The sequence below is a fragment of the Trichomycterus rosablanca genome, unplaced genomic scaffold (genome assembly GCF_030014385.1).
Source record: "Trichomycterus rosablanca isolate fTriRos1 unplaced genomic scaffold, fTriRos1.hap1 scaffold_133, whole genome shotgun sequence".
In the NCBI taxonomy this organism is placed as follows: domain Eukaryota; kingdom Metazoa; phylum Chordata; class Actinopteri; order Siluriformes; family Trichomycteridae; genus Trichomycterus; species Trichomycterus rosablanca.
In genome coordinates this window covers 30,070-102,158 of record NW_026946962.1, presented here as the reverse complement: position 1 = coordinate 102,158, position 72,089 = coordinate 30,070, and the positions used below count along the sequence as shown (strand labels likewise).

At 38.0% G+C, this 72,089-nt stretch overlaps 1 protein-coding gene and 1 long non-coding RNA gene across 2 annotated transcripts; one reads left to right on the top strand and one right to left on the bottom strand.

Moving 5' to 3' along the window:
- Window positions 1-9,838: 9,838 nt before the first annotated feature.
- On the top strand, window positions 9,839-10,842 carry LOC134305228 (uncharacterized). The gene is made up of 3 exons (XR_010008528.1): window positions 9,839-10,054; window positions 10,228-10,295; window positions 10,743-10,842. It is a non-coding gene; the product is annotated as an uncharacterized LOC134305228 (long non-coding RNA).
- Window positions 10,843-37,461: 26,619 nt separating this feature from the next.
- LOC134305229 (stress-70 protein, mitochondrial) lies at window positions 37,462-66,847 on the bottom strand. The gene is made up of 15 exons (XM_062990107.1): window positions 66,842-66,847; window positions 65,802-65,983; window positions 64,568-64,692; window positions 64,381-64,454; window positions 60,379-60,485; window positions 60,125-60,287; window positions 53,456-53,548; window positions 50,245-50,454; window positions 44,655-44,882; window positions 44,152-44,256; window positions 43,807-43,924; window positions 43,628-43,722; window positions 39,966-40,058; window positions 39,741-39,881; window positions 37,462-37,689 (listed from the first exon to the last, which is right to left on the bottom strand). Exons 1-15 carry the CDS (start codon window positions 66,845-66,847, stop codon window positions 37,612-37,614), a joined length of 1,818 nt encoding a protein of 605 aa, XP_062846177.1. The 3' UTR covers window positions 37,462-37,611.
- Between the last annotated feature and the right edge of the window lie 5,242 nt (window positions 66,848-72,089).

Below are 72,089 nucleotides of genomic sequence, written 5' to 3'. Positions count from 1 at the left end.
CAAACATTTTCAGCATCAGAGATAACTCAAAACAGTGTTTTAGGCATCATACACTAGTGTTTTAGTGTTTTTGTTTACTTCTGTTAATAAGTTTGTATTGACATTGCCAAATGTATCAAAATTGTGTTTTAAGAACAATGCACGAGTGTTTTAGTGTTTTTATGTACTCATATTAATCAGTTTATACTTACATTGTCAGTTGCATTTTACGATTAGGACAAGCTCAAAACAATGTTTTAATCATTTTATATAGTATTTTGGTGTTTTTGGTCATTCTAAACGAATTAACAAGAGTGAACAAAAACACTAAAATTCTCTCGCACGCCAGGTGCATTTACTGCTTCGGACAAGCTCAAAACCGTGTTTTTGCACAGTAAACGAGTCATATAGTGTTTTTGTACACTCCTGTTAATTAGTTTATACTTACATTGCCAGTTGCATTTTATGCAACTCAAGCTCAAAACAGTGTTTAAAGCACAATACACGTGGGTTTTATTGTTTTTATACACTCTTGTTAATTAGTTTACAGTGACCCTGCAAGATGCATTTTCAGCTTCAGACAATCTCATAACAGCTTTTTTAAGCATTTTACATGAGTATTTTAAAGTTTTTGTTCACTCTTGGTAATTACTTTACAGTGACAGTGCCAGATGCATTTTCTGCTTCAGAGTAAATGAAAACAGTGTTTTAAGCACAATAAAAGTGTTTTAGTGTTTTTGTACAATGATGTTAATTGTTTTATATTGAAATTTTTACATGCATTTTAAACTTCAGAAAAGCTCTAAACCGTGTTTTCAAACACTATGCACGAGTGTTTTCGCGTTTTTGTACACTTCAGTTAGTTTATACTAACAGTTGCATTTTCAGCTTTAGACAAGCTCAAAACAGTGTTTATTAAGCACAATAAACGAGTGTTTTAGTGTTTTTGTTCAGTCATGTACATTAGTTAATACTGACATTGCTAGATGCATTTAAGCTTAGGTCTAGCTCATAACAGTGTTTTAAGCATTTTACACGAGTATTTAAGGGTTTTTGATCACTCCTGTTAATTAGTTTATTCTGAAATTGCCAGATGTATTTTCAGCCTCAGACAAGCTCATAAAAGTGTTTTAAGCCTTTCACACGTTTACTTCAATGTTTTTGTTCTTGCTTTTTAATTAGTTTACAGTGACATTGCCTTATGCATTTTCTTCTTCAGAGGAAATTGAAACAATGTTTTAGGCACATTACACGGGTGTTTTATTGTTTTTGTACACTCCTGGTTTATATTGACATTGCCTGATAAACTTTCAGCTTTAGAGGAGCTTTTAAAAGTGTTTCAAGAAAAATACATCACTTTAAATCTTAAAACAATGTTGTTAGCATAACACATCATTTCCAATTATTTTATATTGACATTGCCAGATGCATTTTCAGCTTCAGACAAGCTCAAAAATGTTTTAAATACAATACACCAGTGTTATAGTGTTTTTGTACACTCCTGTAAATGAGTTAATACTGACATTGCCAGCTGCATTTTCAGATTCAGATAGGCTCAAAACTGTTTTAAGTACAAGACACCTCTTCAAATCCTAACACAGTGTTTTAAGCGTTTTACATCACCTTTCAATTAGTTTATATTGACACTGCCAGATGCATTTAAGCTTCAGAGATGCTTGAAACAGTGTTTTAAGCATTTGCAGGAGTGTTTTATTGTTTTTGTTTACTTCTTTAATAAGTTTACATTGACATTGCCATATGGATTTTTAGCTCCAGACAAGCTCAAAACAGTGTTTTACGCACAATCGATGAGCGTTTTAGTGTATTTGTACAATAATATTAATTGGTTTTTATTGACTTTGCCAGTTGCATTTTTAGCAACTCAAAAGCTCAAAACAGTGTTTTAGGAACAATATACGTGTGTTTTAATTTTTTTGTACACTCCTGTTAATTAGTTTACATAGATATTTCCAGATGCATTTTCTGTTTCAAAACAGTGTTTAAATCATAATGCTGAAGGTTTGGTTTTTTTTACTCTCATTTTAATTACTTAACATTGACATTGCCAGATTGTTTACTTTCAGACAAGCTCAAAACAGTGTTTTATGCACATAACTTGTGTGTTTTCATGTTTTTGAACACTAGATAATTAGTTTATATTTACATTGCAAGATGCATTTTCATCTTCAGAGACGCTCAAAACAATGTTTTAAGCATAATACATTATCTGCCAATTAGTTAATATCACCGGTGTAATGTGCTTAAAACACTGTTTTCATTTCCTCTGAAGCAGAAAATTCTTCTTTTAGTGTTTTTGTACACTCCTGGTAATTAGTTTATATTGTTATTGACATATACATTTTCAGCTTCAGAGAAGCTCAAAATAGTGTGTCAAGAACAATACACCTCTTTTAATCTTAAAACAGTGTTATTACATCATCTGCCAATTTTTTTTAGATAAGCTCAAAACCACCAGTGTTATAGTATTTTTTGTACACTCCTTTTTACCAGTTCATACTGCCATTGCCAGCTGCATTTTCATCTTTCGGCAAGTTTTAAACAGTGTTTATTAAGCACAATACACGAGTGTTTTAGTGTTTTTGTACACTCGTGTTAATTCGTTTATGTAGACATTGCAAGATGCATTTTGAGCTTCAGACAAGCTCAAAACATGGTTTTAAACAAACTACGCGAGTTGTTTAGTGTTACTGAACTAACCGATTAGATTGTTGATATACAGTAGACACATTGCATCCAATACGTCAGAGAAGAGCAAAACGGTTTTATAAGACTTCAAAAAAAAGTGTTTGTGAACTTTTCTATTATTTCGATGATTCGGCCATGGCTAATTAAATTTGTATCTCATGGAAACTCAAAGAAGTGTATTCTGCACACTATACTAGTGGTTTAGAGATTTCTGTACATTCCAATTTGGTCGTTTTATTAACTTTGCCACAAGAATTTTCAGCCTGAAAGAGGCATTTAAAAAGAGTGTTAAAGAGATTTTGTACATTCCTGTTAATTAGTTTATATTTACATAACAGTGTTTTAATCATTTTACACGAGTATTTTGGTGTTTTTGTTCATTTAGAGTGAAATGTTACTCTAAACGAATTAACAGGCATTAACAAAAACACTAAAATTCTCTCGCACTTGTTGTGCATTTATTGCTTCGGACAAGCTCAAAACCGTGTTTTAACACATTAAACGAGTCATATACTGTTTTTGTACACTCCTGTTAATTAGTTTTTACTTACATTGCCAGTTGCATTTTACGATTAGGACAAGCTCAAAACAGTGTTTTAAGCACAATTCACGTTGGTTTTATTGTTTTTATACACTCCTGTTAATTAGTTTACAGTGACACTGCCGGATGCATTTTCAGCTTCAGACAAGCTCATAACAGCTTTTTTAAGCATCTTACATGAGTATTTTGAAGTTTTTGTTCACTCTTGGTAATTACTTTACAGTGACAGTGCTAGATGCATTTTCTGCTTCAGAGGAAATGAAAACAGTGTTTTAAGCACAATAAAAAAGTGTTTTAGTGTTTTTGTTCAATGTTAATTATTTTATATTGAAATTTCCACATGCATTTTTAAATTCAGACAAGCTCTAAACCGTTTTCAAAAACAGTGCTCGAGTGTTTTCGTGTTTTTGTACACTTCAGTTAGTTTATACTAACAGTTGCATTTTCAGCTTTAGACAAGCTCAAAACAGTGTTTTTTAAGCACAATACACTAGTGTTTCAGTACACTCTTGTTTATTTGTTTGTACAGACATTTCACACATTCAGAAAAGCTCATAACTGGGTTTTAGGAACAATGCACCTCTTTTAATATTAAAACAATGTTGCAAATATACAGTATGTGGCAAACATATCTGCCAATTTTTTTTTTGACATTGCCAGATACATTTTCAGCTTCAGAAAAGCTCAAAACTGTTTTATTTGCCCAAAAATGTGTTTCATTGTTTTTGTTCTTTCCTGTTAATTATTTTATACTGAAATTGTTAGATGCATTTTCAGCTTCAGACAAGCTCATAACAGCTTTTTTAAGCATTGTACATGAGTATTTTGAAGTTTTGGTAATTACTTTACAGTGACAGTGCCAGATGCATTCTCTGCTTCAGAGGAAATATAATTACTTTATATTGAAATTGTTAGATGCATTTTCAGCTTCAGACAAGCTCAAAACCATGTTTTAATACACCACTATAATAGTGTTTTTGTACACTCCTATTAATTAGTTCATACTGACATTGCCAGCTGCATTTTCAGCTTCAGACAAGCTTAAAACATGGTTTTAGACAAATTACGCGAGTTATTTAGTGTTACTGAACTAACCGATTAGAGTGTTGATTTAGACACACTGCATCTAAAGCTTCAGAAAAGCGCATAACGGTGTTTAAAAAAAATAACGGCCTATAAAAAATATAATTGTTTGTAAACATTTCTATTATTTTGATTACATGGCTAATTTTAACTCAGGGAAACTCTTTTTCAGCTTAAAACAAGCTCAAAAACGTGTTTTAAGCACTATAGACTAGTATTTTAGTGTTTTTGTACAATCCTTGTAATTAGTTTATACTGACATTGTCAGATGCATTTTAACCTTCAGACAAGCTCAAAACAGTGTTTTAAACACAAAACACGATTGTTTTAATGTTTTGTACAATCTTTGTAATTAGTTTACACTGACATTGTCAGCTTCAGTCAAGATCAAAAATCTGTTTTTCGCACAACACACTTGTGTTAATGTTTTTGTACAATCCTATTCTAGATAATTAGTTTTTGTTGATATTGCCACATGCATTTTCAGATTCAGAGAGGCTCAAAACTGTTTTTTAAGTAAAAGACACAAATCCTAACACAGTGTTTTAGGCGTAATACATCACCTGTTAATTAGAATATATTGACATTGCCAGATGCATTTAAGCTTCAGAGATGCTTGAAACAGTGTTTTAAGAATTTTACACAAGTGGTTATTGTTTTTGTTTACTTCTTTTAATAAGTTTACATTGACATTGCCATATGGATTTTTAGCTCTAGAACAATCGAGGAGTGTGTTAGTGTATTTGTACAATCATATTAATTGTTTTATACTGACATTGCCAGTTGCATTTTCAGCATTGGACAAGCTCAAAACTGTGTTTTAGGCACAATACTCGTGTGTTTTAATGTTTTTGTACACTCCTGTTAATTAGTTTGCATTAATATTGTCAGATCCATTTTCTGCTTCAAAACAGTGTTTAAATCACAATGCTGAAGGTTTTTTTTCTACACTCCTTTTAATTACTTAACATTGACATTGCCAGTTGATTTTTCACCTTCAGACAAGCTATGAACAGTGTTTTATGCACATAACACGTGTGTTTTTTATGTTTTTAAACCCTCTAGATAATTAGTTTATATTGACATTGCTAGATGCATTTTCAGCTTCAGAGACGCTCAAAACAATGTTTAGAACATAATACGTTATCTGCCAATTAGTTTATATTGACATTGCCGGATGCATTTTCTGCTTCAGACAAGCTCAAAACTGTGTTTTAAGTAATCTGCTCGAGATGTTTAGTGTTATTGAACTATCCGATTACTTCCTTGATATTGATATTAACACATTGTATTTTAAAGCTTTAGAAAAGCCGAAAACGGGCTCTTAATCCTAAAACGAGGAATTATTGTTTGTTTACATTTCTATTAATTCAATGATACTGGCATTGCCACCTGAATTTTAAACTCAGGAAAACTTAAAAAAGTGTTTTAAGCAAACTGCACGAGTGGTTTAGTATTTTTGTACATTCCTGTAAGAGCCGTAACTGACGTAACAGATGACGTCACTTGTCACTTCTTTACGACATGACGATGCGTTCTATAATTAGACAGTTTATGTTAAATAGTATTGGGGAGACAACAAACAGTTTTCCGACCGCATTATACATGTTAACCGGATTTGTTTCATGAACTGTTCTGTACGCATTCCACTATATTTATTTTCTGAAAGTCAACCGGAATTTGTTCAATAAACAATTAATTGCTGGGACTTATTCTGCAAGTGCTTATTAGAAATGCGAGTCGGGATACCCTTCAGTCAACCTCAGTAAGCCTAAGGAAGATCCGTTTGGAATAGCTGTAACATTGTCGGAAAACTTCGATTGATGACCGACGCTTCAAAGTGGAATATAACCTGCGGACAGAGGAAAGTCAGCGGTTATACGCAGAACGGAACGGACGCGACGGATGACTGCCGGTGTTACGGAGAATTCAGTTCCCCCTGTTTCCCCTTTAACGTGCATGTGCAAAAATCATGACTTTTTTTCAGTCGCTTCGTTGAGCGTCGGTTTATTTGGAATATGTGTTTATAGCGGTATGTTCTTTTTAAATTTCATGTTGTATGTTAGGTAGTTTGTGATTAAATACATACTTTAAAGTACTGAGTGAACTACTGTCAGAGGTTTTATTGCTCCACCGCAAGTCAGAGGTTTTCACACTGCTGTCTTCAGCCTTGCTGTCAAACAACTAGAATTAACGTGTCAGATTTATTTGTAAATAAATCCTAATACAGGACATGCTCCTATTCACACACTAGTTTGTTTCTTCTCGTTTTGTGGCACAAGATAAAGTTTTGGTGCAGATACAAATAAACTATATCGTACAGGACAATAAGCCGTCTGTGTTATTATTTAAGGTTACTCATCTCAGCTGCACTACCACTTACTTTCAAAAATAGTTTCATTCATGGTAATCTCTCTTGTTCATTTAAACTTCACAAACTGCATCCATGTGATTTTAAAATTAACAAACAGTATGTAGAACAAGTTTAACCTATAGACCAGTCCATTACACTAACAACACAGGGGGGAACACATTTACCTGGAGACCTGGGGAATATGGTTCCCCACATGTATATCACTGTGTGTGTAATTATAAAACACTACAGTGATGCTGGTGATGTATTTACCTATTGTCATTATGTAGAACAAGTTTAAACTATAGACCAGTCCATTACACTAACAACACAGTGGGGAACAGATTTACCTGGAGACCTGGGGAATATGGTTCCCCACATGTATATCACTGTGTGTGTAATTATAAAACACTACAGTGATGCTGGTGATGTATTTACCTGTTGTCATTATGTAGAACAAGTTTAACCTATAGATCAGTCCATTATACTAACAACGCAGGGGGGAACAGATTTACCTGGAGGCCTGGGGAATATGGTTTCCCACATGTATATCACTGTGTGTGTGTAATTATAAAACACTACAGTGATGCTGGTGATGTATTTACCTGTTGTCATTATGTAGAACAAGTTTAACCTATAGATCAGTCCATTATACTAACAACACAGGGGGGAACAGATTTACCTGGAGGCCTGGGGAATATGGTTCCCCACATGTATGTGTAATTATAAAACACTACAGTGATGCTGGTGATGTATTTACCTATTGTCATTATGTAGAACAAGTTTAACCTATAGATCAGTCCATTACACTAACAACACAGTGGGGGAACAGATTTACCTGGAGGCTTGGGGAATATGGTTCCCCACATGTATATCACTGTGTGTGTAATTATAAAACATTACAGTGATGCTGGTGATGTATTTACCTGTTGTCATTATGTAGAACAAGTTTAACCTATAGATCAGTCCATTACACTAACAACACAGGGGGGAACAGATTTACCTGAAGGCCTGGGGAATATGGTTCCCCACATGTATATTACTGTGTGATGAATCTTTTTTTTTTACATTGCAAACTACAGGCACACACACATTTTAAGAACAAAATATCTGTATTAGAAATTAGTGTTAAACTAAATTATGCATATATTACAATTATGCAAATATATAATAAAGAGGCCAACACATGACTGGTGGTACCATCTGTCACATCCATCACTGGCAATCTCAATGATCACACAGTCCTTCAATTGATCAATAAAAAGTCACACAATAGTTTTATGGTTACATTAGACTTCTCAATTACAAGTGTAGCTATAATAGATAGATCACTTTATTAATCCCAGAGGGAAAGTCAAGGACATATATAATAGCATGGTGCAATGAAAAAGCCAATAAAATTAAGGCATTATTACTATTTCTTTGGTACCACCAGTCATGTGTTGGCAACCCACCAGTAGAGGAAGATCTTCATTGTCCGGCATGTACTGAAGATTAGACCAAGGTTAATTGTGACGTTATTTCTAAAAAGTTTGCTTGTTGCTGTATTTTATTTTATGTTGCTCTTTTAGTTTATTTAAAAAGTAGATAGTAAATTAATCATTCATTTCTGTTTAGTAACTGCTTTATCCTGGTCATGGCCGTGGAGGATCCAGAACTGTTCCTGGGGAAACTGGACGTATGGCAGGAGTGCACTATGGATGTGATGCTAGTCAATCTCAGGGCACCATCCCCAAATAAATTTGCACGTCAGATTTTATTTTATTTAGTTTTTAAAAAATATATTTTTATTAAGCTATAAATATGTTAATTTTTCAAGTATTTAAGTTTTACTTTGCATTGAGGTGGATTTCTTTATTATACTGTACGTATATTTGCATAATTGTAATATATGCATAATTTAGTTTAACACTAATTTCTAATACAGATATTTTGTTCTTAAAATGTGTGTGTGCCTGTAGTTTGCAATAAAAAAAAAAAAAAAGAATCATCACACAGTAATATACATGTGGGGAACCATATGGTCTCCAGGTAAATGTTTTCCCCCTTGTGTTGTTAGTGTAATGGACTGATCTATAGGTTAAACTTGTTCTACATAATGACAACAGGTAAATACATCACCAGCATCACTGTAGTGTTTTATAATTACACACACAGTGATATACATGTGGGGAACCATATTCCCCAGGCCTCCAGGTAAATCTGTTCCCCACTGTGTTGTTAGTGTAATGGACTGGTCTATAGGTTGAACTTGTTCTACATAATGACAACAGTTAAATACATCACCAGCATCACTGTAGTGTTTTATGAATACACACACAGTAATATACATATGGGGAACCATATTCTCCAGGTAAATCTGTTCCCCCCTGTGTTTTTAGTGTAATTGACTGATCTATAGGATAAACTTGTTCTACATAATGGCAACAGTTAAATACATCACCAGCATCACTGTAGTGTTTTATGAATACACACACAGTAATATACATGTGGGGAACCATGTTCCCCAGGTCTCCAGGTAAATCTGTTCCCCCCTGTGTTTTTAGTGTAATGGACTGATCTATAGGTTAAACTTGTTCTTCATAATGACAACAGTTAAATACATCACCAGCATCACTGTAGTGTTTTATGAATACACACACAGTAATATACATGTGGGGAACCATATTCCCCAGGTCTCCAGGTAAATCTGTTCCCCCCTGTGTTTTTAGTGTAATGGACTGATCTATAGGTTAAACTCGTTCTACATACTGTTTGTTCATTTTAAAATCACATGGATGAAGTTTGTTAAGTTTAAATGAACAAGAGAGATCACCATGAATTATTCTACTACTTATTGTCCTGTGCGATATAGTTTATTTGTATCTGCACCAAAACTTTATCTTGTGTGACAAAACGAGAAAAAACAAACTTGTGTCTGAATATGAGCATGTCCTGTATTAGGATATACTGTATATATACAAATAAATATGACACGTTAATTCTAGTTGTTTGACAGCAAATGTGAAAACCTCCGACTTGCGGTGGAGCAATAAAACCTCTGACAGTAGTTCACTCAATACTTTAAAGTATGTATTTAATCACAAACTACCTAACATACAACATGAAATTTGAAAAGAACATACCGCTATAAACTTACACATATTCCAAATAAACCGATGCTCAACGAAGCGACAGAAAAAAACGTCATGATATTTGCACATGCGCGTTAAAGGGGAAACAGCGACAGAAAAAAAATGTCATGATTTTTGCACATGCGCGTTAAAGGGGAAACGGGGAACTGAATTCTCCGTAACACCGGCGTTAAGGGAAGACGTTACAGCTACAGCTGACTCCGTATGGAGCTGGTTGTCCATCTTCTTTGAGCAAGGGGCGTGATGCGCCCTCTTCTTGTCAGTTGACAATATTATAAAAACTTTTTACTGTCATTGGCTGGCATAAATTAATCCAGAAAACATGTTTACAAAGACAAAACACATGATCATACCTAAAGCACACATTTATAAGTCTTTATGGATTTCCTTGACTATTTGATTTAACTAATTAAGTGTTTACATTTCTGCAGTGACTTTTGTGCACTCCTGAGTCAAGCTCACTCAGCCACCTCCTGTTATTTGGCCTACACTGATCTTGGTAAGATGTTTACAAAAGCTGCTTTTATCAACATATACAGTTTGAAAAACATTTTCAAGATTGATTAGGGATACTGTATGCAAAATATTGTAATGTAAAATATTATAATAAAAAAAGCACATTATCATGTCTAAAGCACATATTTACAAGTCTTATAAGTTTGTGCCTATGTTCTTCAGCCTACTAAGGCACTGGTTTTTCTGCTCTAGCACTGTTCTGGATACTGCTTGTAGTGATGCCACTGCTGCTGCCAAAGTGAACCAATAAACCATTATTAACTATGTAAACATATTTAAAGAAAAGTTACTTTTTTATTCAACATTTCTTTTCCATCATAACTGGTGCAGCAGTTATTTTAACTGGAACTGACAATTTTGAATAAGACAAATAAGATCCAAATTGATCTGTGGAAAATAGCATTAAATTCTGTTTGTGTTTTCATTCCAGAATTAAAGACCAGTGTGAGACAGGAGATCGGCAGTCAGTTATGGCAAGACAAAACATTATATGTTTTATTAATTTTTGGCAAACCTATAATAAATAAAAATACTTGACAAAAATATAAAAAAACATGTTTTGGTGTACATTTGTTTTTTTCTGTTATTGTTTTAACTGTATATTTTTACGTTTACTTTTAATAAAGTATATTTACTGCCTGGCCAAAAAAAAAGGTCACAGACTCTAATATTTTGTTGGACCGCCTTTAGCTTTGATTACGGCACGCATTCGCTGTGGCATCGTTTCTACAAGCTTCTGCAGTGTCACAACATTTATTTCTGTCCAGAGTTGCATTAATTTTCCCCCAAGATCTTGTATTGATGATAGGAGATTTGGACCACTGCGCAAAGTCTTCTCCAGCACATCCCAAAGATTCTCAATGGGGTTTAGGTCTGGACTCTGTGGTGGCCAATCCATGTGTGAAAATAATGTCTCAAGCTCCCTGAACCACTCTTTTACAATTTGAGCCAGATGAATCCTGGCATTGTCATCTTGGAATATGCCTGGGGAAGAATATCAGGGAAGAAAAAATCCATTGATGGAATAACCTGATCGTTCAGTATATTCACATAACGTTGCTGAACCAACTGCAGCAACCCCAGATCATAGCACTGCCCCCACAGGCTTGTACGGTAGGCACTAGGCATGATGGGTGCATCACTTTAGCTGCCTCTCTTCTTACCCTGATGCACCCATCACTCTGGAACAGGGTAAACCTGGACTCATCAGACCACATGACCTTCTTCCATTGCTCCAGAGTCCAATCTTTATGCTCCCTAGCAAATTCAGGCCCTTTTTTGCCGGTTAGCCTCACTGAGAAGTGGTTTTCTTAAGGCTACACAGCTGTTTAGTCCCAATCCCTTGAGTTCCCTTCGCATTGTGCATGTGGAAATGCTCTTACTTTCACTATTAAACATATCCCTGAGTTCTACTGTAGTTTTTCTACGATTTGATTTCACCAAAGGTTTAAGTAATCGCCGATCACAATCATTCAAGATTTTTTCTGACCACATTCCTTCCTCGAAGATGATGTTTCCCCACTGTCCTTCCACTTTTTAATAATGCGTTGGACAGTTCCTAACCCGATTTTAGTAGTTACAGCAATCTCCTTAGATGTTTTCTCTGCTTGATGCATGCCAATAATTTGACCCTTCTGAAACAGATTAACATCTTTTCCACAACCACAGGATGTGTCTTTCGACATGGTTGTTTAACAAATGAGAAGCTACTCACCGCATCAGTTAGAGTTAAATAACTTGTTGCCAGCTGAAACATAATCACCCATGCAGCAATTATCCAATGGGAGGCTCTTACCTATTTGCTTAGTTAAATCCAGGTGGTGACCTTTTTTTGGCCAGGCAGTGTATTTTACAGAGTATTTTCATAAGTAATAGCTCAAAGTGCTTACAAGAGATATAATACTCTGAGTGCTTAATGTGTGTACATTTTTGTTACTGTTATTCTTATTATTCTTATTCTTCATCTTCGTCTTCTTATTAATACATTATTAGTAGTAGTTGTACTTATTAATAAAAAACAAGAACAATTGTAGTAGACCCGGTGACCATTAAAGGTTAAATATGGCTGGGGAAAGCCTTTTAAAAATCTACTGCAGGCCAGAACTGGGCCATATTCAGCCCGATAATGGTTGTTCAGGCTAGCAGGTGGTTACAGTGGGGCCAAAAAGTATTTAGTCAGCCACTGATTGTGCAAGTTCTCCTACTTAGAAAGATGAGAGAGGTCTGTAATTTTCATCATAGGTACACTTCAACTATGAGAGACAAAATGGGAAAAAAAATCACATTGTAGGATTTTTAAAGAATTTTTTTGTAAATTATGGTGGAAAATAAGTATTTGGTCACCCACAAACAAGCAAGATTTTTGGCTCTCACAGACCTGTAACTTCATCTTTAAGAAGCTCTTCTGTCCTCCACTCATTACCTGTATTAATGGCACCTGTTTGACCTTGTTATCTGTATAAAAGACACCTGTCCACAGCCTCAAACTGTCAGACTCCAAACTCAACCATGGCCAAGAACAAAGAGCTGTCGAAGGACACCAGGAAGAAAATTGTAGACCTGCACCAGGCTGGGAAGAGTGAATCTACAATAGGCAAGCAGGTTGGTGTGAATAAATCAACTGTGGGAGCAATTGTAAGAAAATGGCATACAAGATATAGAAGACCATTGATAATCTCCCTCGATCTGGGGCCCCAAGATCTCATCCCGTGGGGTCAAAATGATCATGAGAACGGTGAGCAAAAATCCCAGAACTACATGGAGGGACCTGATGAATGACCTGCAGAGAGCTGGGACCAAAGTAACAAAGGCTACCATCAGTAACACACTACGCCGAGAGGGACTCAAATCCTGCAGTGCCAGGCGTGTCCCCCTGCTTAAGCCAGTACATGTCCAGGCCTGTCTGAAGTTTGCCAGAGAGCATATGGATGATCCAGAAGAGGATTTGGAGAATATCATGTGGTCAGATGAAACCAAAATGGAACTTTTTGGTAAAAACTCAACTCGTTGTGTTTGGAGGAAGAAGAATGCTGAGTTGCATCCCAAGAACACCATACCTACTGTGAAGCATGGGGGTGGAAACATCATGCTTTGGGGCTGTTTTTCTGCAAAGGGGACAGGACGACTGATCCGTGTTAAGGGAAGAATGAACGAGGCCATGTATCGTGAGATTTTAAGCCAAAACCTCCTTCCATCAGTGAGAGCATTGAAGATGGAACGTGGCTGGGTCTTCCAGCATGACAATGATCCCAAACACACCGGGCAACGAAGGAGTGGCTCCGTAAAAAGCATTTCAAGGTCCTGGAGTGGCCTAGCCAGTCTCCAGACCTCAACCCCATAGAAAATTTGTGGAGGGAGTTGAAAGTCCGTGTTGCCCAGCGACAGCCCCAAAACATCACTGCTCTAGAGGAGATCTGCATGGAGGAATGGGCCAAAATACCAGCTACAGTGTGTGCAAACCTGGTGAAACGTTTGACCTCTGTCATTGCCAACAAAGGTTATGTTACAAAGTATTGAGTTGAACTTTTGTTATTGACCAAATACTTATTTTCCACCATAATTTACAAATAAATTCTTTAAAAATCCTACAATGTGATTTCCTGGATTTTTTTTCTCATTTTGTCTCTCATAGTTGAAGTGCACCTATGATGAAAATTACAGACCTTTCTCATCTTTCTAAGTAGGAGAACTTGCACAATCAGTGGCTGACTAAATACTTTTTGGCCCCACTGTATGTGCTGGCTTATTCCTGGCAGTCATGGCTGGCATACAGGGAGCCGTATACGGGCCAGAATCAAACCATTCATTTTGACACCGGGCCAGATTGGGCTTCCGGATGTGGGCCGAAACAAAAAGTTGACATGACGGATATGGCCAAGAACTGGGCCATAAATTTTTTGTTAGCTGAGGGACCAGGAATGAATAGAAAATTGTAGCATGCTGCCTGCCTACTGGCTAGCTAAACTAAGATAAAAAGCTAGCTAAGTTATTTTTATTTTAATAGGATAATATGTGGCTAATATAACAAAGCTAACTAAGCTGTGAAACACAATTTTAGAAGCTAGTTAACTTTACCTTAATTAGCTAGCTAAAATGCAGATAAGAATTTTCCTCTGGAAAACGTTTAAATGCTAGTAAAATATATGTTTGAAATATTACTAACCCTATGTTTAGTTTAATTCCCTAAAAACTCTCAGTTTGCCTCTTCAGTTCATTAATATAAGTACCCAGGAGATACTAAAGTTGCTAACATTAGCGATAAATAAACTATCAGTGCAAAAATGAATGGAAATTGTAGCTTGGTGCCTGCCTGCCTGCCTACTGGGGTACGTTTCCTGAACAACGACGGAGGCTAGCATTTAACTACCATAGTACGATGCATTGATGAACTAACAAACATCCAAAGTACGACTGTTTCCCAAAACCATGTTGGTACCACAGTAGTTTGAACCATGTTGGTTTGAACCACTGTAGTCTGAACTACAATGTTTCCGGCGTGTTTGCTCTGACTTCCACAGTGGGAAAACTTGCAAAAACTCACAAACTTTGTATTATTTAATCTGTTAATATCTATTCATATTGTAATCATTTATCACCGCCACCACCAACAACAAAAACATTAATAGAAATAACAATTGAATTAAAATAAGCAAAATAATAATAAATATTAATATTATTATTATGAAAATAAGTATTACAGTATAAGTATAATAATTCTATTTATATGCAAAACTTCTTCTTAAAGGAAAAAAAATAGAAGAACTAGCTATTTCAATGCATTTATATTAACGTTAAAGTATCGGTCCCTAGTGGCTGAAGAGGATAAACGTGTGAATTGGGCGTGCTGATTAAAAAATGGTGTCATTCGATTATGGGAGAAGGGATTCAAATTCCTTGAAATTTTGAAACTTTATCAATGAAATCTCTCATTGATAAACAATTGATTTATTAACCCTTGGTCTTACCAGTAAATAATGTTTAAAAAAATTACTTCGCAATAATACACACTATAAAAATTCACATTATACAAACACGTACCTGCATAATCACAACAACACACTACAACAACAGGGCCTGTGGGTACATATGGAGTTGTTATTTTGGTATACAAGGCTGGTATAGATTGTATCAACTGTAAAGTATAAATTATAGGGTGTATAGTGCAAAAAAAAATGCGTAGATGGATGTGCAACGAGATGCATATGTGCCTGTGCACATATATATCACATATACACATATACACCCACATACATACATATATATATATATATATATATATATATATATATATATATATATACAGTGTATCACAAAAGTGAGTACACCCCTCACATTTCTGCAAATATTTTATTATATCTTTTCATGGGACAACACTATAGAAATGAAACTTGGAGTAGTCAGTGTACAACTTCTTGTATAGCAGTGTAGATTTACTGTCTTCTGAAAATAACTCAACACAGTCATTAATGTCTAAATGGCTGGCAACATAAGTGAGTACACGCCACAGTGAACATGTCCATTTTGTGTGACCACCACTATTATCCAGCACTGCCTTAACCCTCCTGGGCATGGAATTCACCAGAGCTGCACAGGTTGCTACTGGAATCCTCTTCCACTCCTCCATGATGACATCACGGAGCTGGTGAATGTTAGACACCTTGAACTCCTCCACCTTCCACTTGAGGATGCGCCACAGGTGCTCAATTGGGTTTAGTCCATCACCTTTACCTTCAGCTTCCTCAGCAAGGCAGTTGTCATCTTGGAGGTTGTGTTTGGGGTCGTTATCCTGTTGGAAAACTGCCATGAGGCCCAGTTTTCGAAGGGAGGGGATCATGCTCTGTTTCAGAATGTCACAGTACATGTTGGAATTCATGTTTCCCTCAATGAACTGCAGCTCCCCAGTGCCAGCAACACTCATGCAGCCCAAGACCATGATGCTACCACCACCATGCTTGACTGTAGGCAAGATACAGTTGTCTTGGTACTTCTCACCAGGGCGCCGCCACACATGCTGGACACCATCTGAGCCAAACAAGTTTATCTTGGTCTCGTCAGACCACAGGACATTCCAGTAATCCATGTTCTTGGACTGCTTGTCTTCAGCAAACTGTTTGCTGGCTTTCTTGTGCGTCAGCTTCCTTCTGGGATGACGACCATGCAGACCGAGTTGATGCAGTGTGCGGCGTATGGTCTGAGCACTGACAGGCTGACCTCCCACGTCTTCAACCTCTGCAGCAATGCTGGCAGCACTCATGTGTCTATTTTTTAAAGCCAACCTCTGGATATGACGCCGAACACGTGGACTCAACTTCTTTGGTCGACCCTGGCGAAGCCTGTTCCGAGTGGAACCTGTCCTGGAAAACCGCTGTATGACCTTGGCCACCATGCTGTAGCTCAGTTTCAGGGTGTTAGCAATCTTCTTATAGCCCAGGCCATCTTTGTGGAGAGCAACAATTCTATTTCTCACATCCTCAGAGAGTTCTTTGCCATGAGGTGCCATGTTGAATATCCAGTGGCCAGTATGAGAGAATTGTACCCAAAACACCAAATTTAACAGCCCTGCTCCCCATTTACACCTGGGACCTTGACACATGACACCAGGGAGGGACAACGACACATTTGGGCACAATTTGGACATGTTCACTGTGGGGTGTACTCACTTATGTTGCCAGCTATTTAGACATTAATGGCTGTGTGTTGAGTTATTTTCAGAAGACAGTAAATCTACACTGCTATACAAGCTGTACACTGACTACTCTAAGTTATATCCAAGTTTCATGTCTATAGTGTTGTCCCATGAAAAGATATAATGAAACATTTGCAGAAATGTGAGGGGTGTACTCACTTTTGTGATACACTGTATATACATATAAATGTGCCACAATTCTGTTACATTCAGCAGTCAGTTAATCCCCGCCCCCCTGCACAGAGTTAAACAGCCTAATGGCAGCTCTGTGACAGTAGTCTGTTACTGAACACAATTCTTTGTTTCAGAAAAGTTGCGTGCAGTGGGTGATTATGATTGTCCATAATAAAAAGCACTTTGCACTCTGTCACAGAGAAAAGTGTTTAGAGTAAACAACCTCTACCAAACAGTTGAGGTGATCACAAAAATGATGGAACTCTTATGGATAGTTTTTCAGCTGCAGGCTGTAATTTGATATATAGGTTTCTTAAAACAATCTACCAAGTATTTTTCAGTAACACATGTCAAACAAGAAGTAGATGTGGCACAAACAAGATTATTTAAATACAGCTTATTTTTAGCCAAATATTTAGACTCAAAGTAAGATCAGCCAAATGGTTGTGTCATGAGTTGGGGTTTGTGGTGACCTCTAGAGGCCACTAGGAACTCTTTATGGACTCTCCTTGCATCACCTGTGTCCAATTTCATGTCTAATTAACCTGTATATTTAAACCTGTGTTTCTTGTTAGTCTTTGTTGAATCTTTGACATTTGTTTGGTGTGTTTGCTGAGATCCTCTGTGCTTTTGTCCTCTTTTGTTCTCTAATACTGCATCGTAAGTTTGATATCTTCTGAGCGTTTTGTCCCTTTTTGTTCTTTGTTAATGAACCTTGTTTTTGTAGTCTTCTTCTGAGCTTTTGCCCCTGTTTTGTTTTGGTTAATAAAAATTTACTATTAGATAATAAGTGAATAAAACATATTCCCTTTGACTGAGTCTCTGCACCTGGGTCTGTTATTTGTGTAGTGGTTCCAACTTAAGAGTTACCACTAGGGGGGCCTGGGTTTAATTGCACCCTTGGTCCTGACAGGTTGAGCAGACCATTTAGGGGTTAAACAACTGTAAAGCTTTCTATGTTGTCTCTTCTGAAGACTAAGTCATTAACACTTCTTTTTCATACCCTTAGAAATAAACAAATTCACACAATAAACATGAATTTAAAGGGTAAATTATATGTTGTCTTTTTCATACTCTGTTTAGTCCTTTTACCTCTGGTTGAGTCATGTAGTAATTAAGCAATGTGGTGCAATGCATCCTGCAGACCAAGAAACACGTCACCAATTAATAGACAATATGTTTGGCCCATAACCCCAACCCACCCTCTTACACACCTATTCGATCACTATCTTGTATAATATCACATATCATTGTTTTTACATTTATTCATTCATTCATCTATTTATTTCATTTATTCACTCATTCCTTTATTAAGCCATTATGTACAGATGATGATTTCTACCAAATAGCACAGTCACAAGTGGAAAACAACATTCTTTCCCATACATAAAAATACATAGGGTAAGACAATAAGGTTCTGTACCAAACACCATAATACATTTCCTTATTTTTTTTTTTTTATAAAATGTATCTACCAGAAACAACAATAACTCTCATATTTCTCTATTATTTTCTTTTTTATTTTAATAGTGTTTTTTGTAGGTGCAATTTCACACACAAAAAAAATACTTCCTTCTCTCTCACTCACTGTCCCCTCTGTCTGATACACAGTGACAGCTACTGGGAAGAGTAATTATACAACACAACAATGCTTTCTCTGCAGCTTCTATTTGGCCATTTTAATATAGAATTTTATGAAACACAGAAAAAAACACAGTCCGCTGTCCGAATGTTCGCTCACTGTATATATATATATATAGAGAGAGATGGTCGGAGTCAACTTGTTTGTGATGTCACGTGTTTCGAGAATTCCAGTTCGTAATCCGAAATTTGTTTGTACGTTAAGTTGAAAAAGATCACTTGTAACTCGAAATGTTCACATGGTAAACCGTTCGTAACTCAAGGGTCTACTTATATATATATATATATATATATGCATATATGCAGAAGAAGAGGGTACGGGTACTACACTGGCCTGCCTGCAGTCCTAACCTGTCCCCAGTAGAGAATTTTAAAAGGACAAATGCGACAACGACGACCTCATACTGTTGCACATCTTAAGATGTGTTTGCAGGAAGAATGAGACAAAATAAAAGCTGAAACACTAAATCACTTGGTCTACTCTGTGCCAAAATGTATTTTCAGTGTGGTAAAAAGGAATGGCAACATTACAAACTGGTGAATGCCTTACCGTTCCAACTTTTTTTGGAATGTGTTGCAGACCTGAAATGCAGGAATGTTTAATAATAAATGAAATGAAGTTGAGCAGATAAAACATGAAATATCTCAGGTTCATCCTGTCTGCAATGAAACAAAAGTCAAAGTAAATGTAAGAAACTCTGTGTTTTTTTATTATTTGCTTTTTCCATGCCGTCCCAACTTTTCCTGATTTGGGGTTGTACATGTTTTAAGCACTTGACATTTTAAACGTTCCTTTAACAAGATTAATGTAAACTTTCTGCTTACATGGCATTATGACTACCATCCTTTAACTGCATCCCTGTCATCGATGACGTAGTCACCAGGAACTACGCTTTTAACTACAGGTGTAGTTAGAACTACACAACTTAACCATTGTGTAAGTCGCTTTGGATAAAAGCATCTGCTAAATGCTGAAAATGTTAACCACAGCAGTTGCAAACGTTTGGTGGAACTATGGTTTTGAGAAACACCTGTGTCGCATAACGATGTTTTGAACTTACCAATGTAGTTACCACAGTAGTTCGAACTATGGTTTCGGGAAACACTTGCATCGCAACTGTATCCTTCCAACTATGTAAGTTGCTAACGTAGTTGCAACTGTGCTTTTGGGAAACGCACCCCTATTCAAAAGTCTCAAACCTAAGATAAATAGACCCACAAGCATTGAAGATGGGAAGAGTTGTTTATAATTCGATTGTTCCAAGAAGAAGCATTTAGCAGTGAAATGTAAGGTCTAAAGCAACATAATAAAGTCAAACCCAAAGACAAAGCAAACAGGCTACACAAACTTAGTCCATTTTTGGATGAGTATTGTGTAGAGTAGGAGGATGTTTGACCAGATCCAGTCTTCACCCACACGTAAAACACCCTGCCATTCTACCGAAGGCAAATCATGTGTCGTCTCTGCTTATCAAACACTACCATGAAAGGGTGCACCATCAAGGAAGAGAAATAACTGTAAATGAATTGCGATCCAATGGAATATTGATTATAGGTTGCAGTAGCATGGTTGCTTCTCACATTCATAAATACACATCATTTGCCCAAAGAAAGATTGGGAAAGACAAATCAGAACAATAAGAAGTGTTCTAACAGCAATTCTTGATCAGTCTGCCAGATGACTACAGTTCCTCGCTTAGAACCTTTCTGTATTAAGTCATGGCTATTGTAAATAGCAGGTAAATGACCCAGCAAGCCTTGAACTTTTAACACCTAACCACCTGCTCACAATGAAGTCAAGCATAATCACACCCCACAATCACAATTTGTGAGCCAAGATCTACAGGGGTTGGACAAAATAACTGAAACACCTGTCATTTTAGTGTGGTAGGTTTCATGACTAAATTGGACCAGTCTGGTGGCCAATCTTCATTAAGTGCACATTGCTCCAGTAAGAGCAGTGTGAAGGTTCAATTAGCAGGGTAAGAGCACAGTTTTGCTCAAAATATTGCAATGCACACAACATTATGGGTGACATACCAGAGTTCAAAAAAGGACAAATTGTTGGTGCACGTCTTGCTGGCGCATCTGTGACCAAGACAGCAAGTCTTTGTGATGTATCAAGAGCCACGGTATCCAGGGTAATGTCAGCATACCACCAAGAAGGACAAACCACATCCAACAGGATTAACTGTGGACGCAAGAGGAAGCTGTCTGAAAGGGATGTTCGGGTGCTAACCCGGATTGTATCCAAAAAACATAAAACCACGGCTGCCCAAATCACGGCAGAATTAAATGTGCACCTCAACTCTCCTGTTTCCACCAGAACTGTCCGTCGGGAGCTCCACAGGGTCAATATACACGGCCGGGCTGCTATAGCCAAACCTTTGGTCACTCGTGCCAATGCCAAACGTCGGTTTCAATGGTGCAAGGAGCGCAAATCTTGGGCTGTGGACAATGTGAAACATGTATTGTTCTCTGATGAGTCCACCTTTACTGTTTTCCCCACATCCGGGAGAGTTACGGTGTGGAGAAGCCCCAAAGAAGCATACCACCCAGACTGTTGCATGCCCAGAGTGAAGCATGGGGGTGGATCAGTGATGGTTTGGGCTGCCATATCATGGCATTCCCTTGGCCCAATACTTGTGCTAGATGGGCGCGTCACTGCCAAGGACTACCGAACCATTCTGGAGGACCATGTGCATCCAATGGCGGTGCCGTGTATCAGGATGACAATGCACCAATACACACAGCAAGACTGGTGAAAGATTGGTTTGATGAACATGAAAGTGAAGTTGAACATCTCCCATGGCCTGCACAGTCACCAGATCTAAATATTATTGAGCCACTTTGGGGTGTTTTGGAGAAGTGAGTCAGGAAACGTTTTCCTCCACCAGCATCACGTAGTGACCTGGCCACTATGCTGCAAGAAGAATGGCTTAAAATCCCTCTGACCACTGTGCAGGACTTGTATATGTCATTTCCAAGACGAATTGACGCTGTATTGGCCGCAAAAGGAGGCCCTACACCATACTAATAAATTATTGTGGTCTAAAACCAGGTGTTTCAGTTATTTTGTCCAACCCCTGTATATCTACATAAAAAGTGGAAAAAGGAGTACCTCCTTAGCCTTCAACAGAGACAACTGTGGCATAAGGATAGAAGAAATGCAAAGGTTGACAACATTGTGGTGAAATGTCTTCCTGAAAAATGACAAAGTCAGTGGAGGTTAGCAAGGGTGACAGATGTCTATCCTAGCTTTGATGGTAGCGTTAGGAAGATAAAACTCCTAATTAGTGACCCAACATTAGATAACTACCAAGCGCACTACAAAGCCTGTTTATCTTGACAGACCTGTGCAAAAAACTGATCAGCTACTTGCAGCACCATAAGTGGTTTGTAAATATGTGTTTTTGTGTTTCATTTGTGATTTGCAAGTGGAATATATTTTGTATATTAAGAATAGTATAGTAAGAGATTGTTTCTCGGAGGACACATTTTCATGTAACACTTTACTCAAAGAAGACGAGCATAAAGTGATGGCGCAAGAGCACGTGTAAAAGTTTTAGTTTATTTAAGATTTAAGCTCATTCCCTTTAGGTTGTGTGTAGCCAGCGAGGTATGTTTGTTTATCTTGCACATTGTAATAATAAGTTTGGTTGAATGTAATAACTTTTGTTTGTACTGTACATTTTATTTGTAAAATACTGTGAAGTTTTAAAGTGACAACAAAGCTGATGTTAAAGTTGACTACTGAAGTTTGCTGAAGTTAATAAACCACCAGTTACTGAGAACTAAAGCTTCACGTTTCCTTGAGGGAGTGATACAGGCCACTGGACATAATTTTCATTATGTCTTTATAGACCTTCCTTTGTACACAAGGTCACAGTAATGATGAAACAGGAAAGGGCGTTCCCTAAACTATTGCTGCAAATTTGGAAGTATATAATAAAAATTGTTGTGGCTGAAACATTCAAAATTAGGATTGTTCCAATACCACCATAATAAGAAATAGCAGAATTGTTCAGAAGTTCAACAAATTTTGTTTGCATACACTTGATTTGCTCTAAGTTCATTTCCCAGTCTAAGCAGTTGCTTGGTGTTAAAAGCACTTCAGAAATTTTCTCATTGTGTGTCCATGTCCATCCAGGTGTGAGACTCTGTGAATCATTTAAATCGAAATAGATTTGCAGTGATTTGGTGGTTTTTGTTTGCTGTCATTTTGCCTCTTACAGACTTGTTGACTTAGAGCATTGATGTCCTGAGTTGTTCTTATGGCTGTATTACATTTTCTCTCTATTGGTTATGCTGTTACAATTATGGATGCTGGGGTTTTATAACATATTGATAATTTGTCATTTATTAATGCATTTATTCATTTGTCATTTATTAATAATTTATGTACATTTATTATGCATGTTTATTTAAAAAATTCTATACAAATTGATTTGACTTGACTCAGTTCAATATTTACTGTCAATTGCTTAAACACTGGTAAAGAGTTTTTTAAAATTATTAAAAAGAAATGTCTTTATCTCCATGAATACACTTAAAACTTTAGTACATTCGGCACTGGCAGGAAACCCAAAAAACTTTAGGCTGTTCCACGGTTACTGCTGGTGTTCCTTAGCTGGGTGGTGGCTAAGAATCCTACTGTATGAACAGGAATTCAGCAATTGCAACTTTACAGAATCCACTTGTCTATATTCGGGGTGGACAGCGCCCAGAGTCCAAAAACTGGGCGCAGCCAGAAGCCAACATGCAGCGCCAGCAAATCTGACAAAACATGCGAGCACCAGACCGTCCAGACCCCAGATCTCCAGGACCGGAGCCACACACCCCTAGTCTGAAAAAGGCTAATCAAAGGCCTGAGTACATAAATATGTTTTCAGTCTAGACATAAACATTGAGACTGTGTCTGAATCCCGAACAGAGACAAGAAGATTATTCCAAAGTTGTGGAGCTTTGTAAGAAAATGCTCTTCCACCAGCCGTGATCTTTTTAATTCTAGGAACTATAAGTAACCCTGCACCTTGTGAGCGAAGTGGACGTGCAGTGCGGAATTTAACTGGCAGCCAGTGTAGAGATGATAGAACAGCACTAATATGATCAAATTGTCTAGTTCTGGTTAGCACTCGAGCTGCTGCATTTTGAACCAACTGGAGTTTGTTTATGGATCTACCAGAGCATCTAGTAAGAAGAGCATTACAATAATCTAACCGAGAAGTTATAAACAAATGGATCAATTTTTCAGCGTCATTAACAGATAGTATATTTCTTATTTTAGAGATATTACGCAAATGAAAGAAAGCAACTCTAATATTAATTACGTGTGCATCAAAGGAGAGATTTGAATCTATTGTGACACCCAAGTTTTTTACATCTGAGCTAGGAGTTACAGAGAAAGTGTTTAGGTTTAGCACCAGGTTAGACAACTTGTCTCTTGCAGCTTTAGATCCAACAAGTAAAACCTCTGTTTTATCTGAATTAAGTAAAAAAAAAAGTTACACGACATCCAGTTTTTTATGTCATTTACACAATCTTCAATCTTACTGATTGTGTCAGTATCATTTGGTTTGGCTGATATATACAGCTGTGTGTCGTCTGCATAGCAGTGAAAATTGATGCCATGGTAATGCATAATTTCTCCTAGTGGTAGCATATAGAGTGTAAATAATAGAGGTCCCAGTACTGACCCCTGTGGAACACCATACTTTACTTTTGTAGTTTCCGAACATTTATTATTTACATAAACGAATTGAGAGCGGTCAGTCAAATAGGATTTAAACCAAGAGAGAGCGAGTCCTTTAACACCTACTGTATTTTCTAGCCTATCCCGTAAAATGTTATGATCGACAGTATCAAACGCTGCACTAAGATCTAATAGAACAAGAAAAGAGACAAATCCATTATCAGAGGACATAATACATCATTCACTACCGTAATTAATGCAGTTTCGGTACTATGGTTGGGTCTAAATCCTAATTGAAATTTTTCATGAATACAGTTTTCATTCAAATAAGAGCATAGTTGTTTAGAAACTACTTTTTCTAGTATCTTAGAGACAAAAGGAAGATTTGAAATTGGCCTTTAATTAGATAGAACGTGTGGATCAAGATTAGGTTTTTTAATCAGGGGTTTTATAACAGCACTTTTAAACAATTTAGGTACGTACCCAAGGCTAAGGGTGCATTTATTAACGTAAATGGGGCTCTACAATGGCTGGGAGTAAATCTTTAATGATTTAATCAGCGCAGTTAGTTCATTTTGGGAGATTGGATTAAAGGAATTTAGTTGGATTACCTTGTTAGATAAGTCACTATTATTACCACTGCTGCTCAGAGTGAGTTCATACTTAACATTGGCAAGTGACACACTCTGAATTTAAATTCGTATTTTTTCTATTTTGTCATTGAAGAATTTTAAAAAGTCATCGCTGGTGCAGTCAGGGGGTATATTAGGTTCAGTTACATTGACATTTTTAGTTACTTCCTAACAGTACAAAAAATTTCTTTTAACAATCTGTCTCGCGTGTGTAAGTAGTTATCTAAGCTACTGTTGGATATCAGGGGCTTTAAACCAGCCGTTTTAAGGACGATTTTTGTAAAAGTTCTATGATGTCATGTCCAACATAGTGCACTACATAGGGCGGTGGATATAATTTGAGATGGTACCATTAGTCTCTGCTCTTCAGAAAAAGTAAACGCTATCTTGACCTCTATAATACAGAAAGGAAAATGCAATTGTTCAGGACATTTTTTTAGAGTGATTATGTGCATAGCTCACATGGTTAATTTCCATTCTCAACATATAAAGTATTTATTTCTTTGCTCATCAGAGCAATGCACTAATTTGGAACAAACGTGAATCACGTGTGAATAAAAGTGCGAAAAAAGCATATTTACCAGTGTTAAAGGTTTAATGAAAGAAAGGTTTAATTTTATTTCTTGCGGTTTTTATTATAGTGAGTTATTAACTTTAGTGGTAAGATAGATGAAAACTATTAATATCAATCATCTAACATTTGATTATGGGGTGATATGTGTGGCGCGATGTGCTTGTAGTGGGCTGGTCAAGAAAAAAGTCCAGGGCTGAATTTTGTTCCCAGTCCAGCCCTGGTCCACGCTATGGTGGTGTTCTGATCAATCCACTTTAGCATGTTATCTTTAGGGCATTGCAATTGTGCTTTAACCACAGAAGCCATTAGACTGTATAAATATGCCCCTACCAGCATTGCACACCTAGATTAGGAAATATTTGTTCATTCTTCCCTCCAGAATTAAGAGTTTTGTACAATTTCGTAGTGACCGGCAATGCACTGCTCTCTTCAAGTCCATCCAGATTTTGGTTAGAGCTCTGTTATGGCCACTAAAGGACATTCAACTTCCCATCCCTAAGCCACTGCTTTGTTTTTTTGGTGGTATGTTTAGGGTTGTTGTCGTTCTGGAAGGTCAACCTCCTGTTTATCTTTTGTTGTCTAGCAGAGGGCCTTATGAATTTTCAATAATTTTGAAGTATTTTAACATCTGTTTTCCCTTTAAACCTGAACAAGTGCCCAGTTCCTGATGATACGAAACATCCCATAACAGAATATTGGCACCATTGTGCCTCACAGTTGGTATGGGCATTTTTTTAAACAATTTTTTTATTCAAATTTGCATATATTTAAAACATATAACCAACATATAAGCAATACTTAAACTAGAACACTGGGGAACAAAAACAGCAACAAATAAAGACAAATAGTACAACAAATCACATCATCAAACACTCAACAACACAAAAAAGCAATTTCAGAATCATTGCTTTGATTTCCAAAAATGCTAATCAAATTTCCACACTTTTACAAATTCTTTTGCCCTTCCTCTAGTTAATCTGCTTCTTCAGGACAAGATGCCATTCCCTTCACTCACAGATGCATTAAATTTATATCCATTTTCCTCCAAGACAAAGTTATCAATCTCCTGGCCTGCAGATATTTAAGGTAAATTAGGGTTACCTGTTCTGAAATACATTGTGTTTTAGGTACAGTAAATATGCAAAAACCTTGGTTTTGCTTTCTGAACAATTTATAATAATATCTGAACACAAGTGTCTGGGATGTTGGGGGACCAGTGGTTCAGTGTGACCTGGGTATTATAGGTTCTCATTATCCATTTACACATGTTTTTGAGCCTTTACACCTGCCTTCTACCCATGGCTGGATTACTGACCGGGCCAGTGGGGCCAGCGCCCAGGGGCCCTCGAGGTTAGGGGGCCCTGAGGGGGGGCCCCGGGGGCCCTAGCCATGCTTTTGGGGCCCCTAGACCTCTACAGAAGTCGTTCACCATGGGCCCTTGATCCTCTAGGGACCTGGAAATTGCCAGGCAAGCCACCACCGTACTGGCGTGGCGCGAGGAGAGACGCAGAGATGAAGTGCCTTTAAAAACATTGTAGACTGGGGCAACCCAATATTTTGAACACTTTTAAAGGGTGCCGTGACCGAGCAAAGGTTGAGAAACTCTGGTTTAATGTATTAATCTATTTATGTTTTTGGAGGGGGCCCAGACTATCCTTAACCCGTCCTTGCTTCTACCAGTCAGTTTCTTGCATGTTCTCTCTTTTTTCTCAGTCTGGCTTTTTTGTTTTTCTAAATGATTTCTAAATACTATTCGGTTAGTCAAAAAAGGATCACTAATGGATTTTATTTAGATCAATCTCTAAAAGATTTATTTTTCCAAAGAAGTCCTCTGTTTTTTTGTTGTGTGGCCGAAAGCTTGTATAACTAATGATTTGCCCTCTGATGTATGCTTTGCATGTCTGCCATCTTATGCAGGACCAGTTTGATTCATATTAAATTACTAAGTTTTTATTACTTCGTGCGCCGGCTGGATCTGGTGACTAACACCGCTGCTGTTGGATCTGTGCGCCGGCTGGATCTGGTGATTAACACCCCGCTGTTGGATCTGCGCGCCGACTGGACTATCTTTTAATTATTTTTATTTATTTGTATCTTTTTCCTGTACTGGGTAAGCAAATCTGCTGCGCTAATCTCTTGCGTGTCTGTTGGTTCAATTATTTTAACTAGTCATGGTTTTCTTTAAACTGCTTTGTTCTTATATTCTTTGTTTTATATTTCTTTTAACACAACCCATAGTTAGGGATTCTTACGAACCGGCTGCTATACTCACGCCTAACTGCAGAACAATGACTTTTGGGTATTATTCGCATAGAGATGCAGACTCCTTATTTTTTTACAAAAATCTTTGGTTTAAATACTAATTGCTCTTTGTCATCATTATTACCATGGCATATGATGAGGCTGTTTTTTGCTCATATTGTGTTGCCATCTGATTGTAATGCTAAACCGGTTGTCAAAAAAACGACAATTCGCTGTTCTTACAGTACTTTGTCGTGCTCTGATTGTTCTTCTGCTTATCATATCGGGTAATGTTCATGTCCACCCTGGCCCTGGTGCTAATACTGAATCCACAAAGGAACTTAACTTTGATGACTTCTGTAACTGAAGAAATCTGGGATTTTTACATATTAATGTCAGAAGTCTACTACCAAAAATGGATCAGTTGAAAGTGTGGGTTTATAGTGCAAATCCTGACGTTCTGGTTATAACAGAATCATGGTTAAGAAAGTCTGTCTCATATCCTGAAATTTCATTGTCAGGTTATAACCTGTTTAGACAGGATAGATCCTCTAAGGGTGGAGAAGTGGTGATTTTTATAAGAGAATATATTCAATGCTCTGTGGCCTTGGTAAAATCCATCCCAAAACAGTATGATCTGTTAGTTCTTAACATCTAGCTTTCAAATAATTATTCTTTGACAGTGGCTGGATGTTATCGTCCTCCATCAGCCCCAGCCAGTACTCTTGAAGCCTTAAGTAATACTTTATCATCATTTACTAGTTCTGAATTCATTATTTTAGGGGATCTTAATTGGGATATGTTTAGGCCACCTGATAGAGTATTACAACAATTTGATTCTTTAAATCTCCATCAAATTATATCCCATCCTACTCGGGTTGTTCTAAAAAATATTGAAAAGGCCACTTTGATTGACATTCTCACAAATTCTTCTTATATGTATCAGTCAGGAGTGTTCTGCAGTGACATTAGTAATCACTGCTTTACTGCTTGCATTCGAGCAAACTGTTCGGTCAAAAAGCCTGTACAGATTAGATATAGGCGAAATTTTAGAAAATTTAATATTCAAGCTTTTTTGCACGATCTAGCAAATGTGAAGTGGTCTAGAGTCAGTCTGATCCCTGATCTGTAAATGATGCATGGAGCCTGTTTTGTAACATGTTTGGTGCTATTGTTAATAAGCATGCCCCTTTTAAGAAAGTAAGAACAAAAAATCAATATAACCCTTGGTTTGACCATGAGCTTGCAAGCCTTCTCCAACAAAAAAATGCTGCTTGGCGTAGGGCTAGGTCGTCTAAATCCCCAATCGAATATTTAACGTTTTAACAAATCAGAAATAAATCTACGCAGGCTGTTCGGAAGGCCAAAGTTGATTATTTTAAAGAACAGTTCTCTCTTTGTGGTTCTGATCCGAAAAGATTCTGGAAGACGATAAAGGATCTTGAAAATAAACCCTCTCCTCAGCTCCCTTTTTCACTTAAGACTGATGGAGGTATAGTTACTGATAAGGCGCTCATGGTGGATATTTTTAATCAACATTTTATGCAAACTGGGATCAGTACTCCATCTTCTTTAAACTCCATTTCCAAAACTCATGAAATTCCAAATTTGACTGCACCCATTAAACTTCCTGATCCTAAACACTCTTTCACTCTTCAGGCTGTGTCAGAGGGTGAGCTCTTAGATGAGTTGCTAAAGTTAGACACTAAAAAACCAGCTGGGTCTGATGAGCTGGACCCCTTCTTTTATAGGATAGCAGCTCCCATTATTGCTGCCCCAATTGCGTACCTTATAAATCGGTCCTTCTATACAGCTGAGTTCCCACAGGTATGGAAGCAGCATATTAGTACGACCTTCTTTTAAAGGAGGAGATCAGACGGACCCGAACTGTTATAGACCAATTTCTATTCTCCCTTGTATATCAAAAATAACTGAAAAACTTGTAAATAAGCAACTCACAAAATTTTTGGATACTTACAATGTTTTACCTGATGCTCAGTCTGGTTTTAGATCGGGATATGGGTGTGTCACTGCAACTCTTAAAATTTTGAATGATATAGTTTGTGCGTTAGATTCTAAACAGTGTTGTGCAGCTATATTTATCAATCTAGCTAAGGCTTTTGACACTGTTGATCATTCAACACTTTTATGTGGTTTGGCAAAAGAGGTTCGGTTCACCAAGCATTCCATGACATCATCACTGTCGATGGGGCTACTTTAAGTCAGGTCTCTGAGTATAAATATTTGGGCATATGGCTAGATAGCACACTGACATTTTCATATCACATTAGTAAATTACAATCTAAGGTTAGATCAAAAATAGGCTCTCTGTATAGAATGCGGGCCTCTCTTAGCCGATCTGCTAAACTGAAACTTGTACAAATGACCATCCTCCCCTTGTTAGATTTTGGTGATGTTATATACAGGTCAGCTCGAGAAAGTGATCTTCGGAAACTTGACGTACTTCATCACTCTGCCATTCAGTTTGCGATAAATGCTCCATATAAAACACATCACTGTACCCTTTATTCTACTGTGAACTGGCCATCTTTACACACTCGTCGTGCTATTCATTGGTTTATGCTCTTTGTCTCCTCCCTATTTGTGTCATTTATTGCAAACCTCATCTTCAGTTTATTATACTCACGCTGCTCATCGTATTTCACTGAAGGTTCCTAAAACAAACACCATTTTTGGTCAGTCATCATTTCAAGTGGCTGCAGCCATAGACTGGAAAAAACTGCAAGAAACTCTAAGGCTGGATACATTTATTTCTAAGACATCTTTTAAAAAACAAATTACAGAGATATCTTAAGAGATACATGCAGCCGCTCAGGTGGCGCAGCAGTAAAAGACACGCGCTGCAACCAGGGCTGGATCTCGAAAGTGCGTCGTTTCGAGTCCAGCTCTGCCTTCACTGGTCGAGGCTGGGCGGCTATATGAACAACGATTGGCCTTTTGTTCAGGTGGGGCAGCGGGATTTGAGACCGGAGGGGATGCTTTCTCAGGACTGGGGTGGTTGCGCTCTCTGCTGGCTGGTTTGTGGCGCCTGCATGGAGACTGGAGGGGGTGCGGCGGAGTGTGTGATCCTCTGTGCACAGTGCTCTGCCACGCTGCACTCGTCAAGTGTGGGTGATAAGACGATCGATTGGCTGTGCACGTGTCGGAGGAGGCGTGGAACGGCCTCGTCAGCCCCAATCAGGAGCAGGGACTGGCATTAGTGAGAGGTTGATTGATGGGATGAAAATTGGATGCGCTACATTATTAAAAAAAAAAAAAAAGAGAGATACATGCAGCTGTATGACAAATTGATTCTTCTTTTATACTGTTGCTGTGTGATTCGACCGTGTTATTGTATTGTGATCATTGTTGTTTGTTTTCAATGTCTTATGTAAATTTGATTGTATGATTGTTCCTCAAGAGGCTTTGCCTTTTGCCAGGCTGCCATTGTAAATAAGAAGCAGTTCTTAATGACTTGCCTGGTTAAATAAAGGTTAAATAAAATAAAAAATAAAATATCCACAATGTATAGTTTCAGTGATTTTCTGGTTTGTACCTCACAGGTGTCGCAGCTTGTAGAGCTGTTCATTGTTGTGTTTAAAGTGTTTTCAAATGATATGAAAGCCCAAGATTAATCAGTTCACAAGTTTAATGTCAAATACAGTCACGGTCAATTTTGTATCTCCAATTAACCTCACTTTGGATTGTGGGAGGAAACCAAAGCTCCCGAGGGAAACTCATGCAAACACGGCGAGAACATGCAAACTCCACATAGAAAGGACCCGGACCGGCCCACCTGGGGCTCAAACCCAGGACCTTCTTGTTGTGAGGTGACAGTGCTACCCACTGAGCCACCCTGAGTAATTTGTTTATTAGCATTTTAACGTCATGTTTTGCACATTGGTTACATTCATGACAGGAGCGGTAGTTACAGTAGTGTTACAAAAAACCCAGTGATTTTAAAAAAGTGAATAAAGCGCAAAATCATTATAATACCTTTTATTTCCATAAATGCAAATGCACTGAAAATACTGCACTTTCAATTATAAATCAAAACATTAACAAAATCTAGCCAGTTTGTGTTAATCCTTTACAGAAAGTTAAGAAAAATGTTCAAAAAAATAGCAGTGCCAGCATCTCTCTTTAAAAACTCAAAAAATGTGTGTATTAACAAAAAAAAATGTTTGAGGTTTCACTTTACTTTAAATTACTGAACTAATATTTAGTGGCATAACAATTGTTTTCGAGATCTGTGTTGGATGGAGTCAACCAACTTCTGGCACCTCTGAACAGGTATTCCAGTCCAGGATGATTAGACTACATTCCACAGTTCTTCTGCATTTTTAGTTTAGCCTCAAAAAAACATGTTTCACATGTCAGCCCACAAGTTCTCTTTGGGATTGAAGTCAGGCGATTGGGCTGGCCACTCTATTACCTCAATCTTGTTTGTCTGTAACCAAGATGTTTTGGGTCACTGTCATGTGGAAACACCCATTTTAAGGACATTTCTTCTTCGACATAGGGCAACATGATCTCCTCAAGTATTTTGATATATTCAAACTGATCCATGATCCCTCGTATGCGATAAATAGGCATAACACCATGGTATGAAAAACATCCCAATATCATAATTTTGTACCACCATGCTTTACTGTCTTCACAGTGTACTTGAATTCAGTGCTCAGGGGTCGTCTGACATACTGTCTACGGCCACTAGACCCAAAAAGAAAATTTTTGCTTTCATCAGTCCACAAAATGTTGAGCCATTTCTCCTTGGACCAGTCAATGTGTTCCTTGGCAAATTTTAACCCATTCAGGACTTTTTCTTAACAACGGGACTTCTTGCTGGTAAATTGGCTTCACTTAATCATCTTCTGTACTCACTGGTAACTTCAGATGTTTCTTAATCTTTCTGGAGGTGATCATTGGCTGAGCCTTTGCCATTTTGGCTAGTCTCTGATCCATTCAAACAGTAGTTCCACGCTTCCTTCCGCGTCTTTCAGGTTTTGGTTGTCACTTCAAGGCTTTTGAGATCATTTTAGCTGAGCAGCCTATCATTTGCTGCACTTCTCTGTATGTTCTTCACTCTACAATCAACTTTTTAATCAAAGTATGCTGTTCATCAGAACAATGTCCGGAACAACCCATTTTACCCAGTATTTCAGAAGGAAATGCACTATGACCAACATGTGCAACATTTGCCACTCTCCTACCTTAAATAAGGACCAGAATTGACAACCGTTCGTCTACAGAATGAATGACTTCACCAACTGAACTCCTCACTGCTATTATTTTGAACAAGCCCCTTTCAATCAATGCTTCGATTACTCAGAATGAGTGGCATGTCCTAATTGTTGGGTTTGTTTTGTTTTCATTACTCTACTACACTTTCAAGTAAATTTTTGCTATGTAGAAATATCACTTCTAATAAAAACAGGGATTTATCAGGTTAATGATGTTGGACTGCTATTTTTTTTAACACCGTTGTACTCATTACACAAGATTCATCAGTTCACAAGTTTATATCGAACAGACACAGTCATGGACAATTTAGTGTCTCCAATTCACCGTGCTGCTCTACCCTGAGTAATAAAATAATTTGTTGATAGGTCTTGAATTGTTTTCATAATTTGAAATGGTATGGTGCATACAGTTGTGTTCAAAATAATAGCAGTCCAACATCACTAACCAGATCAATCACTGTTTTTGGTAGAAATTATATTTATACATGGCAAAAAACTTACTAGTAGGTGTAGTAGAGTAATAAAAAACCAACAGACCCAACCATCATGACATGCATGCTGCTGATTCTGTGTAATTGAATAAGTAACTAAAAGGGGCATGTTCAAAATAATAGCAGTGTAAAGTTCAATTAGTGAGGTCATTCATTCTGTGAAAAAATGGGTGTCAAACAGGTGGCCCTTATTAAAGTATAAAAGCAGCAGATGTTGTACATGCTGGTTATGGTGCATTTCTCTCTAAAAAACAGAGTGAAATGGGTCGTTCCAGACATTGTTCAGAAGAACAGCGTACTTTGATTAAAAAGTCAATTGGAGAAGGAAAAACATAAAAAAGTGCAGAAAATTATACACTGCTCAGCTAAAATGATTTCAAATGCTTTAAAATGGCAAACAAAACCAGAAAGACGTGGAAGAAAATGGAAAACTACCATTCGGATGGATTGAAGAATGGCCAAAATGGCAAAGACTCAGTCAATGATCAGCTCCAGGGAGATCAAAGAAGGTCTAAAGTTACCTAAGAGTACTGTGACAGTTAGAAGACGCCTGTGTGAAGCCAAGCTATCAGCAAGAAGCCCCCGCAAAGTCCCATTGTTGCAACAACGACGTGCTGAAAAGGTTACAATTTGCCAAAGAACACATTCACTGGCCTAAAGAGAAATGGCGCAACATTTTGTGGACTGATGAAAGCAAGATTGTTCTTTTTGGGTCTAGTGGCCGTAGACAGTTTGTCAGACGACCCCCGAACACTGAATTCAAGCCACAGTACACTGTGAAGACAGTGAAGCATGGTGGCGCAAGCACCATGATATGGGGATGTTTCTCATACTATGGTGTCAGGCCTATTTATCGCATACCAGGGATCATGGATCAGTTTGAACACATCCAAATACTTGAAGAGGTCATGTTGCCTCATGCCAAAGAGGAAATGCCCTTGAAATTGATGTTTCAACAAGACAATGACCCCAAACACACCAGTAAGCGTGCAACATCTTGGTTTCAGACCAACAAGATTAATGTTATGGACTGGCCAGCCCAATCTCCGGACCTTAAACCAATAGAAAACTTGTGGGGTGACATCAAAAATGCTGTGTCTGAGGCAAAACCAAGAAATGCAGAGGAATTGTGGAATGTGGTCCAATCGTCCTGGGCTGGAATACCTGTTCACAGGTGCCAGAAGTTGGTTGACTCCATGAAACAGATGTGAAGCAATTCTCAGAAACAGTGGTTATACAACTGATTATTAGTTTAGTGGTTTACAGGAAAGCTATATATTGAAGCATTTTTCAGTTTAAACAGTAAATGTTTGAGTTTGTAAAGAAAAATGCAGACTGCTATTTTTTTGAACAGCCTAATATTCCCTTTTCTTCACTTTCTGTAAAGTAATAACACATTTGATCAATTTTAATTCATGTTTTGATTTGGAAAAGAATGTGCAGTGTTGTCAATGCATTTGTGTGTATGAAAATAAAAGCTATTATAAGAATTCTGAGCTCTATTCACTTTTTTAAATACACTGCTATTATTTTGAACACAACTGTATATTACATGGCCTGGCCATCTATTACCTACCAATTTAGTATCTGAGGCTGTTAGATGGGTTTCTTAAAGAAAGATTATTTTTGATATTGACCGTTTGATCCTGTTTTAGTTTGATTAACTTGTTCTGTCTTGTAATTTTTCAATCAGAGATATTCAAGGGATTTGTTTGTTCCATAAATGTAAGGGAAAGGCAGCTAAACTACGCAAACCCAATCTGCAGGTAAACAGAGACTCTCGTCACTGTCACATGGTCTGAGCAGAGAAGTTTCAAATAAGAAAAAGCTTTCATTTTCTTCATATTTGATTACACTGTTCAATGGAGCAGAAAACAAACATGATTTTGAGATTTCAGAAACCAAATGAGAACTATTCTTGCATGATTTGGTATTAGTGGTTCCAGAGTTTGGTGAGCTCTTTCCAGAATGAAGGCTCTGCTGGTGTCCAGCTCCAGTCATCTCTGTGACATGCCCTGTATGTACTTTATTAGACTACACTAGGTGCCATCTTGGAGCTTAAACAACTGTTAATTTTTTCTTTGACCTCTATTTACCAGGTATTCAGTGTTTGATTTCAAGTTGTTTGATGGTGTTTGGTAGTTAGGTCTTGTTTTGTTCAGGGGTTCTTCTGCTGACTTGATTTGCTTTTCAGTCTCTTCTGCTCTTGTGTTATTAGTAGCAACATTTTATTTCATTGTATTGCTTTTTAAGGCAGCAACAATTGCCTTTCTGGTCATTCTATCTATCATTCTATTCTATTCTATCCATTTATATTGTCCAGTTTGGATTAGTCTTCCAAACTTAAGAGTGAAGTGACTGATTCTTTGTATTTTTTTAGGATTTTTAACATAATTTTTTACACACTTTGGTTACATTTATGACAGAACAGGTAGTGACTTGTTACACAAGATTCAACTTTAATGTCAAACACAGTCATAGACAATTTTGTATCCTCAATTCACCTGACTTGCATGTCTTTGAATGTGGGGTCCCTGAGGAAACCCACACAGACACGAGGAGAACATACAAACTCCACACAGAAAGGACCCGAAGGCAACCTGACATGACTAATTTGGCTAACACCGCCTTTAGGTCGACTATAATGCCATTGTCCTGCTCTGCTGATGAAGTGTTGATTTCGTTTTTATTTTTTTGGGAAACATTTTTAGGTGAAAACTTCACAATATAGTCCCAATACAGTTAGTATTGGTAATTAAGTGTTATAAAGTGCAAGGTTTTAAAGATGCTGTAGCTTCGTTTTTAGCATAACCACTAATCTATTGCCATACTCTACTGACCGTGCCAAATACCCTTATGTGTACCCAAATAGGTATATACCTGTTTTTCTTCAGGTTGTTAAGTGACAGGCCCAAGTAAAAGGAATATTCTATCACAGCAATTTTGCAACTTTATCATATACTGTACTTTTATTTAGGTAAGCATAGTACTAAAACTATCATTAAGCAGAGAAACCACCTTTTCACATTATGCAGTCACTGCACATTTAGGCACTGGGCCCTGATTGTATGTGAAAAACAAAACATGATTTTTAGTGTTAAAGTACTAATAAGTTATTATAATCAAATGTTTGTATTAACACTTACAGAAATCAACTGTGTATGAAAAGAAACAAAAAACTTATATTAAAATGTGGCTTGTACATGTGCCCACAATGGCCAAGCAAGGTAACAACTGGAAAAGCAGCTTTTACACGGCAAAGCCATAATATTTTGACCACCTCCCAAAAAAAGCAAATAGCAACTCTAATTTCATAACAACTGTGCTGATGCATTGTTGGACCATCCACAACATACAAGCCAAATGACCTAATGGTTACATCCTGATACGACAGGACATGTCTTGTAAAGTCCATATACTTGGTGGTAGTTTTAACAGCATATTAGGTTATCATGATAAAAAAAAAAGTAAATAAGTGTTAAAATAAGCTGCTGATTTTTAAGGAAATTGAAAATTGTTAAGGTTTAAAAAAAAAAAGAAAAAAGTTTACATTGTTAATGGTTTATAATAAGAAAATTTAACATTGTTAATGGTTTATAATAAATAATTCTATGAAATTTTTTATTTTTATTTAATTTAAAATTTACTAAAAGCATTGGTAATTAAATCTGAGAAGCAATATAGTACACAAAGCCCCTCCAAACACAAATTTTATAATACAAAATCTAAGCAGAAAAGTAATGTGTGTACTCAAAGACAACACAATTACAATTGCGTTAATGTTAACTCAGACATTTTTAATTGATGTATACAACAAAAGAAATGTACTGTGAATTCCTGTGACAAAATTAAAAAAATTACTATTCCTTAAGACATGTATTATTCCCGAAAACTGTAGTCCAATTACAAGCGAAAGCGTGAAAGCTTTACTGTTGTCCTTCTTTTTTCTCTCCTGTGTCCGTTCCACTTGAACTGTTGCTGCTGCCTTCTCTCTCTGACGCCATCTAGGAAAGATTAAAACCAAATAAGATTCCAATTTACAACACCAAATTATAAAAAGTTGGGACAGGACAGAAAAAGCAAATAAAAAGTGTTTCTTATATTTACTTTGACTTTCACTTTATTGCAGACAGTATTGTAAAATATGTTTTGGCACCAAGGATACCACAGGATGATGTGTTTCAGGTGTTAACAGGAAAGGGTTGTCGTCATATTTTATGTTCTCTACACATTCTCTATAGGGGACAGGCAGACTAGTCCAGTATGTGTATACAACCACGCCTTTGTATTGTGCAGGATCTGGTTTTGCATTGTCTTGTTAAAAAATGGAAAAGATGGAATCCTGAAGGCAGCATATGTTGCTCTAAAAGCTCAATGTATAATGTAAATCTAACTTATCTTTGCCAAGGGCACTCACAGAACCTCATACCATGACAAACCATGAGTTTTTAGTTATCTTTGTTGCCCACCTTGGTAAACATTTTGTCTAAAATTAAGCTCAAATATGTAATATTTTAAATCTGTATCTACAGTTTTCTTCATTAGGCTGAATTTTTTTTTTTGCCAGTAAATCTACATGGTTATCTACCAAGAAAGTGGTAAAACGGTCTAGATGTTTTAGCTATTAAGGTTTTTAATGCATTTCCTCCAGTTTTTGTCCAGATCTAGTCATGTCCAATACCCAATATTATTTTACCTTACAGCTGCTTATTACTGCTGCAGGCCTCCACTCCTGTCTGTATAGACGCTCGGCCAGCCGATTCAAACTCAGGAGTTCAAAATGTCAGCACCAGTGGGCCAGCATGTTCTACAGCTGTGCCACCAGAGTGCTGACTATCAGTTTTTAAAAAAAGTAGTCCATAGCTGTTAAGCAGTCACTTTGTGGCAAATATTAAATAGGTTGCTTTTTCTCAGAACTAAAATCTTAAATCTTTAAAATTTCAACAGCTATGTAAAAGCATTCACAAAAGCAGCCTTTTACCACCAATAATATATCAAAGTTTAAAAACTTCATGTCATGCCAAGACCTAAAAACTTCATGTTTGATTACTGCAATGGTCTCTTTACTGAAATCATTTTCCCAAAACCACAGACAGCTACAGTTTGTCCAAAATGCTTAGGAGAACTAAGAGATCTGAGCACATTTTTAGGTCACTGCAAATGTTGTCAAGAACCTTCCAGAATATGGTGGAAAGAGGCAAACATTAAGAATGGTAGCTCAAATGTGGCAAAGAAACCACATACAACCAAAGAACTTCAGGCTTAGCTTAAGACATGTGGAATAATGGTTTTAACATGTGCCATACAAAAACACTGAAAAAAAACCCAGGACTTTATGGGTGAAGGCCAAGGAGAACCCCCTGCTTAAAGAAAGGCATAAAAAGAGTGACTGAACTTTGCCAAAACTTACATAAACAAAGTACAATTCCTCTTGGAAAAATGTTCTATAAACAGATGAAACCAAAACAGAACTCTTTAGCTGTGCATTTCAGTGTTATGTTTAAAGACAACGAAAGTTTATAAAGAAAAGTGCACCCTACCTACAGTAAAACATGGTGGAGGATCCATAATGCTGTGGAATGCTATGCTGCCTCTATGACTGGGAAACCTTAAATGTTGAGTGAGTGAGTGAGTCAGTCAAACAAATTGGGTCCTACAGCAGTATAATTACCCAAAGCACACATTCACAAGAATGGTTAAGGAGGAAAAAAAATAACTGTTTTAAACTGGCCACCAATGACTCCTGATCTCAGTTAAATTGAAAATCTGTGAGGAGAGCTGAAATTTGTTACTGGATAAAAGAACCCTGCAAACAGGTTTTTAGAGGAGGCCTCTTGTTCCAGTGAAAGACTTAACTTATTTGTTTAATGTTTCTCGATATGCTAATAAATATTCTGATGATACACATGTACATAACTAATTATGAATATATTGACTTTTTATACTGAACAATCAATGGTGTCAATAATGCTGACCACACCTGTAAATATGACAATCTAGGTGCACAGAAAACATGCATTTAAGTCTAAATGAAATTACTCATTTGAATAAGTACCTTTTTGTAAGCCATCTCAAAAAGCTTCAGAGACGCTTGCTGCAGATTCGTGGCAGCCTGTCTGATGCTTTCTCCATTTTCTGCATCTTTCCGAGACAGTAGATCTTGCACATTAGAAATTTCATTTCGAAGCTTGTTGCACTGAAGAAAGAAAACCAGAAAAATTAAATTCTTTACCTGAACGTGCAAAAATGACAAACTAAAAAATAAATAAATCAAGTTTACCTCCTCAGCGGGAAGTTGGTCCTTGAACTCCTCTATCTTTGACTCAGTATCGTGGACAATGCCCTCAGCCATGTTTACAGCCTCAACTCGGTCCTAGAAAAATTAAATGCATTTAAAATTGAAATGTTCATTAATCGTACTGACCCCTAAAATGAAATGTGAAAATTAAATTTACGTGTAGCAAGAATAAGCTTAAGTGCAGGCCAGTTACATAATAAACCAGGTAACAATATTTAACAAATGTAACATTTCACGTTACGTGGTTTAAATGAATGGAAAATGATGCTTATATTGTTAGGGCTGTTTTCCGCTTCATTCGTAGAACTTTAAATGCCTCATATGTTTTCTTTCTGTTTAGAAAAATAACGAAACTAGATAACATATGCAGCTGGAATAAATACTTTATAATTGTGATAGTACCAACTAGGGTAGGCAGTTATTATAACCCTTTTAGACATTTTCCTTCATCTACTTAATTTACACTTTGGCATTCTCAGTTATGCCACAACCAAGACTGTTGTACAATTTGCTTTGCTGACAAAAATCCTATGAAACTTCTTTCTGCACAGCTGAAATTATTTCCATATACGACGTTTAGGTTGACTGCAAAGAATGGTTGGGGCATTGTGTAAAACACAATAAAAACAGTTATCGGAGATTTGTTAACTCTTGAACTTATACTTAATTAACAATTTGTTTGTTTGTTGTTTAACGCCATGTTTACCTATTGGTCATTCTCATGGCAAGATAGGTACCTAGCTTTGTTCGGGTTATTTATTCATGTTCTTTGTCTTGTGTCCTTTCTGTGTTTATTTCTATATGTGTATTATCAGTCCTGTAATTTTCAAATAATTGATCAGAGTTTGTGTTTTGTTTTTTTTAAAGATTTCTACCATTGTGTTTGGAATTACGAGTCTTTGTCGTTCTATGTTATATTTTGTGCATTTTGTCAGTAAATGTTTGATGGTTACTTGTGTGTTACAGTGTTCGCATATCGGTGGGTGTTCTCCCTTCACCAGGTGTACATGTGTTAGGTGGGAGTGCCCTACTTAATTAACAAAAGTATGTTTATTTCTATGTGTATTATCAGTCCCGTATTTTTCAAATAATTGATCAGAGTTTTTTTGTTGTTGTTTTTTTAAAGATTTCTACCATTGTGTTTGGAATTACGAGTCTTTGTCGTTCTATGTTATATTTTGTGCATTTTGTCAGTAAATGTTTGATGGTTACTTGTGTGTTACAGTGTTCGCATATCGGTGGGTGTTCTCCCTTCACCAGGTGTACATGTGTTAGGTGGGAGTGCCCTACTTAATTAACAAAAGTACAAAGAAAAATATTTAGAATTTGACTGATCAACATAATGCATTTTGTAAATATGGACAACAAACAATAAGTGCAACAAACAAAAAAGTAGACAGAGAGACATTTTTATTAATCACTCGTTTTAATAATTTGGAGACAGAGTTTACTAACTTTAGCAGCTAAAGTCTTAAATTAAGCAAAAATATGCAATAATTTAACAAGCAAAAATGCAGTTGCTGTCTAGTTGCTGTTCAATTTTAATATATTTTAATTAGGATGTGTCACACACATTTACTCTACAAAGCCACATTTTTGAACTGAGTGTGAAATAAGGTCTTGCTGAAATAATTAGTAACTTCCTGGGAAACAATGTCACCTTAAAAGCAGCATATGTTGCTCTAAAATTCCAATAAACAACTTTGAATCTGGTACTTTCACATCAAGCCGTAGACATTGACCATTACCATGACAGACATTGGCTTTTGCACCTTTTGGCACAAAGTGTTGAGCCATGGCCCATCTTCTCCTACATATAAAAGGTGGTTCCTCCTGATACCTTTACATGCTACCAGTGAACCTGCATATTTTTGAAATGTTTCACTCATTTTGCCCCTGTCCAAACTGTTTTGAACACAAAAAAATTATTTATATTTAGAAAATCAAGTTTGACAGCCAATCTTTAAACTGACAGACTTGTTGACAAAATGGTTACTAGGGGCAAGTCCATGTAGTGTGTTAAATGTATGGATCAGTATTTTCAACTGAACCTAAGTTAAGTCTAGAAGCTCAAAGTAACCAAAAAGCAGAGTTTTAAATGAATTTACTAATGAGTTATTAAAAGTAGTGTGTTGAGTCAAAGATGGTCATGGGGTCTACCAGTTCTGGAGGGAGTTCCTAAAATACCATACGAGTTAGGAAAAGGGAAATGTCCTTAGCCTTGGCTAGATCTTATCAGCATGACATATTAAAAAAACGACATTTATTGTTTAAAATCCTGTACATAGTTAAACATATTTGTATGTAGGAGTGGGGGAAGTACTGAGGTAAATTTGGGAGTCGTCAATATAGAAATTTAAATCATGCTTTCAAATTGCAGTACCCAGCAATAGCATATAGATGACAAATAAAAGATTACTTTAAACTGATTGCTGTGGCACATCTCGAGAAATGGAAGCTGCATTAGATTTGAATTTGCCAATGGAAATAAACTGCTAATGCCCTTGTCTAAGACTCAACCTTTTCTAGAACATTTAAGAGAAAGGGCAAATGACAAATGGTTCTGGAGTTAGCTAACTGAGAAATGGGAGCAGCAGTGACAGGAAAACAGGCTTTAAGAAGTGATGTGAAAGTGGCTTTAGATCCAGCTTCCACATCAAGAGATTCCAAGATTTGTATACTTGCTGACTAAAATGCAAACCTGGTATCCCTATATCACAATTTACTATTCGCAGTACAGTATTTTAGCACATTTAGCAGTGATTTCTGCTCATCGCCGTCACACCAAGTTTCTCTTTATGATATTCAAAACTGCAGCTGGTGATAGACCTAAATGCTTTGATATCCAGTAATAAGAAACATTGTCTTTGACCTAACTGACAAGAACTCTTAAAAGGAGCATCCATCAAAGCAATGATTTGTCATGGTTCACCAATTTCAATCAAACTTTTTAACTCAACATTAATGACCTGGTACCAGTTACACTGCTAATTGTGGAACCTTCCAAAACAGTGTTGCTTGTATAACCTTGGTCTTATTTTGCCTTTGTCTCAACTTCTTTTGAGTGTGTTGCAGGTGTCACACATTGTTTTTATTTACAAAATACAATTAATTTTGTCAGTGAAAAAATGTTCTCTTTGGACTTTTATCAGTTCAGTAAACATTTAGATGATTTAATTTCTTTAGTTTTTATTGTATTTTTGAATAGTGTCCAATTTTTTTTACAGAAATGGGTTTGTTTTAATTTTAATTTCAACCAGATTGTGTGTTTCTAAAAAAGTTTAGGACACTGGTCCTAGTTTGTAATAGCCCAATTTAAATTATATTTAGTTTCTGCAACATGTGTAATTGTTATAGTTTTTGTTTTTATAGAAAGCCTCATAAAAAAACATTAAACCTTTTGGTGTAACAGTTACACATTTATTAATCCAATTTTTGTAATTCAGCAAAGTAAACTACACAGGTGAAGCTGTGTAAGAGGCTATTTGATCTTTTACATAAGGTTCTTTTTGACATTTTGTATAAGAGTGAAACAAAACACTTTCTCAACACTGAAACCAAATCAATCCAGGCAGGCCAGAGTGTGGTAAATGCATCTGTTTCTCAAGGGTAAAAGGTAAAGCCAATAAGAGATGAGGAAATACCTTTCTTTTCCTGTCTTCCTCAGCATACTTTTCAGCATTCTTGATCATATTTTCAATATCATCCTTACTGAGGCCACCAGATGATTGGATGACAACTGAAAAAATATTCAAACATCCATAAAAATTATTTTCATGATTTACAATGACAAAACTATGAACATGTGTAAATCAAGTCTTACTTTGCTGTTCACGTCCAGTGCCTTTGTCTTTAGCAGAAACATGCACAATTCCATTAGCATCAATATCAAAGGTAACCTCAATCTGTGGGACACCACGTGGAGCAGGAGGGATGCCAACCTTTAAAAGCCATAGATCATGACCCATATTTATTTGTTGTAATGTATATTTCCTTTAAACAGTTTTCATAAAGGGGTAAGAAACTAAAATCATATAAATGAACTTCTGTACTTCACTGATGAGGATTTTAAAGCTATGCTATTATTGCTATTTTTACAGATGACATAACCATGAAAATATCAAACAAAAATTTTGAATAATTCACACAGATTTCATCAATGGCTTACCAAAGTAAACTGTCCAAGAAGCTTGTTATCTGCTGCCATTTCACGCTCACCCTGGCACACTTTAATTTCCACTTGAGTTTGACCATCTGCTGCAGTAGAGAATACCTGAGTGACAAGGTTAAACAGTATTACGCATGTTATATAGGTAAAAAAAATTATTTGTATGACAATATGCTGAAAATTGAATAAAAAAATATAAGATCTTGTTTTCTGATATTTAATTTTTTATTTATATTTAATAAAGGCTTGGCTATAAATTATTATTAAAATCATTCTCATTGGGGATAAAGATACTACTGCATTAAGTGCTGACTGCACATTATAAGAAGTAGGTTAATTTAACATAGTGTTTTTGAAGGTTTTAGTAATAAATGCTGGATAAAGATTCATCAACTAAGATTCATAAAGATTATACTACTTCTTGGTTGTTACCACCTACAAAAGCCTAGAAGATTTACATGCTCAATAAAACCTTATTGTGTGACATGTTTTTTTTAACCCACCTGGCTTTTCTTAGTGGGAATGGTTGTATTCCGATTAATAAGTTTGGTGAAAACGCCTCCCAGAGTCTCAATTCCCAAAGAAAGTGGGGACACATCCAGCAGGAGCACATCAGTCACATCCCCAGCTAATACACCACCTTGAATTGCTGCCCCAATAGCCACAGCTTCATCAGGATTTACAGATTTACTTGGAGCACGGCCAAACAGATCCTGCACTGTCTGCTGAACCTAATAATGAAAAGAAAAGGAGAAAACATGATTTGAAAACTAAGCGATCCCAATGACATTGGGAAAAACCCTTTAATATAGAACCACTATTTAATCTTTTAAAGGGTAAAAGTAATATTTAGTCATTATCAAGCTTTGTAAAAGACTGTAAATTGCCAAAAACAAAATTCCAGAAAGCAGAATACAAACAAATTCAAATGGCAAATTCTACCTTTAAATAAAACCGTGCAAAACAAGCTATTTAATGTTGTTTAAATTTGATAGCACCATATTACAATTTTACAGAATTTTACAGAAAAGTCCATATTTGTCTCCCATTGAAAACATCTGGTGCAATATTTAACTACAGGGACTCCAGGCTGTTATGCAGCTAAAAAGTTGAAGCAAACAAAAATTAAAAACACTCACACAATGCGTGTTCTCAATTCCCGAACAATGACAGATCATTGTTAATTTATTTTCTGTTATTTTTGCTGTCCCAACATTTTCTTACAATTTTTTTTTTTTTTACAACCAAACAGCACTGAATATACATTGGTATCTCCCAAAGGTAGTCCTGTGTGCTAAGTAACACCTCTAGAGAATGCTGGCCTATTTTACACCTGATGTCACAGTTTGCTGGATGCCTTAAGCTACAATTTAAAGCTTAATTTACCACTTGCAACTGATAATTTCTCAATTACATTTCAGTTGGATACACAAGCAGATGGTTAGTGTAAATTAAGTAATAAATTATTAATACTAATATAATTAATGCTAATATTTTTGTTATAATAATAATACAAGCATATACTGTACATTAATAACTTAATTACAAAAATAAGTTAACAAAATGACAATGTTTTGGCTGACCAACTTCATTGTTTTTTTTAATATAAACTCATTTACATTTTCAGCATTTAGCAGACGCTTTTTATCCAAAGCGACTTACACAATGAGCAATTGAGGGTTAAGGGCCTTGCTCAGTGACCCAACAGTGGCAACTTGGTGGTGGCGGGGCTTGAACCGGCAACCTTCCGTTTACTAGTCCAGTACCTTAACCACTGAGCTATCACTGGCCTTTAGAATTTGATGTCTGCAACTCACTAAATAAAAGTTAGAACAGGCAAAAAAGACTGATCTAGATGGAAAATGTAATCTCAGATGGACCAAAAGACAGCGTAAACGCCAACTGCACTAGCCACCACCAAGTTTGGTAGACAGACTCGAAAGGAAAAAAAAAATGGCCCACCGGTAAAGCAAGGCAACAAGCACTGACAGCCAGCCTCATCTACCAACTGAGTCTGTACAGCTGGCTAGAGGAGACCTGTTCTTCACGTAAGCTAATTGAATCACTTTTAAAATCATTCTTCTTTCTTTAATTGTAGTGTATATTTTACTATATTTTCTTTGTTTTCATGTTTTAATTGCTTATCTCTCTTGTTTTAATTTCGTATTTCCCAAATTGTAGGGTATATTTTACAATATTTTCTATTAATTTTTCATGTTCTTAATTTATATTTGAATTTCATGTTGTCTTAATTGTAACTAAATGTTTGCAAGAAGTCTTTCTGAGGTTCTAGATCTCAGGAATGTTTTAATGCTTTTAATTTTTCCTTATGTAAAGCACTTTGAATTGCCACTGTGTATGAAAGGTGCTATACAAATAAACTTGCCTTGCCTTAGTTATGATGGTATTCATGTAGACACTCAGGTACTAGCAAACAACATGTTCTACCAATGCATATAATTGCACTAAATTATGTTTTAAAAACCTTACTGGCAGTAATCTAAATAATCCTGATAAAAACAATTATAAAATAAAATTTAAATAAATAAATAGGAGTACTGGACATTAGATCAATTGTGTCTATCGCCATAATTGTAAACAAAATCTGTCTAAATGCAAATGGTTCGACACCTGGTTAAAATGAAGGAGCTCATCTTGGATCCAATTATGTACGTAAGCCGCATGCTAATGGTCTTGGAGGAGTAGCTACCACAATTTATGACATAGGCCTGACTCATTTACATTTTTGGAATTTAGCAGACGCTCTTATCCAGAGCAATTTACATACCACAGCAAACATTTTCCTAATCTAGTTTAAGTAGACAACAGTTCAAGAATACAAGTCTGCTGGACCCCTGTTAGAACAAATGAATATGTAGAAGTTTTTCTTTTTCTTTTTTTGAACTACTTGTTGCTTATGTGGCTAATCAATTTTCAACAAATAAAAAACATGTTCGAGCTAATTATTAATTACTGACCCTCTGGTCCCTGTTTTGAGTTTATTTAAGAATTTTCTGAATTGAGTACTGATAAGGCCTGAATTGTTGGAGATTTTAATATATATTATAAAAATAACCATGATCTGCTTTAAAATCATATTTGACTCCATTATAAAATTCATGGGTATCACCCAGAATGTGACGGGATTTACTCACTGCTGTAAACATATCTTTGACTTATTATTAACTCTTGGTATTTACATTTACATTTTTGGCATTTAGCAGACGCTTTTGTCCAAAGCGACTTACAGTATACAGTCTAAGCAACTGAGGGTTAAGGGCCTTGCTCAAGGACTCAACAGTGGCAACCTGGCAGTGGTGGGGCTTGAACCAGCAACTTTCTGTTTACTAGTCCAGTACCTTAACCACTAGGCTACAATCTGCCCCATTGACACAGACAAGCTTGCTGCTCTACCACAAAATAAATTATTCTCAGAATCTTACTTATCCCTCAAAATATGAACTGTGTTTAACTAATTGTGTTTAAACACATCGCTATCAATCTAAATATGCAACTACATCTGCAACTGCAGCAATGTTTATTAATAAGTAACCAGAATTAATAACTATGTCACCATCAGAAGCTAAAATGATAAGAATCTGTTTTCTGAACCAGTTAAAAATAAAAAGACTGGGGGGGAAAGCATAGACATTTGAGCACAAATGGTGGCACACTAGAATTGTATAAAACAGAATGGTAGGATGCCCTAATTATTAAAAGCCAAATCTATGTTTTTTCTCTTTAATAGGAAATAATACATGATTTCTTTTTGATACAGTATCAAAACTTACTAAATTGTAAAAGCAACAAAACAAAAAAATACCTTCTGACTATACTTGTAATGATCTAATATTCTTTAATAAAGTCAAATGAATTCAAAGTGTCCCTTTTTTTCCTAGCAAGCAGCAATACAACCTGAGAAGCATAAGTGCTGATAGTGGCTTATCCAATGTTATACAATATATTTTCTTTAATCCAATATCCCAAAATGGAAACTTCAATAATTAAATCATCATGTCTACTTGACCCTATTCCAACACGCTTACTTAAATAATTGCTCCACTCCATTATGGAACTCTTAGAATAACCATAATTGCAATGCACTTCTCACTGGATGCTCTGGTAGATCCATAAACAAGCTCCAGTTGCTTCAAAATGCAGCAGGTGGAGATGCTTTTAGTCCTATTCTATCATTTCTACACTGACTGCCAATTAAATTCTGCAATAATTACAAAATACTGTTACTAACTAAATACTAAGGCGCTACATGTGCTGGCTTCATAGTATGTAACTTATTGAGCACTACAAACCAGCATGTTTACATGTTCACAAGGTGCAGGCTTACTTACAGTTACTAAAACCAAATTCACAATTGAAATTCAAATTGACTTGGCCAATTTGTGTTTGCCTAATCAAGAGTTTGAACTCAATGTCAGAGCCGTATTACTGTTTTCCAATGATTAAATATGAAATATTATAGTTTGTAAAAAGTCAAAATCATTGTATGGTTTATGCTTTCATAAAACCATCAGAAATAAGAATCAAGCACATCCAAATCCAAAGGCTCTGCTTCCAGCATTCTGTGTTCAAGAAGCTCCAGTATTAGCAGTGTCTCCATAACCACCCTAACCAAACTCTAACTCAACTTTACATAAAAATGCCCATCTTAGAGTGTGACCCCTACACTGACCCCGAGCTAGAACACAGGAGAAATGATTTCAAAAAGTAGCTTTTATCAGCCTACAGCCGACAGCAAGCTTTCCTTTCGTATGTTTGTTTACTAGGATTTTAACGTCATGTTTTACACTTTTGGTTACATGTCTTTGGACTGTGGGAAGAAAACCGGAGCACCCGAAGGAAACCCATGCAGACACAAGGAGAACATGCAAACTTCACACAGAAAGGACCTGGACTGCCCCACCTGGGGCTCGAACCCAGGACCTTCTTGCTGTGAGGCGACAGTGCTACCCACTTAGCCCTCAAGCTTTCCTTTCCATTTTAATATTTAGTAGGCAAACTCTTTAAAGCTATGTGGCTTATTATTGTGCATAAAGAATTTCTTATGCTTACTTTAAGTTTAAAGTACTGTATTAAGATTTTTACGGTAATGTAAAAAAAATAGATAAGTAATGCTTATTTAAAAAAATCTTACCAAGTCATTGTTGCTTACCCAATTGGCAGATTTATTTATTTTTGCTCAATTAATCCCACTTGTTTTAGTAGCTACTGGAATTGGATTTTTTTGTAGATTAGAGGTTTTGGTGAGTGTGCAAGCACGCAGTTGGTGGGGATGTGAATACTTTTGCTCACGCCGATGTCTGTGTGTGTGTTGCTGTTGCTAGGTGGTTGGTAAGGTGTTTGCTAGAGTATGTTTAATATGTATATGGAGAAGGGGTGACAATTCAGACAGGTTATTGTGTGTGGTTGCTAAGATATTTAAGGTGGTTGCTAGGGTGAATGAAAGAATGAATGGGAGGAAGAAGGGATGAATAAAATGAGAAACAAAACAAGCTGGGTCAATTGTTTGTAGATTAGAGCTTGATGACCTTCACTAAACGTGCACATGAATTTTTGTGGCTGTCGGGAAAAAAAAAGAAAAAAAAGAAAAAGAAAAAAAAGATAGTATTTTTAATAGGGGCAAAATGAAATGGGGGTAAATGGGAGGAACAAGGGATGAAACAACAAAAAAATAAACAACTTTGAATTTGTGGTGGTGGGCCAGCCCAGGCATTTGAACTTTAAATGACGTTGCAACTGTTCCATGTTGGTGGGCTAACAGTGAAGCATGGTGTTAGCAGCTGTTTTTTTCACAACTGGTCAAGGGAATTTTGAACAGTTTCAAATAGTAAATTTTGGCACCAAACCTTCAGACCTCTGCTAAAAAGCTAAAGATAAACAAAACACCTTCACCAGAATAGCCCAGAACATTCTAAAAGGTCTACTGTTTTAATAGTGCTAAAACATGACAGCAGAATATGTGCAGTAAATATAATACCCATAAATCCCAACTAATAAAATATTGTTTTTAAGGTAAGTGATGTGGTGTTGATGATTAGTAGAAAATGTTAAAATATTACAAGCATTTGATCTTACCTTGGGCATTCGAGTCATTCCACCTACTAAAAGCACCTCGCCAATGTCACTTTTAGAAACTTCTGCATCTTGCATGGCCTTCTGACATGGGGCCACAGTTCTGCGAATTAGATCTGCCACAATGCCCTCAAACTGGGCACGGGTAAGCTTCATGTTCAAGTGTTTGGGACCAGAGCTGTCCATGGTTAAATAGGGCAGATTGATGTCAGTCTGTGTGGAAAAAAATTAGACAAAAAAAAATAAATTTAGGAGATAATAATATATATGTATTAAAAACACTGCAAAAAAAATGCTGTGTTCAAAAATAGAAGTGTTCACAAAATGCAAAGTTAATAAACAGAAAAATCTAAATCATATCAAAACTGGGTGTGACGACCTTGCCTTTAAAACAGCAACAATTCTTCAAAATACACTAGAACACAGTTTATGAAGGAACTTGGCAGGGAGATTGTTCCAAATATCTTGGAGAACCAACCACAGATCTTCTGTGCATGTAGGCTTGCTCAAACCCTTGTTTCTTCATGCAATCCCAGACAGACTAGATGTTGAGATCAGGGCTACGTGGGGCCATTTAATCACTTTCAGGACTCCTTGTTCTTTTTTACACTTAAGATAGTTCTTAATGAGATTAACTGTATGTTTGGGGTCGTTGTCCTGCCGCCAAATAAATTTAGAGCCTATCAGACACCTCCCTGATGGTACGGCATGATGGATTAGTATCTGCCTGTATTTGTTAGAACTGAGGACACCATTAATTCTGTGAACAAACTGCCCTCTGTTACAGCCAATTATTGACTCATCACTCCAAAGCACCTGCTGAGATCACGGATACAAGCAGCTGAAATTAGTTTTCTTCAGCGGGAAAAGCTTGGAGTAAAACCACTGCATCGCTGCATGGAGAAGAGCCAGTTGATACTCTTATCAAACAAGGATGCCTCTTGGATGCCTTCCGCTGATCGCATATCAGGTATAGTTGACAAGAACAAAGCCCCAGAACCAACTGGAGGGATTATATCTCCTGGCTGGCCTGAAAAGGTCTACAAAAGGTTCAACACTGGTCCCACCAGACCATACCCCATTTTCCTCATGTGTGTTTGGAAGACTTGATGTAGGTGTTTGCAAAATGTAGCTGGGATTGGATGTTTTCTTTGTAAGAAAAGGCTTCCATCTTGCAATCCTAACCCCCAGCCCAGACACATAAAAAATACAGGAGATTGTTGTCACAACCAGTACCTTTAGTAAAAATTCCTGCAGCTCCTGTCATGCTGTTGTAGGCCATTTGGCAAGAACAAATTCCTTCCTATCTTTTTATAAATTTTGGAGGGATGTCCAGATCTTGGAGTTTAAATGTTATTGGTTAAACACAGCCACATCCCGGGTGTACACATTTATGCAACCACATTCTTTTAGTTTTTTTTCCCCCCATCTTTATAGGTCACATTAAAGGTGAAAATAAAATACCACAAAAAACGTACATTTTAACATTATTGGAACACCCCTTTCTATTAATTAAATTCATGTGTTTGTCACAATTGCGACCGGTGTAATTCACAAATCAAATTAAAATGATATGCTTCCCACTTTGCAGCAATAGTTTAGTGAAAGCCTTTTCCTGTTTCAGCATTACTGTGCCCCATGCACAAAGCAAGGTCTATAAAGTAATTTGTTTTGAAAAACTGATGTCCAATAAGCTTAGGGTAGGGTGCAGTGTTTGTGTGTGCACAAACATGTATATATGCATGTATGTATAAAAGTGGTGTGCAGTCAGGCCCTTCTAACAGTGTTCCAAGAAAGGAACAGTGGTAAGCCGGTGACAGGGTCATGGATGGCCAAGGCTCACTGATGCACATGGGGAGTGAAGGCTCCAACAGACAAGCTACTATAGTTCAGATTGCTGAACTTAGAAGTTAGAAGGTGTCAGAACACACAGTGCATCACAGTTTGTTGCGTATGGGGTTGCAAAGCCGCAGACCAGTCAGGGTACCCATGCTAACCCCTGTCCACTGCCAAATGAGCTAACAATGGGCACGTGAACTCGGAACTGGACCACGGAGCAATTGAAGAAGGTAGTCTGGTCTAATGAATCACATTTTCTTTTACATCACGTGGATGGCCGGGTGCGTGTGCTTACCAGGGAAAGACATGGCACAAGGATGCACTATGGGAAAAAGGCAAGCCGACGGAGGCAGTGTGATGCTTTGGGCAACGCTCTCCTTGGGTCCTGCCATCCATTTGGATGCTACTTTGACACGTACCACCTACCTAAGCGTTATTGCAGACCATGTACACCCTTTCATGGAAACGGTATTCCCTGATGGCTGTGGCCTCTTAGCAGGATAATGCACCCTGCCACAAAGCAAAAATGGTTCAGGAATGGTTTGAGGAGCACAACAATGAGTTTGAGGTGTTGACTTGTCCTCCAAATTCCCCAGATCTCAATCCAATCGAGCATCTGTGGAATGTGCTGGACAAACAAGTCCGATCCATGGAGGCTCCACCTTGCAAGTTACAGGAGTTAAAAGATCTGCTGCTAACATCTTGGTGCCAGATACCACAGCACCTTCAGGGGACTAGTGGAGTCCATGCCTTGATGGGTCATGGCTGTTTTGGCAGCAAAAGGGCGACCAACACAATATTAGGAAGGTGGTCATAATGTTATGCCTAGTCAGTGTATACAGTGCTGCAGACGTCACAACCTGTTTTAATTGTGGGCCTTTAAAGACAAAATGGTCAAATTAAATCGGAACAAAAGGTAGACTGCAATTCAAGATCTTAAAGACAATTAAAGCAAACAAGTTTCAGTAAAAACAATAAATTAAGTTAAAACCATGAATTAATTTAAAACCAAATTCACGACATCAAGTATGCTAAAACACAGGGGATCTGAAGAATCCGTTGTAGTTGTAGAATTTTGTTCTGGGCTTGGTAATCTTTTAGCATGCATACAGTGACAGTATTGCTTATTTAATACTGGTTTGTGGAGGGCAATTGTAGCTCATTTGTCAAAATAATGGACGAGTGACAAGAAGGTCCCTGGTTCAAGCCCCACCAGTACCAAGTTTCCACTGTCGAGACCTTGAACAAGGCCCATTAACTCTCAATTGCTTGTACTATATTCAGTCACACTTGTAAGTCGCTTTGGATTAAAGCATCTGCTAAATGTCATTATTGTACATGTGAATGGGCAGAAAGAGAAACAAATAAAACATACCTGCAGAGAAGAAGAAAGCTCACATTTGGCCTTCTCAGCTGCCTCTCTTACTCTTTGCAATGCCATGTTATCTTTGGTCAGATCCACACCCGACTGACAAAAAAAAAAGCAAAGCATGTTGGCCATTATAACTAGTATAGTAAGTGAAAAAGAACCACCTTTACTGTCATTATATTGCAGTCAATGAAATTTAGTGTGACAATAAAAAAAAAAAGCATTTACCTTACATTTGGTTATTAACAATGGATGAACCAGTACAGTATGTGTGTAGAAAGTGAATGTGTGCAAATGTGCAAAATGCAAAAAGTACCAGGTAAAAGTCTGTGAGAGATGCCAGTCTTATTTGCAATATAGTTTATGCATGAGTGAAGTGGCTGTGTGTAGATGTGCAAAATACTCAGTGTGCAAGGTGACAGTATATGAGGGGTGGGGTAATCAGTGAGGAGTGATGGAGGCCACAGCTCTTGGGTAGAACCTGTTTCTCAGTCTGTTCGTGAGTGTACAAATAGCCCTGTAACTCCTGGCAGATAGTAACAAGGCAAACAGGTAGTTTTCAGGGTGTGTTGCATCTTTGCTACTGCAGCCGGGCTTGTTTTTTAATTGGTTGGCATAGACACTGTTGGGGAGTCCAGATGATTTGATAGAATGCTCTCAATGATGCTGTTCTGTAAGTCGCTCTGGATAAGAGCGTCTGCTAAATGCTGAAAATGTAAATGTCCCCAGAGCCATCAGGCTCTACAACTCCAGCATCCGTGGGCAGCGGGTGGTAGCCAAGAACCAAGGGTCCTACATGTAGCCATGTATGAATGTGTATGTACATGTATGTGTACTTTTGTATGTTCATACACATGTATATGTATGTTTGTGTATGTAGGTTTATGTATATATAGGGCTAGTCTTGCCCAATGTGCTTTATCACTTTATTATTTACTATTTAATCTATTTAATTTTTTGACCATACACTCTATACTTGAAACTGCACCTCCCTGCACTTTTATTAACTCATTCTTTACTCAATTTTTCCTTCATTAATAACTGCACTGTAGTTACCCAATATATGTTAAGTAATGCTAGTGGAATAAATCAATCTACCTATAAATCTATCTATTAAGCTCTCTATCAATATATCTACTTATGTGGTCCGCACCACTGAGGAAAGCACAGGTGTCAAGCTAAGCGGCACCACCACACTCTATAGAAAACACTGGCACAGCCAGCGCAAAAGCATTTTATGAATGCACCATAACCAAATCTGCACCTAAACCACAACTTAACACACCCACAGATATCATGGTTCGCACTGAAATACCTAGTATTCTTTGGTTCAAACAATCAAATTATTTTTTTGTGGAAACGTGCTGAACGGTTTAAAATTAAGTTCAAGAACCGGAACAGAGCCCATTCCGTGATAGTCAAAAAGGGATGTGTGTGTGCAAAAGTATGCTGATGGGAGTGCAAATAATTTTGCTTAGGCAGGTGTCTGGGTGTGTGTAAGCGTGCACTTGGTGAGAAGTCCGAATACTTTTGCGCAGACGTGTTTAAATGTGGTTGGTAGGATGAGTGAAAGATTTAAGAAATAGATTAACATGCCTTTTTAAAAATGAATGGAAGTGAATGGGACAAAAAGGGGAAAAAATGAGCGTGGCAGGTGGACAGCATCCAAAAACTTTATAAAGGCCACGGTGTCATTTAAACTGGCCAGCAATGAGTCTTAAAGGTTCTCTTGTATTGGTTGAGGAGAGATTTCAGATCACTGCTAACATGGTTTGTTACTGGCAAAGCAGCAATCAGTCTTGGTCTGCACTACCGAGTACACACAGAAATTGATGAAGCCTATTATGCATGATGTTTTACCATCAAAGTCATCTCTGAGGGCAGTTGTAGCCTAGTGGTTAAGGTACTGGACTAGTAATCAAAAGGTTGCTGATTCAAAGCCCACCACTACCAGGTTGCCTCTGTTGGGTCATTGAGCAAGATCCTTAACCCTCAATTGCTCAGACAATATACTGTCACAGTACAGTAAGTCGCTTTGGATAAAAGCGTCTGCTAAATGGCAAAAATGTAAATGAGATGACATTCAGATTCAGCAGGTCTGAATCTGTGACTTCAAAGCAAACCGTAATAATAGACCCTGGGACCACTGCCCCCACTGTTTTTAATCTTCACTAAACATCTATGAAAATTATACTTCATACTTACAAGATCTTAAAAAGGCTTGCACTTACTTATCACCGATTTGCTATAGCCATATTCCTTAACAACCATCATTTTAAATGGCACTCATTTAGTAAGAGAGCATTCATCACTGCTGCTCTCAGCTTGTGGAATACTCTTCAACTTATCAGGAACTCAAAGACAACTGATGCATTAAAATCCAAACTCAATCTATTTCACTTGAACTTTTGGCTGATTGCAGTTTTAAATTTGATGTATAATTTAGATTGTGTTTTCCTTCAATGTTAGCTCCATTTTATTTAATGTAGTTTTATGTTTGATTTATTTTATTTTAATTTTGTATAATGTCCTCAGGTGTCAAGTCTTTAAATAGAAATGCAATTTTAATAATAATAATAAAAAAACGAGATGGTTTAACAACGGATAATGATAACAAGCCATATCCAAAGACATGTGAATAAATACAAAATAAAAACAGTGATTTGTGCACTCTGTTAATTTGATGCTTGCACCACATTCAAAAAGTTGGGGTAAAGTTTGTGACATGATAAAAAAGTAAGAATTAGTTAGCAATAGCAAGTTAAAGAACAATGTTTCTTAATACACAACTGCAAGGAATGTTATCCCTGAAGAAATCTGTGAAAACCTACAGTCAATAACAATAACAATTTGGTACTTTTGAAAATCAATTAGGTCTTTATGCCTGCTGCATTTACTAAGTGTACTATGAGAACTATCATGGCCATTAAATGTATTTCACTGACCAATCGATACGCTGACCAAGAGGCATTGCTATTTTTGAGTCCTAATGTTTTGGCTCATCAGTTATCACAATAAGCATGTAATGACATCTATGACTGGATGCAAAATTGACATTGGAGCATTCAACATGTCAAGCAAAACTCATTACAATGGTAGTAAGCATATTCCAAATATATCTTGATTAATAAAAAAGTTTTGATAATAGTATAAATTATTCTGCTCCAGACATTAACACTGCAAAAAAAATAGGGTTACAAAATTAGATTTCATTTAGATCGGAGGACCAATTATTCATAATATACATGTGAAAAGTGCCTAAATTGTGATTTACCTATAAATCTTTTTTTTATTACACACTAAGAACTGCTTTATGTGGCTTGTATAATTGTATATTGTTTGTATAATACCAAGATGGCGCCGCAGATGGCGACACTGGTTAGGAGCTCCGTAGTGCTTTGTTTGTTTTTGTTTGTCTGTTATGGCATGTGTGATCCAAACACACTCCAATACAGCGCAGAAGATCTGCTGAACATTAGGCAGCTCATGCCACCAGGTATATTTCCTGATTTTTCATTTTCGGACAGTTTTTTGGACATTTTGGTCAGCGGAGCGGCTGCGCTCCTGAGCAGACGCAGGCGGATGCGCAGACGTGGGAAGCGCGCCGGAGCGCTCGTCAAACTCAGACAGCGCGGACTTCGTACACCGCTACCCAGCATCCATATGACAAACCTTCGCTCTTTAGGAAATAAAATGGACGAACTTTCACTGTTAAACCGTACCAACAAGGACTTTTCTCTCTCTGCTGTACTGTGCTTCACCGAGACCTGGCTCACTGATTCCGTCCCGGACAGCGCGCTCCACCTGCACGGCTTTCATCTCCACCGAGCGGACCGCAACGCGGAGCTTTCCGGCAAGAAAAAAGGCGGCGGAATTTGCTTTTATATCAACCAAGGCTGGTGTACAGATGTGACAGTGTTAATGAGAACATGCAGCCCTAATCTGGAATCACTTTTCTTGAACTGTAGACCGTTTTATTGTCCGCGGGAGTTTTCATCAGTTGTGCTTGTTGCTGTTTACATTCCACCTCAAGCGTGCGCGCGCGAGGCACTGAGCGCACTCGCTGATCAGATCCTCAGCGTGGAGCACAAACACACAGACTCTGTTTTCATCATCTTAGGGGACTTTAACAGAGCAAAACTTAACAACGAACTACCTAAATACAGACAGCATGTTACCTGCCCCACCAGGGAGAGCAACATTTTAGATCACTGCTATACTGTATTTAAAGGTGCGTACCGCTCTGTCCCCCGTGCAGCACTGGGACTATCTGACCACTGTTTAGTTCATCTTCTCCCGACCTACAGACAGAAGCTCAAGTGTGCCAAACCTGTGGTCAGCACGGTGAAGAAATGGACTAATGAGGCTAAAGAAAGGCTTCAGGACTGCATGGAATTAACAGACTGGTGTGTGTTTGATGATGCCACAAGCAGCCTGGATGAATACACGGACACTGTGACATCTTACATCAGCTTTTGTGAAGACATCTGTGTTCCCACCAGGACTCGCATTAAATATAATAATGACAAGCCCTGGTTTAATGCCAAATTGAAACAGCTGCGCCGGTCTAAGGAGGTAGCATATAGAAGTGGGGATCGGGCGCTGTACAACCAGGCAAGGAACACCCTAACCAAAGAGATCAAGGCTGCAAAGAAGAACTACTCCAACAAGCTAAGCAGCATGATGTCCACAAATGAGCCATCAACCGCCTGGAGGTGTCTGCAGAACATCACCAGCTACAAAAGGCCACCTACACAGACAATGGGAGATCGTCAACTGGCCGACGACCTTAACAGATTCTACTGCAGGTTTGAACAGCCCAGCAACGAGCTCCCATCCAACACCACTTCACACCCATCTGACTATCAGCCACCCATCCAGCCTGCCCTGAAGATCTGCGAGGAAGATGTGCTGAGACTTTTTAAAAAACAGAAAGTCAAGAAGGCCCCAGGTCCTGATGGAATCTCTCCCTCCTGCCTGAGGACCTGTGCAGACCAGCTTGCACCTGTCTTCACTAAAATCTTCAACAGATCACTGGAGCTGTGTGTGGTTCCATCCTGTTTTAAATGCTCCACAATAATACCCATTCCCAAAAAGGCAACTACCACAGGACTAAATGACTACAGACCTGTTGCCCTGACCTCTGTGGTCATGAAGTCCTTTGAAAGACTGGTTCTCAACCACATTAAGGAAATCACGGACCCCCTGCTAGACTCCCTGCAATTTGCCTATCGGGCCAACCGGTCGGTGGACGATGCAGTGAACATGGGTCTCCACTTCATCCTTCAACACCTTGATCACCTGGGAACTTATGCAAGAATTCTGTTCCTGGACTTCAGCTCAGCCTTCAACACAATTATTCCAGGACAATTACACAGCAAACTGGCTGAACTCAGCGTACCAGCCTCCACCTGCCAGTGGATAACTGACTTTCTTACTGGCAAAAAACAGCAGGTGAGGCTGGGAAAGTGTACTTCAGGGACCCGAACCATCAGCACAGGTTCCCCACAGGGTTGTGTACTCTCCCCACTGCTCTTCTCGCTGTACACAAATGACTGTACCTCCATGGACTCCTCTGTTAAAATCCTGAAGTTTGCAGATGACACTACAGTCATTGGTCTCATCAGTGACAGTGAGGAGTCTGCTTATAGACGGGTGGTTGATCAGGTTGTCCTCTGGAGCAGTCAGAACAATCTGGAGCTGAACACAGCAAAAACAGTGGAGATGACCGTGGACTTCAGGAGGAGCCCCCCAACCCTGCCAGCACTCACCATCCTAGACAGGACTGTGATGGCTGTGGAGTCCTACAAGTTCCTGGGCACAACGATCTCCAAGGACCTGAAGTGGGACAGCAACATCAACTCCATCATCAAGAGGGCTCAACAGAGGATGTACTTTCTGTACCAGCTGAGGAAGTTCAACCTACCCCAAGAGCTGATGGTGCAGTTCTACACAGCCATCATAGAGTCCATCGTCACCACATCCATCACAGTGTGGGGCAGCGCTGTCACAAAACATGACACCAAGAGACTGCAGCGCATCATCAAGTCTGCAGAGAGGACCATCGGTGTAAAGCTGCCCACACTGCTGGACCTGCATGCCTCCAGAACCAGGAAGCGTGCAGAGAAAAATCATCACTGACCCGTCTCACCCTGGCCATCACCTGTTTCGGTGCCTTCCATCAGGCCGACGCTTCAGCCACATGAAGACCCGAACGACCAGGCTACAGAGAAGCTTTTATCCAAACTCCATTACGCTCATGAACAATTGAACACTACTGTACTGTTAATACTCGGGACACTTGCACATCAAAAACTACCTATTTCATTTATGTAATGGCATACACAGGATTTTCACCTTTACTTCCATTTCATATTTATATATTTTTATATTTTCTATAGTTTTTATATTGCACAAAACTGCACCTTTTTAAAATTACAATGTAAATTGCACATGCTAAATGTTTACAATGTTTTCTATGTTCACAGGTATGAATGTGTGTGTTAGAGAGAGTGAGATGTGTGAATAAGATTGTCTTTACTGTATTTTTTTGTGCACTGCAAGCATCTGTGTAACCAAAAACTAATTCCTTGTATGTGTGAGCATACTTGGCCAATAAAGCCCGATTCCGATTGTCTTGGGTGGGACGAGTCAAAAAATAAAATGCATACAAACCTCTCTCTTGAACTCTTTTACTATATGCTGAAGCAGGTGCTGATCAAAATCTTCTCCACCCAAGAATGTGTCACCATTGGTAGATTTCACTTCAAAAACTCCCTTCTGAATCTCCAAAACCGAGATATCAAATGTGCCCCCACCAAGGTCATACACGGCAATACTAAATTGTAAGGAAACAAGTACGAATAAATGACGTGACAGAACAAAATCTGTGCCACCAACATTAATTATTAGACGTGTCAAACACTTACATCTTGTCCTGAGTCTTGTCCAGTCCATATGCCAGAGCAGCTGCTGTAGGCTCATTAATGACTCTGAGCACATTTAGACCTGCAATTTGGCCAGCATCCTTGGTTGCCTGTAACCAATAACACATTAGTTTATAACAATATAAATGACAGATACTAAGAGTAAAGAGCTTTAAAATGACTGTACAAAACTTTGTACAACAAAAACACTTATTTCCTTCCTTTTCCTTCAAAAGTATAAGAGGTACAGTATGAAGCAACAGTTTTAGGTTAAGTATAAACTAATATTTTTAACACCTGTTTGACATTTGAAACGCGGACACAAACACGTCTACAACCTCTAAAGAACTTTTATTGCTTTTTTCTTACTTTTAATACAATTAAGTTACATGGATTCCACAAGCTTGTGCAAAATCTGATGATGCATTCTATCCTTGCATTTCACAATATTTCAAAGATTGTGATTTGCAGACAGATGATGCAGTTTTGACTGCAAAGTGTTTTCAGGCCACTTTTTTAAAGACTTAATGTTTTACTTAAACAATCAGGGCTGTGATACGGAAACTGAGCATATTTAAGAACAATTTAAGTAACATTACAGAGATGAGTGGTGTTTTACATACATACATACTAGGGTTGGCTTGATACCACTTTATGTCATGTCCGATACCGATACCAATCTGATACCGTCATTTCTCCTCTTAAACAACTAAGCAGTAATAAAACATGTCTCAATGCACCATGGTTAAAGTAGCTATCTAAACAACAATGCTCAGACTGTGAAACAAATATTCTAAAACTTCACAGCTATGCAAAACTGCTGTTTTTATTTTAACTTTTACACAGAACATTTGGCAGCATTTTTGGTTTCACTTACGTTCGAGCTGTTGTTCACGTGACATCTCGCTTTACAGCGTGTCATCCAAAGTGTCTACAATTGGAAGATGTGGATGTCAATCAAACACGATGGACCAATTAGAATTGACACAGGGTTGAGATTTTACATTAAAGTTGTGTCACGTTTTTAGATTATTAAATTATGCTGGATTTTGAAAAGGACATCTGTGGCTAAACGGGAAACGGTGTAGTTTGTTTTATTTCATAACACTAATGGATTAATCGTTGAGGATGTGAGATATCTCCAAGCCGGGGCAAGATTTATCATTTATAAAGCAATTTTTATTGTGTTTAAACAGTGTTTTTAGATGTGGCAGTAGTAGACGATTTTTTTTAAATGTAAAAAGTTTAAGTAGATCAGTGTGTTTTAATTTCTGAATGGCTGTTGCAGATGAGTTGTAGATCATTATACAACAGTTAGTTCCGACCTTACAATCTGATTGGTTGAGAAGCGTTCTAGCCGTGCTGATATTCGTGATAACAGCACGGTCTTTTCACACCACAATGGTATTACTCCGCTGACGCGTTGCCAGTAACGACAAGCTTCATGCACACAAACGCGCACGCAGGCGACACAGACTTTTTTTCCTGGTCGCATTTTAAATCCGTTATCTGATATACAATCCAGTGCACCGTGTAGGGAACATAACCAATTGTCCAATTCACTATCTAGTGCACTATGTAGGGAACATATATCTGTGATCTGATACACAATCTAGTGCACTATGTAGGGAACATTAATGTGTTTGTAACGCGAACAGTTAGCTTAATAGCCCTGTTAGCAGCTCCTAGAAGTTCTGTTTTCACCCATACCCTTTGGTGTGTGCGAGAGGTTTTTTTATTTCTTTTTTTTCCCTTCGAAAGTTCTTGACTTTTTCTTCTTGTTGTTCTTACCTCCCTGAAATGAGTTTTTGCAACTTGGGATGTCTGCTTTGTAGTGTTTAACTTTATATTCGTTGTGGAACTACTTTTTGGCGGAAGGTATTGTCAATATTAAAGCATATTTATTATGAAATTCAGGGCTTCTTCGATTTATTTTCTTTCTTTATTTTGTAAAAACTGTTGTATGAAAGCAATAGAACACTCGAGGTTGTGATGTTATTCGCGAAAACACACTCCCTCTCGTGTTCTATTGCTTAAGTGACACATGCTAATGATGTCATCAAGATGCACCTTGTTACAGCAGTTGCCGAGTGAGCTGGCAATAAACGGCACTCTGTTGGAACGTATCTTTGTGTGTTATTTGCTTTACACACAAACAATGGCCTTATTTACATTGTTATTTACATTAAGCAACAGTATCGGATCACAAGTTTTTTTCCTTCCGATATCCGATCCAGTGATTTGGGCCAATATCGGACTGATACCGATACAGAGTATTGGATCTGTGCCAGCCCTAATACATACATACATACATACAACACACACAGTAAAGGGACCTCTGCACTTTTGCCCATAACTTTGGCAGATGTTGATCACTTTAAATTTTTTTTTTTTTCTGCGCCAGATGATGATAAATAATTTAGACTAACAAAGTCCAGATTCCCAAAAACCGCTTTGTCTTTCGTAGCTACCAGTATCACAGATCTTATGCAGCAATTTCCTGGTCCTATTTTTTTTTCCAATTTTCTATGGAAAATTCATCAAGCAATCTCATACAATTTCTTTCTAGCCCTTAAGCAGATCTTCAGGGCCAGGTGAGCACTGCTTCCTTTATTTCATCATCAGAGGTGAATGTGCAACTGCACAGAGCCTCTTTCAGGCTCTTTTACTCAGAGCCAGATCTGAGCTGTATGGAGGATGTGGAAGACAAATTCAAGTTGTTCCACTGTCTCTTTTGTCCCTGCTGCTGTATGAGAACCTGGAGACTTCCCTGTATCCCAAGTAATCACGTTACAGCAAAAAAAAATCCGATGTTCATTCCCCATTTCAGATATCACATTTTGTTTTTTGTTTTTTTAAATAAAAAATATAAATACTTGTCAGTGAACACACTGAAAATGCTATTATCACCAAGAACAAACAAGTAAAAAGTACAAGACAATATCCAAACAACCTGAGACCCTGGCTTCTACATTACCAACAAGTTTTGGTACTCATGGAACAGACAAGAACCTTCTAGAATGTGGTGGAAAGAGGAAAACTGATAAGAACCTTACAAAAGGTGGTTCAGAATCAAGAAAGAAACCATGTACAACTCCCAAACAACTTCAGGCTTAGCTAGTGACTGTTTCAATCCACAACTTTCACCACACAAAGCAGGACTCTAAATGTCTGGAGGCTGTCAATGTTGCCAAAAGCAGTAACAGTATATTAGAGTACTTCTTTATTTTTTTTGAAATGACTGCATGTATGATGCTAAAATAAACACACTTGTCAAAAGACAGACATTACTGTATTGTACATCCATTTCTGTTTAATTTTATTAAATATTGTAATAATTTAAGACTTTGATTTTTATGAGCTATAAGCCACACTGATCAACATTAAAACAAAATCTATTTGCATTTTAAATAAATAATGAACAAAAAACAAACTTTCACAATATTTATAATTTTTTTTTTAAATTCCAGTAGCCTGCACAGAGCCCTGAGCTCTTTGACGCCATGTGCTTGTGAGAAGCCTTTTCCACGACAACAGCCATTTTTCTATTTTAATACCATTTCTTTCTGAAATGCCCAACAAGCTAAAAGACACGTCCAAACACTTACACACATTATATAAATTGTAAGGAAACAATCACAGTTTAGCACCAAATCAGTTAAACTAAGAAGGTTGGGTTTAATCTATACATGCATTTCTATAAGCTAAAAGGCCTGGTGAAAAGTAGACTTAAGTATACTATGCCACAGTGCTGTATAGTGTTTTGTTGTCACACTAATGGTCAAAGCACTTAAAGAGTGCTAAAATTCAACAACTATTTTTGTACTTACTATACTTTTATTGTAAAACAAAAACAAAAAAATAAGGGCATTTTTTTCACTAGGAAGTACAACCCTAAATGGTATATAAGGCAAGTCTGTCATTTAAATATAACTATAGAATTCACAATTACTTTACAATGATCTGTGATAAATGAAATAACTAATTTTTTTTACCAGTCCATACCTGTCTCTGAGAATCATTGAAATAGGCTGGTACAGTCACAACAGCATTCTTCACCATCTGGCCCAAATAGTTTTCTAAAAAAGCACATTACCATAGCTTTTAATTATACTTGATGATGAAATAATTATTCCTAAAATAATTGTTTCTTATTTATTCATAGTATGTCTTGATAATACAAAGATCTTACCTGAAGTCTCTTTCATTTTCATAAGGATAAAAGCACCAATCTGGCTAGGAGAGTAAAGCTTTCCATGGGCTTCTATCCAGGCATCACCATTGGATGCACGCACTATTTTATATGGAACATTCTTCCTGTAAATGATAAACCACACATTGCAAATATTTACTGTGAGCAATTAACTTAAGCATTGAAAAACACTTTGTATATAAACATTGTATTTAAACAAATTGTAACACAATGTTGACAAACACATACCCACATCCTTTGAAAAAGCAAAATTTAAAGAGATAAAAAAAACCTTTGTGTCAAATAAAATATTAGTAGTAATTGTATGGAAAAGAGCCAAATATTTTTGGATAATTATTTAATCTCCCCAATAGTTATGTAGAACTAAAATAGTTTTATACACTGGATAACTTGAATGAAACTTTTACATGTCGATGCAGTTATGATTGGGTATAAAATTACTATTAATTAAAGGTGTAGTTATTGACAAAGAATGGGTTAAATTTTGGCACTTTACAAACTGCTTGTGAGAATGGTCTTCCAGTTAAAAAAAAAAAAGCATTTCTCCATGCACAATTGCTAGACTTTTTTTCATTTATGGAGGTACTTCTATGCAACAAGAAAAACCTCTAAATGTCCTTGAGTGGCCCAGACTTGAACCTCAAAAAACGTCTATGAAAAAGATCTAAAGATGAAATCTCAAAGACAGAGCCTGAAAGGATCTGCCTTGAAAAAATTGGCTGAACTTCAAAAATTCAGGTGTGTAAAGCTTGTACAGAGATCCAAAAAGATTTGCAGCTGAAATTGCAGTCAAAAAAGTTTTCATAAAGTACTGAATGACTGGGCTGTGATTGAAATTTCAGGTTTTGATTTTTAATTCATGATGGAACAACTAAAAACATTTTGGTAAAAAATATATCTATTCAAAACCCATAACAGAAGGTATGCTACTAACATACATTAGTTAAAAGGGCATTGTGTATTTTATTTCATAAAAACCCAAATTTTTTAAAACAATTTTTTGTAAACAATTTATATATATATAAAAAAAAAAAAAAAAAAAAAAAAAAACCACACATTAAGCAATAATCAAAGTAATAATGTGAAAGAATCGATCATAGGAGAGGAAATGCACTACTCCGTGGCTCCTCTCAGCCAGCACAGGGGTGGTGCAAGCAGCAGAGGAATTACAAAAGAGATAAAATAAAGGAACATGCCATAAATCTTAACTTACAAATCCTTCTGAACTTCAGGGTCATCGTAGCGTCTCCCGATCAGCCGTTTGGTAGCGTAAAGCGTGTTGTTTGGGTTAGTGACAGCTTGCCTTTTGGCTGGCATCCCCGCCAGTCTTTCTCCATCAGCTGTAAATGCTACAACTGATGGGGTTGTCCTTGCACCTTCTGCATTTTCAAGGACCTGTAAATAGATAAAATAACAATCAATTCATTTAAGTAAGATTCTTTAGAAAATTGTTCTACAACACTTATCAGAAAGTTGGGACAGTATGGAAAATGCAAATAAAATAAAAATGACAATGTTCCTTACATTTACTTTAACTTTTATTTGACTGTAGACAGTTTGAACTTAAGATATTTCATGTTTTGTCTGCTCAACTTGATTTAATTTCTTAAAATACCTCCATTCCTGCATTTCAGACATGCAAAACATTCCAAAAAAAGTTGGGACGGGGGCAATTTAGGGCTAGTAATGAGGTGAAAAAACTAAATAATTACGTGATTCTAAACAGGTGATGTCAACAGGTGATTGTAATCATGGTTTGGTACAAAAGCAGCATCCAGGAAAGGCTGAGTCTTTGATGAGCAAAGATGGCCAGAGGATCTCCAGTTTGTCAACAAATGCGCAAAAAAATGATTGAAACGTTTAAAAACAAACAGGTACTCAAAGAAAGATTCGAAGGGATTTGCATATTTCTCTACAGTGCATAATATCATTAAAAGATTCAAGGAATCGGGAGGAATTTCAGTGCGTAAAGGCCAAGGGCGCAAGCTTAGGCTAAACACCTGTGATCTTCGATCTCTTAGATTACAATAGCTGATATAACCACATGGGCAAGGTATTACTTTGGCAAACCTTTGTCAAGCTAGAATACAGAGTTACATGCACAAATGCCACTTAAAACTTTACTGTGCAAAAAAGAAGCCTTATGTTAACCATGTCCAGAAGTGTACAGAAAAGTACAGAAAAGTGTGTTCAGCAACCAGCTAAAGCAATTATGCTGTGTCAAAGAGCGGCATGTGAGATCATTTTTCCCACCGCCATCAGACTACAACAAGTCTCTCTTACAGGCGAGGTAGCACTGACCTCTTTTGTTGTTGGACTGATATTATATATACTGGTGCTGGTCATAAAATTAGAATATCATGGAAAAGTTGATTTATTTCAGTAATTCCATTCAAAAATGTTTATTTCTTTTAATGTTGATGATTATAACTGACAACTAATGAAAACCCCAAATTCAGTATCTCAGAAAATTAGAATATTACTTAAGACCAATACAAAAAAAAGAATTTTTATAAATGTTGGCCAACTGAAAAGTATGAACATGAAAAGTATGAGCTTGTACAGCACTCAATACTTAGATGGGGCTCCTTTTGCCTGGATTACTGCAGCAATGCGGCATGGCATGGAGTCCATCAGTCTGTGGCACTGCTCAGATGTTATGAGAGCCCAGGTTGCTCTGATAGTGGCCTTCAGCTCTTCTGAATTGTTGGGTCTGGCGTATCACATCTTCCTCTTCACAATACCCCATAGATTTTCTATGGGGTTAAGGTCAGGCGAGTTTGCTGGCCAATTAAGAACAGGGATACCATGGTCCTTAAACCAGGTACTGGTAGCTTTGGCACTGTGTGCAGGTGCCAAGTCCTGTTGGAAAATGAAATCTGCATCTCCATAAAGTTGGTCAGCAGCAGGAAGCATGAAGTGCTATAAAACTTCCTGGTAGACGGCTGCGTTGACCTTGGAACTCAGAAAACACAGTGGACCAACAACACCAGCAGATGACATGGCACTCCAAACCATCACTGACTGTGGAAACTTTACACTGGACCTCAAGCAACATGGATTCTGTGCCTCTCCTCTCTTCCTCCAGACTCTGGGACCTTGATTTCCAAAGGTAATGCAAATTTTACTTTCATCAGAGAACATAACTTTGGACCACTCAGCAGTCCTTTTTGTCTTTAGCCCAGGCGAGACACTTCTGACGTGGTCTCTTGTTCAAGAGTGGCTTGACACAAGGAATGCGACAGCTGAAACCCATGTCTTGCATACGTCTGTGCGTGGTGGTTCTTGAAGCACTGACTGCAGCTGCAGTCCACTCTTTGTGAATCTCCCACACATTTTTGAATGGGTTTTGTTTCACAATCCTCTCCAGGGTGTGGTTATCCCTATTGCTTGTACACTTTTTTCTACCACATCTTTTCCTTCCCTTCGCCTCTCTATTAATGTGCTTGGACACAGAGCTCTGTGAACAGCCAGCCTCTTTAGCAATGACCTTTTGTGTCTTGCCCTCCTTGTGCAAGGTGTCAATGGTCGTCTTTTGGACAACTGTCAAGTCAACGGTCTTCCCCATGATTGTGTAGCCTACAGAACTAGACTGAGAGACCATTTAAAGGCCTTTGCAGGTGTTTTGAGTTAATTAGCTGATTAGAGTGTGGCACCAGGTGTCTTCAATATTGTACCTTGTCACAATATTCTAATTTTCTGAGATACTGAATTTGGGGTTTTCATTAGTTGTCAGTTATAATCATCAACATTAAAAGAAACAAACATTTGAAATATACAGTGTATCACAAAAGTGAGTACACCCCTCACATTTCTGCAAATATTTCATTATATCTTTTCATGGGACAACACTATAGACATGGAACTTAGAGTAGTCAGTGTACAGCTTGTATAGCAGTGTAGATTTACTGTCTTCTGAAAATAACTCAACACACAGCCATTAATGTCTAAATAGCTGGCAACATAAGTGAGTACACCCCACAGTGAACATGTCCAAATTGTGCCCAAATGTGTCGTTGTCCCTCCCTGGTGTCATGTGTCAAGGTCCCAGGTGTAAATGGGGAGCAGGGCTGTTAAATTTGGTGTTTTGGGTACAATTCTCTCATACTGGCCACTGGATATTCAACATGGCACCTCATGGCAAAGAACTCTCTGAGGATGGCGGCGCGCAGTAGTGCAGCGGCTTCTCACGCTCCCAGCGAAAACCCAGTTTTTAGTAACTTTTTCGTCGTTTCTAACACTAACTCCACGCATCTCAAGTGTGTGAGTTATAGCCGAACTGAACTGTATAAGATAAAGGACAGTTTGGCCACAAAGGCAGCAACTATGGACAATAATCTTCGAGCTGCGCTCGGCAGACAACAACTCCTCCGGACACTGGCGTGGGGGAGCAGAGCGCAGCGGACAAAGGGCAAGAGGAGGCGGTGCGAGCGGGGTCAGAAGAGGGGGAAGCGCGGCGGTGTATTAGCCAGGCTAAAGGCTAATGCTAACCGACCCCCGATTCCATCTCTGTTCCTGTCTAACGTCCGCTCTCTGGATAACAAGCTGGACCTTCTGCGGCTGAGGATGAGTGTTTCTGATGAGATGAGGAACTGCGCTGTGATTTGTCTCACGGAAACCTGGCTAAACAACAACATGCCGGACTCAGCCTTTCAGCTTGCCGGCCGGCAGCTCTTCCGAGCGGATCGCAATCAGCTGTCCGGAAAAGCACGGGGTGGCGGTTTATGTGTCTACATAAACAAAGGTTGGTGCACAAACTGCGTGTTGGTAAACAGCCACTGCTCTGAGGCGACAGAACAACTGACTGTAAAGTGTCGGCCACACTATCTGCCTCGGGAGTTTACGGCTGTGTTCGTCACCGCTGTTTACATAGCACCGGATGCTAATGCTAACAACGCGCTGGAGGAGCTCCATGACAACATCAGCTCGCTCCAGAACAAGCATCCGGCGGCGTTTTACGTGGTAGCGGGGGACTTGAACCACGTAAAACTGACGGACACATTGCCGAGGTTTTTCCAGCATGTGAACATTCCAACACGGGGAAATAACACACTCGACCATGTTTACACCAACATAAGAGATGCATACAGAGCCGTCCCCCGCCCCCACCTCGGGCTCTCTGACCACATCTCCATCCTGATGGTCCCTGCATACCACCCCCCGCTGCAACGCTCCAAACCCACACAGAAGACCATCACTGTGTGGCCCAGCGACGGCGACGCGGTGCTGCAGGACTGCTTTGGCTGCACAGACGGGCAGATCTTCAGGGAGGCTGCTGAGTGTGAGGGGGAGCTGGATCTGGAGGACTACACATCTTCTGTTCTGGGGTACATCAGCAAGTGTGTGGAGGATGTCACCACCACCAAGACTGTGACTTGCTACCCGAACCAGAAACCCTGGCTGAATGCAGAGGTGCGTGCTCTGCTGAAAGCCAGGGATGCTGCCTTCAGGTCTGGTGACTCACAAGAGCTCAGGAGGGCTAGAAGAGAGCTGACTGCAGGGGTAAAAAGAGCAAAAGCTGCATATGCTCAGAAAATCCAGGGACACTAAGTGCATCACAGACTACAAATCCAGTGATGCACAATGCCCCAAAGACCCGTCCCTGCCCGAAGCCCTCAACAAATTCTACGCCCGCTTTGAGGACCCTGACACCCCCCCCAGCACCAGACTCACCCCCCCCACCTGGAGAAAAGCCCCTCAGCGTTACACCAGCAGAAGTGAGGAAGACTCTTAAAAAGATCAACCCACGGAAAGCTGCTGGCCCGGACAACATTCCCGGGCGGGTGCTAAAGGAATGTGCGGATCAGCTCTGCGAGGTCCTGGCGGACATTTACAACGTCTCCCTCATCCAAGCAGCTGTTCCCACCTGCCTGAAGACCGCCACCATCATCCCGGTCCCCAAGAGTTCCACAGTGACTGGTCTGAATGACTACCGGCCAATAGCCCTCACGCCGATAGTTACTAAGTGCTTTGAAAGACTGGTTATGACCCACATCAAAGCCACCATCGACATCACTGTGGACCCACACCAGTACGCATACAGACAGAACCGCTCCACAGAAGATGCCATTTCTTCTGTGGTCCACACTGCACTCACCCACCTGGAGCAGAAGGATTCTTATGTCCGTTTGCTCTTTGTGGACTTTACATCTGCTTTCAACACCATGATTCCCCAGACCCTAACAAACAAACTCTTCTCACTTGGACTGAGCATTTCCCTTTGCAACTGGGTCTTGGACTTCCTGACCAACAGGCCGCAGTCGGTGAAGATCCATGACATCTCCTCCTCCACCACTATCCTCAGCACTGGCTCCCCTCAGGGCTGCGTGTTGAGCCCCCTCCTGTTCACACTGCTCACATATGACTGCTCACCTCTGCATCCGGGCTGTCATATTGTGAAGTTTGCGGACGACACAGCAGTGGTTGGAAACATCACAAACAATGATGAGTCCAACTACAGACAGGAGGTGGAACACCTGGAGGACTGGTGCAGAAAGAACAACCTCTGCATCAACACGAAGAAGACGAAGGAGATGATCGTGGACTTCAGAAGGAGCAGACACGCCCACCTCCCCCTGCACGTCGGAGGATCTGAGGTGGAAGTGGTCTCCAGCTACAGGTACTTAGGTGTGCACCTGAGTAACAACCTCACCTGGAGCAACAACACTTCCTGTCTGGTCAAGAAGGCACATCAGCGGCTCTACTTCCTCAGGCGGCTGAGGCGAGCCGGACTCGGGAGCTCAGTCCTCACCTCCTTCTACAGATGTGTGGTGGAGAGCGTCCTGTGCTCCAGCATCAACGTGTGGCATGGAAGCTGCTCGGCTGCAGACAGGAAAGCTCTGCAGAGAGTGGTGAAGGCGGCACAGAGGACGGTCGGAGTCAGCCTCCCCACCACCACCGACATCTACACCTCCAGATGCAGGAAAAGGGCCACCTGCATCATGAAGGACCCCACTCACCCAGCACACTCACTTTTTGTCCCGCTCCCCTCAGGCAGGAGGCTGCGGAGCATTAAGTGTAGAACAACAAGACTGAGAAAGACTCTCAAACTCCACCTCGCCAAACACTCTGCACTGACACTTTCAGAGTACACTTGGACACCTTACATTTACGCACAATAAGACAGTCTTTGCACCTTGCACTTGGTCATTTTATTATGCTGCTACTCAGTTCTACTACCCATGCTTATAAGTTAAATGCACTCTTATTGTTCATGTTGCTGCTACATTTCTACATTTCTACATTTTTACATTTCTACATTTTTACATTGCTACATTTACTTCTACTTTTTATATTTGTAAATATTTTTCATACTATGATTATTCTTTTGTATTGTATATATTAGATATTTTATTGGGTGTAACTGGGACCTTGGGTCATAATTTCGTTCCACCTCATGTACCACATGTGATGTGAATGACAATAAACCCTCCTTGATTCCTTGATGTGAGAAATAGAATTGTTGCTCTCCACAAAGATGGCCTAGGCTATAAGAAGATTG

Bases quoted from the DNA above. Each gene is read 5' to 3' on its own strand.
- LOC134305229 (XM_062990107.1), bottom strand. The intron at 64,455-64,567 runs GTAAGATCTTTG...GTGCTTTTTTAG, and splicing joins GAAAATGAAAGAGACTTCAG to AAAACTATTTGGGCCAGATG. The intron at 53,549-60,124 runs GTTTGTATGCAT...TTTTTTTGTCAG, and splicing joins TAAAAGAGTTCAAGAGAGAG to TCGGGTGTGGATCTGACCAA.